Raw genomic sequence first — 72,089 nt, 5'->3', positions numbered from 1 at the left:
TCCACTCAAATGCCTTTTGATAAGTACCCACCCTCATTTAGCAGGGTACAGAAATACCTGCAGTAATCCTTTATAGACCATGGGCGTTCGTGGGCGTTTGTGGGCTTACTTTAAAGACTGAAAACTAAGACTGGGATGTATAAAGTCCTAGACCTAAAGTCCTGGCACAGCTCAAAATGTCAGACCAGACCACAGTAGAATCACTTTTATCTTGTAGTTTTCCTTCCAAATCTTGGACCCCTTTTATCAATAAAACAGACCAATAATTTCTCAATACTCATTCCCTCAGTCATTCCAGTCCTCCAATCTACAGGTTCATAAAAAACAAACAAGAGGTAGTTCAGCAAGTACTTTTAAAGCCTCTCTGTGGATTTGTGTTCATAGTGCTGCCCTCTAGTAGTGCTACATGGAAACTGCAGAAAAATAATAGGATTGAAAAAGGGGCTGTCCTATGCAAATTATATTCTCAATGCTTACTTTGCCAAGCTTTCGCTGAGATTCTACATGCAATATTTGGTCTTCAGCAGATTTCTAAAGTTGCCAAATTGTATTAGGCTAAGGATTTTTCCACTCAAAGGCCTTCTGATAAGTACCCACCCTAATTTAGCAGGGTACAGAATTACCTGTAGTAATCCTCCATATAGAACCTGGGCATGTGTGTGCTTATTGTAAAGTTTGCCAACTATTACTGGGATGTATAAAGTCCTAATTTTATAGCATAGCATTACAGACTAGACAACACTCACTGTCTCTCAGCTACTGTCTGTGCTTTAACACTTTTATCTTGTAGTTTTCCTTCCAAATCTTAGACCCCTTTTATAAATAAAACAGGCCAATCATTTTTCAATACTCATTTCCTCAGTCATTCCAGTCCTCCAATCTACAGGTACATAAAAAACCAACAAGAGGTAGTTCAGCAAGGACTTTTAAAGCCTATCTGTGGATTTGTGTTCATAGTGCTGCCCTCTAGCAGTGCTACATGGAAACTGCAGAATAAGAATAGGATTGAAAAAGGGGCTGTCCTATGCAAATTAAATTTTCCCAGGCTTACTTCGCCAAACTTTCGCTATGATTGTACATGCACTATATGGTCTTCAGCAGATTTCTAAACTTGCCAAATTGTCATAGGCTAAGGATTTTTCCACTCAAATGCCTTTTGATAAGTACCCACCCTCATTTAGCAGGGTACAGAAATACCTGCAGTAATCCTTTATAGACCATGGGCGTTCGTGGGCGTTTGTGGGCTTACTTTAAAGACTGAAAACTAAGACTGGGATGTATAAAGTCCTAGACCTAAAGTCCTGGCACAGCTCAAAATGTCAGACCAGACCACAGTAGAATCACTTTTATCTTGTAGTTTTCTTCCAAATCTTGGACCCCTTTAATCAATAAAACAGACCAATAATTTCTCAATACTCATTCCCTCAGTCATTCCAGTCCTCCAATCTACAGGTTCATAAAAAACAAACAAGAGGTAGTTCAGCAAGTACTTTTAAAGCCTCTCTGTGGATTTGTGTTCATAGTGCTGCCCTCTAGTAGTGCTACATGGAAACTGCAGAAAAATAATAGGATTGAAAAAGGGGCTGTCCTATGCAAATTATATTCTCAATGCTTACTTTGCCAAGCTTTCGCTGAGATTCTACATGCAATATTTGGTCTTCAGCAGATTTCTAAAGTTGCCAAATTGTATTAGGCTAAGGATTTTTCCACTCAAAGGCCTTCTGATAAGTACCCACCCTAATTTAGCAGGGTACAGAATTACCTGTAGTAATCCTCTATATAGAACTGGGGCATGTGTGGGCTTACTGTAAAGTTTGCCAAATATTACTGGGATGTATAAAGTCCTAATGGTATAGCATAGCATTACAGACTAGACAACACTCACTATCTCTCAGCTATTGTCTGTGCTTTAACACTTTTATCTTGTAGTTTTCCTTCCAAATCTTAGACCCCTTTTATAAATAAAACAGGCCAATCATTTCTCAATACTCATTCCCTCAATCATTCCAGTCCTCCAATCTACAGGTTCATAAAAAACCAACAAGAGGTAGTTCAGCAAGTACTTTTAAAGCCTCTCTGTGGATTTGTGTTCATAGTGCTGCCCTCTAGTAGTGCTACATGGAAACTGCAGAAAAATAATAGGATTGAAAAAGGGGCTGTCCTATGCAAATTATATTCTCAATGCTTACTTTGCCAAGCTTTCGCTGAGATTCTACATGCAATATTTGGTCTTCAGCAGATTTCTAAAGTTGCCAAATTGTATTAGGCTAAGGATTTTTCCACTCAAAGGCCTTCTGATAAGTACCCACCCTAATTTAGCAGGGTACAGAATTACCTGTAGTAATCCTCTATATAGAACTGGGGCATGTGTGGGCTTACTGTAAAGTTTGCCAAATATTACTGGGATGTATAAAGTCCTAATGGTATAGCATAGCATTACAGACTAGACAACACTCACTATCTCTCAGCTATTGTCTGTGCTTTAACACTTTTATCTTGTAGTTTTCCTTCCAAATTTTAGACCCCTTTTATAAATAAAACAGGCCAATCATTTCTCAATACTCATTCCCTCAGTCATTCCATTCCTCCAATCTACAGGTTCATAAAAAACCAACAAGAGGTAGTTCAGCAAGGACTTTTAAAGCCTCTCTGTGGATTTGTGTTCATAGTGCTGCCCTCTAGCAGTGCTACATGGAAACTGCAGAATAAGAATAGGATTGAAAAAGGGGCTGTCCTATGCAAATTAAATTTTCCCAGGCTTACTTCGCCAAACTTTCGCTATGATTGTACATGCACTATATGGTCTTCAGCAGATTTCCAAACTTGCCAAATTGTCATAGGCTAAGGATTTTTCCACTCAAATGCCTTTTGATAAGTACCCACCCTCATTTAGCAGGGTACAGAAATACCTGCAGTAATCCTTTATAGACCATGGGCGTTCGTGGGCGTTTGTGGGCTTACTTTAAAGACTGAAAACTAAGACTGGGATGTATAAAGTCCTAGACCTAAAGTCCTGGCACAGCTCAAAATGTCAGACCAGACCACAGTAGAATCACTTTTATCTTGTAGTTTTCCTTCCAAATCTTGGACCCCTTTTATCAATAAAACAGACCAATAATTTCTCAATACTCATTCCCTCAGTCATTCCAGTCCTCCAATCTACAGGTTCATACAAAACAAACAAGAGGTAGTTCAGCAAGTACTTTTAAAGCCTCTCTGTGGATTTGTGTTCATAGTGCTGCCCTCTAGTAGTGCTACATGGAAACTGCAGAAAAATAATAGGATTGAAAAAGGGGCTGTCCTATGCAAATTATATTCTCAATGCTTACTTTGCCAAGCTTTCGCTGAGATTCTACATGCAATATTTGGTCTTCAGCAGATTTCTAAAGTTGCCAAATTGTATTAGGCTAAGGATTTTTCCACTCAAAGGCCTTCTGATAAGTACCCACCCTAATTTAGCAGGGTACAGAATTACCTGTAGTAATCCTCTATATAGAACTGGGGCATGTGTGGGCTTACTGTAAAGTTTGCCAAATATTACTGGGATGTATAAAGTCCTAATGGTATAGCATAGCATTACAGACTAGACAACACTCACTATCTCTCAGCTATTGTCTGTGCTTTAACACTTTTATCTTGTAGTTTTCCTTCCAAATTTTAGACCCCTTTTATAAATAAAACAGGCCAATCATTTCTCAATACTCATTCCCTCAGTCATTCCATTCCTCCAATCTACTGGTTCATAAAAAACCAACAAGAGGTAGTTCAGCAAGGACTTTTAAAGCCTCTCTGTGGATTTGTGTTCATAGTGCTGCCCTCTAGCAGTGCTACATGGAAACTGCAGAATAAGAATAGGATTGAAAAAGGGGCTGTCCTATGCAAATTAAATTTTCCCAGGCTTACTTCGCCAAACTTTCACTATGATTGTACATGCACTATATGGTCTTCAGCAGATTTCTAAACTTGCCAAATTGTCATAGGCTAAGGATTTTTCCACTCAAATGCCTTTTGATAAGTACCCACCCTCATTTAGCAGGGTACAGAAATACCTGCAGTAATCCTTTATAGACCATGGGCGTTCGTGGGCGTTTGTGGGCTTACTTTAAAGACTGAAAACTAAGACTGGGATGTATAAAGTCCTAGACCTAAAGTCCTGGCACAGCTCAAAATGTCAGACCAGACCACAGTAGAATCACTTTTATCTTGTAGTTTTCCTTCCAAATCTTGGACCCCTTTTATCAATAAAACAGACCAATAATTTCTCAATACTCATTCCCTCAGTCATTCCAGTCCTCCAATCTACAGGTTCATAAAAAACAAACAAGAGGTAGTTCAGCAAGTACTTTTAAAGCCTCTCTGTGGATTTGTGTTCATAGTGCTGCCCTCTAGTAGTGCTACATGGAAACTGCAGAAAAATAATAGGATTGAAAAAGGGGCTGTCCTATGCAAATTATATTCTCAATGCTTACTTTGCCAAGCTTTCGCTGAGATTCTACATGCAATATTTGGTCTTCAGCAGATTTCTAAAGTTGCCAAATTGTATTAGGCTAAGGATTTTTCCACTCAAAGGCCTTCTGATAAGTACCCACCCTAATTTAGCAGGGTACAGAATTACCTGTAGTAATCCTCCATATAGAACCTGGGCATGTGTGTGCTTATTGTAAAGTTTGCCAACTATTACTGGGATGTATAAAGTCCTAATTTTATAGCATAGCATTACAGACTAGACAACACTCACTGTCTCTCAGCTACTGTCTGTGCTTTAACACTTTTATCTTGTAGTTTTCCTTCCAAATCTTAGACCCCTTTTATAAATAAAACAGGCCAATCATTTTTCAATACTCATTTCCTCAGTCATTCCAGTCCTCCAATCTACAGGTACATAAAAAACCAACAAGAGGTAGTTCAGCAAGGACTTTTAAAGCCTATCTGTGGATTTGTGTTCATAGTGCTGCCCTCTAGCAGTGCTACATGGAAACTGCAGAATAAGAATAGGATTGAAAAAGGGGCTGTCCTATGCAAATTAAATTTTCCCAGGCTTACTTCGCCAAACTTTCGCTATGATTGTACATGCACTATATGGTCTTCAGCAGATTTCTAAACTTGCCAAATTGTCATAGGCTAAGGATTTTTCCACTCAAATGCCTTTTGATAAGTACCCACCCTCATTTAGCAGGGTACAGAAATACCTGCAGTAATCCTTTATAGACCATGGGCGTTCGTGGGCGTTTGTGGGCTTACTTTAAAGACTGAAAACTAAGACTGGGATGTATAAAGTCCTAGACCTAAAGTCCTGGCACAGCTCAAAATGTCAGACCAGACCACAGTAGAATCACTTTTATCTTGTAGTTTTCTTCCAAATCTTGGACCCCTTTAATCAATAAAACAGACCAATAATTTCTCAATACTCATTCCCTCAGTCATTCCAGTCCTCCAATCTACAGGTTCATAAAAAACAAACAAGAGGTAGTTCAGCAAGTACTTTTAAAGCCTCTCTGTGGATTTGTGTTCATAGTGCTGCCCTCTAGTAGTGCTACATGGAAACTGCAGAAAAATAATAGGATTGAAAAAGGGGCTGTCCTATGCAAATTATATTCTCAATGCTTACTTTGCCAAGCTTTCGCTGAGATTCTACATGCAATATTTGGTCTTCAGCAGATTTCTAAAGTTGCCAAATTGTATTAGGCTAAGGATTTTTCCACTCAAAGGCCTTCTGATAAGTACCCACCCTAATTTAGCAGGGTACAGAATTACCTGTAGTAATCCTCTATATAGAACTGGGGCATGTGTGGGCTTACTGTAAAGTTTGCCAAATATTACTGGGATGTATAAAGTCCTAATGGTATAGCATAGCATTACAGACTAGACAACACTCACTATCTCTCAGCTATTGTCTGTGCTTTAACACTTTTATCTTGTAGTTTTCCTTCCAAATCTTAGACCCCTTTTATAAATAAAACAGGCCAATCATTTCTCAATACTCATTCCCTCAGTCATTCCAGTCCTCCAATCTACAGGTTCATAAAAAACCAACAAGAGGTAGTTCAGCAAGTACTTTTAAAGCCTCTCTGTGGATTTGTGTTCATAGTGCTGCCCTCTAGTAGTGCTACATGGAAACTGCAGAAAAATAATAGGATTGAAAAAGGGGCTGTCCTATGCAAATTATATTCTCAATGCTTACTTTGCCAAGCTTTCGCTGAGATTCTACATGCAATATTTGGTCTTCAGCAGATTTCTAAAGTTGCCAAATTGTATTAGGCTAAGGATTTTTCCACTCAAAGGCCTTCTGATAAGTACCCACCCTAATTTAGCAGGGTACAGAATTACCTGTAGTAATCCTCTATATAGAACTGGGGCATGTGTGGGCTTACTGTAAAGTTTGCCAAATATTACTGGGATGTATAAAGTCCTAATGGTATAGCATAGCATTACAGACTAGACAACACTCACTATCTCTCAGCTATTGTCTGTGCTTTAACACTTTTATCTTGTAGTTTTCCTTCCAAATTTTAGACCCCTTTTATAAATAAAACAGGCCAATCATTTCTCAATACTCATTCCCTCAGTCATTCCATTCCTCAAATCTACAGGTTCATAAAAAACCAACAAGAGGTAGTTCAGCAAGGACTTTTAAAGACTCTCTGTGGATTTGTGTTCATAGTGCTGCCCTCTAGCAGTGCTACATGGAAACTGCAGAATAAGAATAGGATTGAAAAAGGGGCTGTCCTATGCAAATTAAATTTTCCCAGGCTTACTTCGCCAAACTTTCGCTATGATTGTACATGCACTATATGGTCTTCAGCAGATTTCTAAACTTGCCAAATTGTCATAGGCTAAGGATTTTTCCACTCAAATGCCTTTTGATAAGTACCCACCCTCATTTAGCAGGGTACAGAAATACCTGCAGTAATCCTTTATAGACCACGGGCGTTCGTGGGCGTTTGTGGGCTTACTTTAAAGACTGAAAACTAAGACTGGGATGTATAAAGTCCTAGACCTAAAGTCCTGGCACAGCTCAAAATGTCAGACCAGACCACAGTAGAATCACTTTTATCTTGTAGTTTTCCTTCCAAATCTTGGACCCCTTTTATCAATAAAACAGACCAATAATTTCTCAATACTCATTCCCTCAGTCATTCCAGTCCTCCAATCTACAGGTTCATAAAAAACAAACAAGAGGTAGTTCAGCAAGTACTTTTAAAGCCTCTCTGTGGATTTGTGTTCATAGTGCTGCCCTCTAGTAGTGCTACATGGAAACTGCAGAAAAATAATAGGATTGAAAAAGGGGCTGTCCTATGCAAATTATATTCTCAATGCTTACTTTGCCAAGCTTTCGCTGAGATTCTACATGCAATATTTGGTCTTCAGCAGATTTCTAAAGTTGCCAAATTGTATTAGGCTAAGGATTTTTCCACTCAAAGGCCTTCTGATAAGTACCCACCCTAATTTAGCAGGGTACAGAATTACCTGTAGTAATCCTCTATATAGAACTGGGGCATGTGTGGGCTTACTGTAAAGTTTGCCAAATATTACTGGGATGTATAAAGTCCTAATGGTATAGCATAGCATTACAGACTAGACAACACTCACTATCTCTCAGCTATTGTCTGTGCTTTAACACTTTTATCTTGTAGTTTTCCTTCCAAATCTTAGACCCCTTTTATAAATAAAACAGGCCAATCATTTCTCAATACTCATTCCCTCAGTCATTCCATTCCTCCAATCTAAAGGTTCATAAAAAACCAACAAGAGGTAGTTCAGCAAGGACTTTTAAAGCCTCTCTGTGGATTTGTGTTCATAGTGCTGCCCTCTAGCAGTGCTACATGGAAACTGCAGAATAAGAATAGGATTGAAAAAGGGGCTGTCCTATGCAAATTATATTCTCAATGCTTACTTTGCCAAACTTTCGCTGAGATTCTACATGCAATATTTGGTCTTCAGCAGATTTCTAAAGTTGCCAAATTGTATTAGGCTAAGGATTTTTCCACTCAAAGGCCTTCTGATAAGTACCCACCCTAATTTAGCAGGGTACAGAATTACCTGTAGTAATCCTCTATATAGAACTTGGGCATAGGGGCTTACTGTAAAGTTTGCCAACTATTACTGGGATGTATAAAGTCCTAATGGTATAGCATAGCATTACAGACTAGACAACACTCACTATCTCTCAGCTATTGTCTGTGCTTTAACACTTTTATCTTGTAGTTTTCCTTCTAAATCTTAGACCCCTTTTATAAATAAAACAGGCCAATCATTTCTCAATACTCATTCCCTCAGTCATTCCAGTCCTCCAATCTACAGGTTCATAAAAAACCAACAAGAGGTAGTTCAGCAAGTACTTTTAAAGCCTCTCTGTGGATTTGTGTTCATAGTGCTGCCCTCTAGTAGTGCTACATGGAAACTGCAGAAAAATAATAGGATTGAAAAAGGGGCTGTCCTATGCAAATTATATTCTCAATGCTTACTTTGCCAAGCTTTCGCTGAGATTCTACATGCAATATTTGGTCTTCAGCAGATTTCTAAAGTTGCCAAATTGTATTAGGCTAAGGATTTTTCCACTCAAAGGCCTTCTGATAAGTACCCACCCTAATTTAGCAGGGTACAGAATTACCTGTAGTAATCCTCTATATAGAACTGGGACATGTGTGGGCTTACTGTAAAGTTTGCCAAATATTACTGGGATGTATAAAGTCCTAATGGTATAGCATAGCATTACAGACTAGACAACACTCACTATCTCTCAGCTATTGTCTGTGCTTTAACACTTTTATGTTGTAGTTTTCCTTCCAAATCTTAGACCCCTTTTATAAATAAAACAGGCCAATCATTTCTCAATACTCATTCCCTCAGTCATTCCATTCCTCCAATCTACAGGTTCATAAAAAACCAACAAGAGGTAGTTCAGCAAGGACTTTTAAAGCCTCTCTGTGGATTTGTGTTCATAGTGCTGCCCTCTAGCAGTGCTACATGGAAACTGCAGAATAAGAATAGGATTGAAAAAGGGGCTGTCCTATGCAAATTAAATTTTCCCAGGCTTACTTCGCCAAACTTTCGCTATGATTGTACATGCACTATATGGTCTTCAGCAGATTTCTAAACTTGCCAAATTGTCATAGGCTAAGGATTTTTCCACTCAAATGCCTTTTGATAAGTACCCACCCTCATTTAGCAGGGTACAGAAATACCTGCAGTAATCCTTTATAGACCATGGGCGTTCGTGGGCGTTTGTGGGCTTACTTTAAAGACTGAAAACTAAGACTGGGATGTATAAAGTCCTAGACCTAAAGTCCTGGCACAGCTCAAAATGTCAGACCAGACCACAGTAGAATCACTTTTATCTTGTAGTTTTCCTTCCAAATCTTGGACCCCTTTTATCAATAAAACAGACCAATAATTTCTCAATACTCATTCCCTCAGTCATTCCAGTCCTCCAATCTACAGGTTCATACAAAACAAACAAGAGGTAGTTCAGCAAGTACTTTTAAAGCCTCTCTGTGGATTTGTGTTCATAGTGCTGCCCTCTAGTAGTGCTACATGGAAACTGCAGAAAAATAATAGGATTGAAAAAGGGGCTGTCCTATGCAAATTATATTCTCAATGCTTACTTTGCCAAGCTTTCGCTGAGATTCTACATGCAATATTTGGTCTTCAGCAGATTTCTAAAGTTGCCAAATTGTATTAGGCTAAGGATTTTTCCACTCAAAGGCCTTCTGATAAGTACCCACCCTAATTTAGCAGGGTACAGAATTACCTGTAGTAATCCTCTATATAGAACTGGGGCATGTGTGGGCTTACTGTAAAGTTTGCCAAATATTACTGGGATGTATAAAGTCCTAATGGTATAGCATAGCATTACAGACTAGACAACACTCACTATCTCTCAGCTATTGTCTGTGCTTTAACACTTTTATCTTGTAGTTTTCCTTCCAAATTTTAGACCCCTTTTATAAATAAAACAGGCCAATCATTTCTCAATACTCATTCCCTCAGTCATTCCATTCCTCCAATCTACTGGTTCATAAAAAACCAACAAGAGGTAGTTCAGCAAGGACTTTTAAAGCCTCTCTGTGGATTTGTGTTCATAGTGCTGCCCTCTAGCAGTGCTACATGGAAACTGCAGAATAAGAATAGGATTGAAAAAGGGGCTGTCCTATGCAAATTAAATTTTCCCAGGCTTACTTCGCCAAACTTTCACTATGATTGTACATGCACTATATGGTCTTCAGCAGATTTCTAAACTTGCCAAATTGTCATAGGCTAAGGATTTTTCCACTCAAATGCCTTTTGATAAGTACCCACCCTCATTTAGCAGGGTACAGAAATACCTGCAGTAATCCTTTATAGACCATGGGCGTTCGTGGGCGTTTGTGGGCTTACTTTAAAGACTGAAAACTAAGACTGGGATGTATAAAGTCCTAGACCTAAAGTCCTGGCACAGCTCAAAATGTCAGACCAGACCACAGTAGAATCACTTTTATCTTGTAGTTTTCCTTCCAAATCTTGGACCCCTTTTATCAATAAAACAGACCAATAATTTCTCAATACTCATTCCCTCAGTCATTCCAGTCCTCCAATCTACAGGTTCATAAAAAACAAACAAGAGGTAGTTCAGCAAGTACTTTTAAAGCCTCTCTGTGGATTTGTGTTCATAGTGCTGCCCTCTAGTAGTGCTACATGGAAACTGCAGAAAAATAATAGGATTGAAAAAGGGGCTGTCCTATGCAAATTATATTCTCAATGCTTACTTTGCCAAGCTTTCGCTGAGATTCTACATGCAATATTTGGTCTTCAGCAGATTTCTAAAGTTGCCAAATTGTATTAGGCTAAGGATTTTTCCACTCAAAGGCCTTCTGATAAGTACCCACCCTAATTTAGCAGGGTACAGAATTACCTGTAGTAATCCTCCATATAGAACCTGGGCATGTGTGTGCTTATTGTAAAGTTTGCCAACTATTACTGGGATGTATAAAGTCCTAATTTTATAGCATAGCATTACAGACTAGACAACACTCACTGTCTCTCAGCTACTGTCTGTGCTTTAACACTTTTATCTTGTAGTTTTCCTTCCAAATCTTAGACCCCTTTTATAAATAAAACAGGCCAATCATTTTTCAATACTCATTTCCTCAGTCATTCCAGTCCTCCAATCTACAGGTACATAAAAAACCAACAAGAGGTAGTTCAGCAAGGACTTTTAAAGCCTATCTGTGGATTTGTGTTCATAGTGCTGCCCTCTAGCAGTGCTACATGGAAACTGCAGAATAAGAATAGGATTGAAAAAGGGGCTGTCCTATGCAAATTAAATTTTCCCAGGCTTACTTCGCCAAACTTTCGCTATGATTGTACATGCACTATATGGTCTTCAGCAGATTTCTAAACTTGCCAAATTGTCATAGGCTAAGGATTTTTCCACTCAAATGCCTTTTGATAAGTACCCACCCTCATTTAGCAGGGTACAGAAATACCTGCAGTAATCCTTTATAGACCATGGGCGTTCGTGGGCGTTTGTGGGCTTACTTTAAAGACTGAAAACTAAGACTGGGATGTATAAAGTCCTAGACCTAAAGTCCTGGCACAGCTCAAAATGTCAGACCAGACCACAGTAGAATCACTTTTATCTTGTAGTTTTCTTCCAAATCTTGGACCCCTTTAATCAATAAAACAGACCAATAATTTCTCAATACTCATTCCCTCAGTCATTCCAGTCCTCCAATCTACAGGTTCATAAAAAACAAACAAGAGGTAGTTCAGCAAGTACTTTTAAAGCCTCTCTGTGGATTTGTGTTCATAGTGCTGCCCTCTAGTAGTGCTACATGGAAACTGCAGAAAAATAATAGGATTGAAAAAGGGGCTGTCCTATGCAAATTATATTCTCAATGCTTACTTTGCCAAGCTTTCGCTGAGATTCTACATGCAATATTTGGTCTTCAGCAGATTTCTAAAGTTGCCAAATTGTATTAGGCTAAGGATTTTTCCACTCAAAGGCCTTCTGATAAGTACCCACCCTAATTTAGCAGGGTACAGAATTACCTGTAGTAATCCTCTATATAGAACTGGGGCATGTGTGGGCTTACTGTAAAGTTTGCCAAATATTACTGGGATGTATAAAGTCCTAATGGTATAGCATAGCATTACAGACTAGACAACACTCACTATCTCTCAGCTATTGTCTGTGCTTTAACACTTTTATCTTGTAGTTTTCCTTCCAAATCTTAGACCCCTTTTATAAATAAAACAGGCCAATCATTTCTCAATACTCATTCCCTCAATCATTCCAGTCCTCCAATCTACAGGTTCATAAAAAACCAACAAGAGGTAGTTCAGCAAGTACTTTTAAAGCCTCTCTGTGGATTTGTGTTCATAGTGCTGCCCTCTAGTAGTGCTACATGGAAACTGCAGAAAAATAATAGGATTGAAAAAGGGGCTGTCCTATGCAAATTATATTCTCAATGCTTACTTTGCCAAGCTTTCGCTGAGATTCTACATGCAATATTTGGTCTTCAGCAGATTTCTAAAGTTGCCAAATTGTATTAGGCTAAGGATTTTTCCACTCAAAGGCCTTCTGATAAGTACCCACCCTAATTTAGCAGGGTACAGAATTACCTGTAGTAATCCTCTATATAGAACTGGGGCATGTGTGGGCTTACTGTAAAGTTTGCCAAATATTACTGGGATGTATAAAGTCCTAATGGTATAGCATAGCATTACAGACTAGACAACACTCACTATCTCTCAGCTATTGTCTGTGCTTTAACACTTTTATCTTGTAGTTTTCCTTCCAAATTTTAGACCCCTTTTATAAATAAAACAGGCCAATCATTTCTCAATACTCATTCCCTCAGTCATTCCATTCCTCCAATCTACAGGTTCATAAAAAACCAACAAGAGGTAGTTCAGCAAGGACTTTTAAAGCCTCTCTGTGGATTTGTGTTCATAGTGCTGCCCTCTAGCAGTGCTACATGGAAACTGCAGAATAAGAATAGGATTGAAAAAGGGGCTGTCCTATGCAAATTAAATTTTCCCAGGCTTACTTCGCCAAACTTTCGCTATGATTGTACATGCACTATATGGTCTTCAGCAGATTTCCAAACTTGCCAAATTGTCATAGGCTAAGGATTTTTCCACTCAAATGCCTTTTGATAAGTACCCACCCTCATTTAGCAGGGTACAGAAATACCTGCAGTAATCCTTTATAGACCATGGGCGTTCGTGGGCGTTTGTGGGCTTACTTTAAAGACTGAAAACTAAGACTGGGATGTATAAAGTCCTAGACCTAAAGTCCTGGCACAGCTCAAAATGTCAGACCAGACCACAGTAGAATCACTTTTATCTTGTAGTTTTCCTTCCAAATCTTGGACCCCTTTTATCAATAAAACAGACCAATAATTTCTCAATACTCATTCCCTCAGTCATTCCAGTCCTCCAATCTACAGGTTCATACAAAACAAACAAGAGGTAGTTCAGCAAGTACTTTTAAAGCCTCTCTGTGGATTTGTGTTCATAGTGCTGCCCTCTAGTAGTGCTACATGGAAACTGCAGAAAAATAATAGGATTGAAAAAGGGGCTGTCCTATGCAAATTATATTCTCAATGCTTACTTTGCCAAGCTTTCGCTGAGATTCTACATGCAATATTTGGTCTTCAGCAGATTTCTAAAGTTGCCAAATTGTATTAGGCTAAGGATTTTTCCACTCAAAGGCCTTCTGATAAGTACCCACCCTAATTTAGCAGGGTACAGAATTACCTGTAGTAATCCTCTATATAGAACTGGGGCATGTGTGGGCTTACTGTAAAGTTTGCCAAATATTACTGGGATGTATAAAGTCCTAATGGTATAGCATAGCATTACAGACTAGACAACACTCACTATCTCTCAGCTATTGTCTGTGCTTTAACACTTTTATCTTGTAGTTTTCCTTCCAAATTTTAGACCCCTTTTATAAATAAAACAGGCCAATCATTTCTCAATACTCATTCCCTCAGTCATTCCATTCCTCCAATCTACTGGTTCATAAAAAACCAACAAGAGGTAGTTCAGCAAGGACTTTTAAAGCCTCTCTGTGGATTTGTGTTCATAGTGCTGCCCTCTAGCAGTGCTACATGGAAACTGCAGAATAAGAATAGGATTGAAAAAGGGGCTGTCCTATGCAAATTAAATTTTCCCAGGCTTACTTCGCCAAACTTTCACTATGATTGTACATGCACTATATGGTCTTCAGCAGATTTCTAAACTTGCCAAATTGTCATAGGCTAAGGATTTTTCCACTCAAATGCCTTTTGATAAGTACCCACCCTCATTTAGCAGGGTACAGAAATACCTGCAGTAATCCTTTATAGACCATGGGCGTTCGTGGGCGTTTGTGGGCTTACTTTAAAGACTGAAAACTAAGACTGGGATGTATAAAGTCCTAGACCTAAAGTCCTGGCACAGCTCAAAATGTCAGACCAGACCACAGTAGAATCACTTTTATCTTGTAGTTTTCCTTCCAAATCTTGGACCCCTTTTATCAATAAAACAGACCAATAATTTCTCAATACTCATTCCCTCAGTCATTCCAGTCCTCCAATCTACAGGTTCATAAAAAACAAACAAGAGGTAGTTCAGCAAGTACTTTTAAAGCCTCTCTGTGGATTTGTGTTCATAGTGCTGCCCTCTAGTAGTGCTACATGGAAACTGCAGAAAAATAATAGGATTGAAAAAGGGGCTGTCCTATGCAAATTATATTCTCAATGCTTACTTTGCCAAGCTTTCGCTGAGATTCTACATGCAATATTTGGTCTTCAGCAGATTTCTAAAGTTGCCAAATTGTATTAGGCTAAGGATTTTTCCACTCAAAGGCCTTCTGATAAGTACCCACCCTAATTTAGCAGGGTACAGAATTACCTGTAGTAATCCTCCATATAGAACCTGGGCATGTGTGTGCTTATTGTAAAGTTTGCCAACTATTACTGGGATGTATAAAGTCCTAATTTTATAGCATAGCATTACAGACTAGACAACACTCACTGTCTCTCAGCTACTGTCTGTGCTTTAACACTTTTATCTTGTAGTTTTCCTTCCAAATCTTAGACCCCTTTTATAAATAAAACAGGCCAATCATTTTTCAATACTCATTTCCTCAGTCATTCCAGTCCTCCAATCTACAGGTACATAAAAAACCAACAAGAGGTAGTTCAGCAAGGACTTTTAAAGCCTATCTGTGGATTTGTGTTCATAGTGCTGCCCTCTAGCAGTGCTACATGGAAACTGCAGAATAAGAATAGGATTGAAAAAGGGGCTGTCCTATGCAAATTAAATTTTCCCAGGCTTACTTCGCCAAACTTTCGCTATGATTGTACATGCACTATATGGTCTTCAGCAGATTTCTAAACTTGCCAAATTGTCATAGGCTAAGGATTTTTCCACTCAAATGCCTTTTGATAAGTACCCACCCTCATTTAGCAGGGTACAGAAATACCTGCAGTAATCCTTTATAGACCATGGGCGTTCGTGGGCGTTTGTGGGCTTACTTTAAAGACTGAAAACTAAGACTGGGATGTATAAAGTCCTAGACCTAAAGTCCTGGCACAGCTCAAAATGTCAGACCAGACCACAGTAGAATCACTTTTATCTTGTAGTTTTCTTCCAAATCTTGGACCCCTTTAATCAATAAAACAGACCAATAATTTCTCAATACTCATTCCCTCAGTCATTCCAGTCCTCCAATCTACAGGTTCATAAAAAACAAACAAGAGGTAGTTCAGCAAGTACTTTTAAAGCCTCTCTGTGGATTTGTGTTCATAGTGCTGCCCTCTAGTAGTGCTACATGGAAACTGCAGAAAAATAATAGGATTGAAAAAGGGGCTGTCCTATGCAAATTATATTCTCAATGCTTACTTTGCCAAGCTTTCGCTGAGATTCTACATGCAATATTTGGTCTTCAGCAGATTTCTAAAGTTGCCAAATTGTATTAGGCTAAGGATTTTTCCACTCAAAGGCCTTCTGATAAGTACCCACCCTAATTTAGCAGGGTACAGAATTACCTGTAGTAATCCTCTATATAGAACTGGGGCATGTGTGGGCTTACTGTAAAGTTTGCCAAATATTACTGGGATGTATAAAGTCCTAATGGTATAGCATAGCATTACAGACTAGACAACACTCACTATCTCTCAGCTATTGTCTGTGCTTTAACACTTTTATCTTGTAGTTTTCCTTCCAAATCTTAGACCCCTTTTATAAATAAAACAGGCCAATCATTTCTCAATACTCATTCCCTCAGTCATTCCAGTCCTCCAATCTACAGGTTCATAAAAAACCAACAAGAGGTAGTTCAGCAAGTACTTTTAAAGCCTCTCTGTGGATTTGTGTTCATAGTGCTGCCCTCTAGTAGTGCTACATGGAAACTGCAGAAAAATAATAGGATTGAAAAAGGGGCTGTCCTATGCAAATTATATTCTCAATGCTTACTTTGCCAAGCTTTCGCTGAGATTCTACATGCAATATTTGGTCTTCAGCAGATTTCTAAAGTTGCCAAATTGTATTAGGCTAAGGATTTTTCCACTCAAAGGCCTTCTGATAAGTACCCACCCTAATTTAGCAGGGTACAGAATTACCTGTAGTAATCCTCTATATAGAACTGGGGCATGTGTGGGCTTACTGTAAAGTTTGCCAAATATTACTGGGATGTATAAAGTCCTAATGGTATAGCATAGCATTACAGACTAGACAACACTCACTATCTCTCAGCTATTGTCTGTGCTTTAACACTTTTATCTTGTAGTTTTCCTTCCAAATTTTAGACCCCTTTTATAAATAAAACAGGCCAATCATTTCTCAATACTCATTCCCTCAGTCATTCCATTCCTCAAATCTACAGGTTCATAAAAAACCAACAAGAGGTAGTTCAGCAAGGACTTTTAAAGACTCTCTGTGGATTTGTGTTCATAGTGCTGCCCTCTAGCAGTGCTACATGGAAACTGCAGAATAAGAATAGGATTGAAAAAGGGGCTGTCCTATGCAAATTAAATTTTCCCAGGCTTACTTCGCCAAACTTTCGCTATGATTGTACATGCACTATATGGTCTTCAGCAGATTTCTAAACTTGCCAAATTGTCATAGGCTAAGGATTTTTCCACTCAAATGCCTTTTGATAAGTACCCACCCTCATTTAGCAGGGTACAGAAATACCTGCAGTAATCCTTTATAGACCACGGGCGTTCGTGGGCGTTTGTGGGCTTACTTTAAAGACTGAAAACTAAGACTGGGATGTATAAAGTCCTAGACCTAAAGTCCTGGCACAGCTCAAAATGTCAGACCAGACCACAGTAGAATCACTTTTATCTTGTAGTTTTCCTTCCAAATCTTGGACCCCTTTTATCAATAAAACAGACCAATAATTTCTCAATACTCATTCCCTCAGTCATTCCAGTCCTCCAATCTACAGGTTCATAAAAAACAAACAAGAGGTAGTTCAGCAAGTACTTTTAAAGCCTCTCTGTGGATTTGTGTTCATAGTGCTGCCCTCTAGTAGTGCTACATGGAAACTGCAGAAAAATAATAGGATTGAAAAAGGGGCTGTCCTATGCAAATTATATTCTCAATGCTTACTTTGCCAAGCTTTCGCTGAGATTCTACATGCAATATTTGGTCTTCAGCAGATTTCTAAAGTTGCCAAATTGTATTAGGCTAAGGATTTTTCCACTCAAAGGCCTTCTGATAAGTACCCACCCTAATTTAGCAGGGTACAGAATTACCTGTAGTAATCCTCTATATAGAACTGGGGCATGTGTGGGCTTACTGTAAAGTTTGCCAAATATTACTGGATGTATAAAGTCCTAATGGTATAGCATAGCATTACAGACTAGACAACACTCACTATCTCTCAGCTATTGTCTGTGCTTTAACACTTTTATCTTGTAGTTTTCCTTCCAAATCTTAGACCACTTTTATAAATAAAACAGGCCAATCATTTTTCAATACTCATTCCCTCAGTCATTCCATTCCTCCAATCTACAGGTTCATAAAAAACCAACAAGAGGTAGTTCAGCAAGGACTTTTAAAGCCTCTCTGTGGATTTGTGTTCATAGTGCTGCCCTCTAGCAGTGCTACATGGAAACTGCAGAATAAGAATAGGATTGAAAAAGGGGCTGTCCTATGCAAATTAAATTTTCCCAGGCTTACTTCGCCAAACTTTCGCTATGATTGTACATGCACTATATGGTCTTCAGCAGATTTCTAAACTTGCCAAATTGTCATAGGCTAAGGCTTTTTCCACTCAAATGCCTTTTGATAAGTACCCACCCTCATTTAGCAGGGTACAGAAATACCTGCAGTAATCCTTTATAGACCACGGGCGTTCGTGGGCGTTTGTGGGCTTACTTTAAAGACTGAAAACTAAGACTGGGATGTATAAAGTCCTAGACCTAAAGTCCTGGCACAGCTCAAAATGTCAGACCAGACCACAGTAGAATCACTTTTATCTTGTAGTTTTCCTTCCAAATCTTGGACCCCTTTTATCAATAAAACAGACCAATAATTTCTCAATACTCATTCCCTCAGTCATTCCAGTCCTCCAATCTACAGGTTCATAAAAAACAAACAAGAGGTAGTTCAGCAAGTACTTTTAAAGCCTCTCTGTGGATTTGTGTTCATAGTGCTGCCCTCTAGTAGTGCTACATGGAAACTGCAGAAAAATAATAGGATTGAAAAAGGGGCTGTCCTATGCAAATTATATTCTCAATGCTTACTTTGCCAAGCTTTCGCTGAGATTCTACATGCACTATTTGGTCTTCAGCAGATTTCTAAAGTTGCCAAATTGTCTTAGGCTAAGGATTTTTCCACTCAAAGGCCTTCTGATAAGTACCCACCCTAATTTAGCAGGGTACAGAATTACCTGTAGTAATCCTCCATATAGAACCTGGGTATGTGTGTGCTTATTGTAAAGTTTGCCAACTATTACTGGGATGTATAAAGTCATAATGGTATAGCATAGCATTACAGACTAGACAACACTCACTATCTCTCAGCTATTGTCTGTGCTTTAACACTTTTATCTTGTAGTTTTCCTTCCAAATCTTAGACCCCTTTTATAAATAAAACAGGCCAATCATTTCTCAATACTCATTCCCTCAGTCATTCCATTCCTCCAATCTACAGGTTCATAAAAAACCAACAAGAGGTAGTTCAGCAAGGACTTTTAAAGCCTCTCTGTGGATTTGTGTTCATAGTGCTGCCCTCTAGCAGTGCTACATGGAAACTGCAGAATAAGAATAGGATTGAAAAAGGGGCTGTCCTATGCAAATTATATTCTCAATGCTTACTTTGCCAAACTTTCGCTGAGATTCTACATGCAATATTTGGTCTTCAGCAGATTTCTAAAGTTGCCAAATTGTATTAGGCTAAGGATTTTTCCACTCAAAGGCCTTCTGATAAGTACCCACCCTAATTTAGCAGGGTACAGAATTACCTGTAGTAATCCTCTATATAGAACTTGGGCATAGGGGCTTACTGTAAAGTTTGCCAACTATTACTGGGATGTATAAAGTCCTAATGGTATAGCATAGCATTACAGACTAGACAACACTCACTATCTCTCAGCTATTGTCTGTGCTTTAACACTTTTATCTTGTAGTTTTCCTTCCAAATCTTAGACCCCTTTTATAAATAAAACAGGCCAATCATTTCTCAATACTCATTCCCTCAGTCATTCCAGTCCTCCAATCTACAGGTTCATAAAAAACCAACAAGAGGTAGTTCAGCAAGTACTTTTAAAGCCTCTCTGTGGATTTGTGTTCATAGTGCTGCCCTCTAGTAGTGCTACATGGAAACTGCAGAAAAATAATAGGATTGAAAAAGGGGCTGTCCTATGCAAATTATATTCTCAATGCTTACTTTGCCAAGCTTTCGCTGAGATTCTACATGCAATATTTGGTCTTCAGCAGATTTCTAAAGTTGCCAAATTGTATTAGGCTAAGGATTTTTCCACTCAAAGGCCTTCTGATAAGTACCCACCCTAATTTAGCAGGGTACAGAATTACCTGTAGTAATCCTCTATATAGAACTGGGGCATGTGTGGGCTTACTGTAAAGTTTGCCAAATATTACTGGGATGTATAAAGTCCTAATGGTATAGCATAGCATTACAGACTAGACAACACTCACTATCTCTCAGCTATTGTCTGTGCTTTAACACTTTTATCTTGTAGTTTTCCTTCCAAATCTTAGACCCCTTTTATAAATAAAACAGGCCAATCATTTCTCAATACTCATTCCCTCAGTCATTCCATTCCTCCAATCTACAGGTTCATAAAAAACCAACAAGAGGTAGTTCAGCAAGGACTTTTAAAGCCTCTCTGTGGATTTGTGTTCATAGTGCTGCCCTCTAGCAGTGCTACATGGAAACTGCAGAATAAGAATAGGATTGAAAAAGGGGCTGTCCTATGCAAATTAAATTTTCCCAGGCTTACTTCGCCAAACTTTCGCTATGATTGTACATGCACTATATGGTCTTCAGCAGATTTCTAAACTTGCCAAATTGTCATAGGCTAAGGATTTTTCCACTCAAATGCCTTTTGATAAGTACCCACCCTCATTTAGCAGGGTACAGAAATACCTGCAGTAATCCTTTATAGACCACGGGCGTTCGTGGGCGTTTGTGGGCTTACTTTAAAGACTGAAAACTAAGACTGGGATGTATAAAGTCCTAGACCTAAAGTCCTGGCACAGCTCAAAATGTCAGACCAGACCACAGTAGAATCACTTTTATCTTGTAGTTTTCCTTCCAAATCTTGGACCCCTTTTATCAATAAAACAGACCAATAATTTCTCAATACTCATTCCCTCAGTCATTCCAGTCCTCCAATCTACAGGTTCATAAAAAACAAACAAGAGGTAGTTCAGCAAGTACTTTTAAAGCCTCTCTGTGGATTTGTGTTCATAGTGCTGCCCTCTAGTAGTGCTACATGGAAACTGCAGAAAAATAATAGGATTGAAAAAGGGGCTGTCCTATGCAAATTATATTCTCAATGCTTACTTTGCCAAGCTTTCGCTGAGATTCTACATGCACTATTTGGTCTTCAGCAGATTTCTAAAGTTGCCAACTTGTCTTAGGCTAAGGATTTTTCCACTCAAAGGCCTTCTGATAAGTACCCACCCTAATTTAGCAGGGTACAGAATTACCTGTAGTAATCCTCCATATAGAACCTGGGCATGTGTGTGCTTATTGTAAAGTTTGCCAACTATTACTGGGATGTATAAAGTCCTAATGGTATAGCATAGCATTACAGACTAGACAACACTCACTATCTCTCAGCTATTGTCTGTGCTTTAACACTTTTATCTTGTAGTTTTCCTTCCAAATCTTAGACCCCTTTTATAAATAAAACAGGCCAATCATTTTTCAATACTCATTCCCTCAGTCATTCCATTCCTCCAATCTACAGGTTCATAAAAAACCAACAAGAGGTAGTTCAGCAAGGACTTTTAAAGCCTCTCTGTGGATTTGTGTTCATAGTGCTGCCCTCTAGCAGTGCTACATGGAAACTGCAGAATAAGAATAGGATTGAAAAAGGGGCTGTCCTATGCAAATTAAATTTTCCCAGGCTTACTTCGCCAAACTTTCGCTATGATTGTACATGCACTATATGGTCTTCAGCAGATTTCTAAACTTGCCAAATTGTCATAGGCTAAGGCTTTTTCCACTCAAATGCCTTTTGATAAGTACCCACCCTCATTTAGCAGGGTACAGAAATACCTGCAGTAATCCTTTATAGACCACGGGCGTTCGTGGGCGTTTGTGGGCTTACTTTAAAGACTGAAAACTAAGACTGGGATGTATAAAGTCCTAGACCTAAAGTCCTGGCACAGCTCAAAATGTCAGACCAGACCACAGTAGAATCACTTTTATCTTGTAGTTTTCCTTCCAAATCTTGGACCCCTTTTATCAATAAAACAGACCAATAATTTCTCAATACTCATTCCCTCAGTCATTCCAGTCCTCCAATCTACAGGTTCATAAAAAACAAACAAGAGGTAGTTCAGCAAGTACTTTTAAAGCCTCTCTGTGGATTTGTGTTCATAGTGCTGCCCTCTAGTAGTGCTACATGGAAACTGCAGAAAAATAATAGGATTGAAAAAGGGGCTGTCCTATGCAAATTATATTCTCAATGCTTACTTTGCCAAGCTTTCGCTGAGATTCTACATGCACTATTTGGTCTTCAGCGGATTTCTAAAGTTGCCAAATTGTCTTAGGCTAAGGATTTTTCCACTCAAAGGCCTTCTGATAAGTACCCACCCTAATTTAGCAGGGTACAGAATTACCTGTAGTAATCCTCCATATAGAACCTGGGCATGTGTGTGCTTATTGTAAAGTTTGCCAACTATTACTGGGATGTATAAAGTCCTAATTTTATAGCATAGCATTATAGACTAGACAACACTCACTATCTCTCAGCTACTGTCTGTGCTTTAACACTTTTATCTTGTAGTTTTCCTTCCAAATCTTAGACCCCTTTTATAAATAAAACAGGCCAATCATTTCTCAATACTCATTTCCTCAGTCATTCCAGTCCTCCAATCTACAGGTACATAAAAAACCAACAAGAGGTAGTTCAGCAAGGACTTTTAAAGCCTCTCTGTGGATTTGTGTTCATAGTGCTGCCCTCTAGCAGTGCTACATGGAAACTGCAGAATAAGAATAGGATTGAAAAAGGGGCTGTCCTATGCAAATTAAATTTTCCCAGGCTTACTTCGCCAAACTTTCGCTATGATTGTACATGCACTATATGGTCTTCAGCAGATTTCTAAACTTGCCAAATTGTCATAGGCTAAGGATTTTTCCACTCAAATGCCTTTTGATAAGTACCCACCCTCATTTAGCAGGGTACAGAAATACCTGCAGTAATCCTTTATAGACCATGGGCGTTTGTGGGCTTACTTTAAAGACTGAAAACTAAGACTGGGATGTATAAAGTCATAGACCTAATGTCCTGGCACAGCTCAAAATGTCAGACCAGACCACAGTAGAATCACTTTTATCTTGTAGTTTTCCTTCCAAATCTTGGACCCCTTTTATCAATAAAACAGACCAATAATTTCTCAATACTCATTCCCTCAGTCATTCCAGTCCTCCAATCTACAGGTTCATAAAAAACAAACAAGAGGTAGTTCAGCAAGTACTTTTAAAGCCTCTCTGTGGATTTGTGTTCATAGTGCTGCCCTCTAGTAGTGCTACATGGAAACTGCAGAAAAATAATAGGATTGAAAAAGGGGCTGTCCTATGCAAATTATATTCTCAATGCTTACTTTGCCAAGCTTTCGCTGATATTCTACATGCACTATTTGGTCTTCAGCAGATTTCTAAAGTTGCCAAATTGTCTTAGGCTAAGGATTTTTCCACTCAAAGGCCTTCTGATAAGTACCCACCCTAATTTAGCAGGGTACAGAATTACCTGTAGTAATCCTCCATATAGAACCTGGGCATGTGTGTGCTTATTGTAAAGTTTGCCAACTATTACTGGGATGTATAAAGTCCTAATTTTATAGCATAGCATTACAGACTAGACAACACTCACTGTCTCTCAGCTACTGTCTGTGCTTTAACACTTTTATCTTGTAGTTTTCCTTCCAAATCTTAGACCCCTTTTATAAATAAAACAGGCCAATCATTTTTCAATACTCATTTCCTCAGTCATTCCAGTCCTCCAATCTACAGGTACATAAAAAACCAACAAGAGGTAGTTCAGCAAGGACTTTTAAAGCCTCTCTGTGGATTTGTGTTCATAGTGCTGCCCTCTAGCAGTGCTACATGGAAACTGCAGAATAAGAATAGGATTGAAAAAGGGGCTGTCCTATGCAAATTAAATTTTCCCAGGCTTACTTCGCCAAACTTTCGCTATGATTGTACATGCACTATATGGTCTTCAGCAGATTTCTAAACTTGCCAAATTGTCATAGGCTAAGGATTTTTCCACTCAAATGCCTTTTGATAAGTACCCACCCTCATTTAGCAGGGTACAGAAATACCTGCAGTAATCCTTTATAGACCATGGGCGTTTGTGGGCTTACTTTAAAGACTGAAAACTAAGACTGGGATGTATAAAGTCATAGACCTAATGTCCTGGCACAGCTCAAAATGTCAGACCAGACCACAGTAGAATCACTTTTATCTTGTAGTTTTCCTTCCAAATCTTGGACCCCTTTTATCAATAAAACAGACAAATAATTTCTCAATACTCATTCCCTCAGTCATTCCAGTCCTCCAATCTACAGGTTCATAAAAAACAAACAAGAGGTAGTTCAGCAAGTACTTTTAAAGCCTCTCTGTGGATTTGTGTTCATAGTGCTGCCCTCTAGTAGTGCTACATGGAAACTGCTGAAAAATAATAGGAATGAAAAAGGGGCTGTCCTATGCAAATTATATTCTCAATGCTTACTTTGCCAAGCTTTCGCTGAGATTCTACATGCACTATTTGGTCTTCAGCAGATTTCTAAAGTTGCCAAATTGTCTTAGGCTAAGGATTTTTCCACTCAAAGGCCTTCTGATAAGTACCCACCCTAATTTAGCAGGGTACAGAATTACCTGTAGTAATCCTCCATATAGAACCTGGGCATGTGTGTGCTTATTGTAAAGTTTGCCAACTATTACTGGGATGTATAAAGTCCTAATTTTATAGCATAGCATTACAGACTAGACAACACTCACTGTCTCTCAGCTACTGTCTGTGCTTTAACACTTTTATCTTGTAGTTTTCCTTCCAAATCTTAGACCCCTTTTATAAATAAAACAGGCCAATCATTTTTCAATACTCATTTCCTCAGTCATTCCAGTCCTCCAATCTACAGGTACATAAAAAACCAACAAGAGGTAGTTCAGCAAGGACTTTTAAAGCCTCTCTGTGGATTTGTGTTCATAGTGCTGCCCTCTAGCAGTGCTACATGGAAACTGCAGAATAAGAATAGGATTGAAAAAGGGGCTGTCCTATGCAAATTAAATTTTCCCAGGCTTACTTCGCCAAACTTTCGCTATGATTGTACATGCACTATATGGTCTTCAGCAGATTTCTAAACTTGCCAAATTGTCATAGGCTAAGGATTTTTCCACTCAAATGCCTTTTGATAAGTACCCACCCTCATTTAGCAGGGTACAGAAATACCTGCAGTAATCCTTTATAGACCATGGGCGTTTGTGGGCTTACTTTAAAGACTGAAAACTAAGACTGGGATGTATAAAGTCATAGACCTAATGTCCTGGCACAGCTCAAAATGTCAGACCAGACCACAGTAGAATCACTTTTATCTTGTAGTTTTCCTTCCAAATCTTGGACCCCTTTTATCAATAAAACAGACCAATAATTTCTCAATACTCATTCCCTCAGTCATTCCAGTCCTCCAATCTACAGGTTCATAAAAAACAAACAAGAGGTAGTTCAGCAAGTACTTTTAAAGCCTCTCTGTGGATTTGTGTTCATAGTGCTGCCCTCTAGTAGTGCTACATGGAAACTGCAGAAAAATAATAGGATTGAAAAAGGGGCTGTCCTATGCAAATTATATTCTCAATGCTTACTTTGCCAAGCTTTCGCTGAGATTCTACATGCACTATTTGGTCTTCAGCAGATTTCTAAAGTTGCCAAATTGTCTTAGGCTAAGGATTTTTCCACTCAAAGGCCTTCTGATAAGTACCCACCCTAATTTAGCAGGGTACAGAATTACCTGTAGTAATCCTCCATATAGAACCTGGGCATGTGTGTGCTTATTGTAAAGTTTGCCAACTATTACTGGGATGTATAAAGTCCTAATTTTATAGCATAGCATTACAGACTAGACAACACTCACTGTCTCTCAGCTACTGTCTGTGCTTTAACACTTTTATCTTGTAGTTTTCCTTCCAAATCTTAGACCCCTTTTATAAATAAAACAGGCCAATCATTTTTCAATACTCATTTCCTCCGTCATTCCAGTCCTCCAATCTACAGGTACATAAAAAACCAACAAGAGGTAGTTCAGCAAGGACTTTTAAAGCCTCTCTGTGGATTTGTGTTCATAGTGCTGCCCTCTAGCAGTGCTACATGGAAACTGCAGAATAAGAATAGGATTGAAAAAGGGGCTGTCCTATGCAAATTAAATTTTCCCAGGCTTACTTCGCCAAACTTTCGCTATGATTGTACATGCACTATATGGTCTTCAGCAGATTTCTAAACTTGCCAAATTGTCATAGGCTAAGGTTTTTTGCACTCAAATGCCTTTTGATAAGTACCCACCCTCATTTAGCAGGGTACAGAAATACCTGCAGTAATCCTTTATAGACCACGGGCGTTCGTGGGCGTTTGTGGGCTTACTTTAAAGACTGAAAACTAAGACTGGGATGTATAAAGTCCTAGACCTAAAGTCCTGGCACAGCTCAAAATGTCAGACCAGACCACAGTAGAATCACTTTTATCTTGTAGTTTTCCTTCCAAATCTTGGACCCCTTTTATCAATAAAACAGACCAATAATTTCTCAATACTCATTCCCTCAGTCATTCCAGTCCTCCAATCTACAGGTTCATAAAAAACAAACAAGAGGTAGTTCAGCAAGTACTTTTAAAGCCTCTCTGTGGATTTGTGTTCATAGTGCTGCCCTCTAGTAGTGCTACATGGAAACTGCAGAAAAATAATAGGATTGAAAAAGGGGCTGTCCTATGCAAATTATATTCTCAATGCTTACTTTGCCAAGCTTTCGCTGAGATTCTACATGCAATATTTGGTCTTCAGCAGATTTCTAAAGTTGCCAAATTGTATTAGGCTAAGGATTTTTCCACTCAAAGGCCTTCTGATAAGTACCCACCCTAATTTAGCAGGGTACAGAATTACCTGTAGTAATCCTCTATATAGAACTGGGGCATGTGTGGGCTTACTGTAAAGTTTGCCAAATATTACTGGATGTATAAAGTCCTAATGGTATAGCATAGCATTACAGACTAGACAACACTCACTATCTCTCAGCTATTGTCTGTGCTTTAACACTTTTATCTTGTAGTTTTCCTTCCAAATCTTAGACCCCTTTTATAAATAAAACAGGCCAATCATTTTTCAATACTCATTCCCTCAGTCATTCCATTCCTCCAATCTACAGGTTCATAAAAAACCAACAAGAGGTAGTTCAGCAAGGACTTTTAAAGCCTCTCTGTGGATTTGTGTTCATAGTGCTGCCCTCTAGCAGTGCTACATGGAAACTGCAGAATAAGAATAGGATTGAAAAAGGGGCTGTCCTATGCAAATTAAATTTTCCCAGGCTTACTTCGCCAAACTTTCGCTATGATTGTACATGCACTATATGGTCTTCAGCAGATTTCTAAACTTGCCAAATTGTCATAGGCTAAGGCTTTTTCCACTCAAATGCCTTTTGATAAGTACCCACCCTCATTTAGCAGGGTACAGAAATACCTGCAGTAATCCTTTATAGACCACGGGCGTTCGTGGGCGTTTGTGTGCTTACTTTAAAGACTGAAAACTAAGACTGGGATGTATAAAGTCCTAGACCTAAAGTCCTGGCACAGCTCAAAATGTCAGACCAGACCACAGTAGAATCACTTTTATCTTGTAGTTTTCCTTCCAAATCTTGGACCCCTTTAATCAATAAAACAGACCAATAATTTCTCAATACTCATTCCCTCAGTCATTCCAGTCCTCCAATCTACAGGTTCATAAAAAACAAACAAGAGGTAGTTCAGCAAGTACTTTTAAAGCCTCTCTGTGGATTTGTGTTCATAGTGCTGCCCTCTAGTAGTGCTACATGGAAACTGCAGAAAAATAATAGGATTGAAAAAGGGGCTGTCCTATGCAAATTATATTCTCAATGCTTACTTTGCCAAGCTTTCGCTGAGATTCTACATGCAATATTTGGTCTTCAGCAGATTTCTAAAGTTGCCAAATTGTATTAGGCTAAGGATTTTTCCACTCAAAGGCCTTCTGATAAGTACCCACCCTAATTTAGCAGGGTACAGAATTACCTGTAGTAATCCTCTATATAGAACTGGGGCATGTGTGGGCTTACTGTAAAGTTTGCCAAATATTACTGGGATGTATAAAGTCCTAATGGTATAGCATAGCATTACAGACTAGACAACACTCACTATCTCTCAGCTATTGTCTGTGCTTTAACACTTTTATCTTGTAGTTTTCCTTCCAAATCTTAGACCCCTTTTATAAATAAAACAGGCCAATCATTTCTCAATACTCATTCCCTCAGTCATTCCATTCCTCCAATCTAAAGGTTCATAAAAAACCAACAAGAGGTAGTTCAGCAAGGACTTTTAAAGCCTCTCTGTGGATTTGTGTTCATAGTGCTGCCCTCTAGCAGTGCTACATGGAAACTGCAGAATAAGAATAGGATTGAAAAAGGGGCTGTCCTATGCAAATTATATTCTCAATGCTTACTTTGCCAAACTTTCGCTGAGATTCTACATGCAATATTTGGTCTTCAGCAGATTTCTAAAGTTGCCAAATTGTATTAGGCTAAGGATTTTTCCACTCAAAGGCCTTCTGATAAGTACCCACCCTAATTTAGCAGGGTACAGAATTACCTGTAGTAATCCTCTATATAGAACTTGGGCATAGGGGCTTACTGTAAAGTTTGCCAACTATTACTGGGATGTATAAAGTCCTAATGGTATAGCATAGCATTACAGACTAGACAACACTCACTATCTCTCAGCTATTGTCTGTGCTTTAACACTTTTATCTTGTAGTTTTCCTTCCAAATCTTAGACCCCTTTTATAAATAAAACAGGCCAATCATTTCTCAATACTCATTCCCTCAGTCATTCCAGTCCTCCAATCTACAGGTTCATAAAAAACCAACAAGAGGTAGTTCAGCAAGTACTTTTAAAGCCTCTCTGTGGATTTGTGTTCATAGTGCTGCCCTCTAGTAGTGCTACATGGAAACTGCAGAAAAATAATAGGATTGAAAAAGGGGCTGTCCTATGCAAATTATATTCTCAATGCTTACTTTGCCAAGCTTTCGCTGAGATTCTACATGCAATATTTGGTCTTCAGCAGATTTCTAAAGTTGCCAAATTGTATTAGGCTAAGGATTTTTCCACTCAAAGGCCTTCTGATAAGTACCCACCCTAATTTAGCAGGGTACAGAATTACCTGTAGTAATCCTCTATATAGAACTGGGACATGTGTGGGCTTACTGTAAAGTTTGCCAAATATTACTGGGATGTATAAAGTCCTAATGGTATAGCATAGCATTACAGACTAGACAACACTCACTATCTCTCAGCTATTGTCTGTGCTTTAACACTTTTATCTTGTAGTTTTCCTTCCAAATCTTAGACCCCTTTTATAAATAAAACAGGCCAATCATTTCTCAATACTCATTCCCTCAGTCATTCCATTCCTCCAATCTACAGGTTCATAAAAAACCAACAAGAGGTAGTTCAGCAAGGACTTTTAAAGCCTCTCTGTGGATTTGTGTTCATAGTGCTGCCCTCTAGCAGTGCTACATGGAAACTGCAGAATAAGAATAGGATTGAAAAAGGGGCTGTCCTATGCAAATTAAATTTTCCCAGGCTTACTTCGCCAAACTTTCGCTATGATTGTACATGCACTATATGGTCTTCAGCAGATTTCTAAACTTGCCAAATTGTCATAGGCTAAGGATTTTTCCACTCAAATGCCTTTTGATAAGTACCCACCCTCATTTAGCAGGGTACAGAAATACCTGCAGTAATCCTTTATAGACCATGGGCGTTCGTGGGCGTTTGTGGGCTTACTTTAAAGACTGAAAACTAAGACTGGGATGTATAAAGTCCTAGACCTAAAGTCCTGGCACAGCTCAAAATGTCAGACCAGACCACAGTAGAATCACTTTTATCTTGTAGTTTTCCTTCCAAATCTTGGACCCCTTTTATCAATAAAACAGACCAATAATTTCTCAATACTCATTCCCTCAGTCATTCCAGTCCTCCAATCTACAGGTTCATAAAAAACAAACAAGAGGTAGTTCAGCAAGTACTTTTAAAGCCTCTCTGTGGATTTGTGTTCATAGTGCTGCCCTCTAGTAGTGCTACATGGAAACTGCAGAAAAATAATAGGATTGAAAAAGGGGCTGTCCTATGCAAATTATATTCTCAATGCTTACTTTGCCAAGCTTTCGCTGAGATTCTACATGCACTATTTGGTCTTCAGCAGATTTCTAAAGTTGCCAACTTGTCTTAGGCTAAGGATTTTTCCACTCAAAGGCCTTCTGATAAGTACCCACCCTAATTTAGCAGGGTACAGAATTACCTGTAGTAATCCTCCATATAGAACCTGGGCATGTGTGTGCTTATTGTAAAGTTTGCCAACTATTACTGGGATGTATAAAGTCCTAATGGTATAGCATAGCATTACAGACTAGACAACACTCACTATCTCTCAGCTATTGTCTGTGCTTTAACACTTTTATCTTGTAGTTTTCCTTCCAAATCTTAGACCCCTTTTATAAATAAAACAGGCCAATCATTTTTCAATACTCATTCCCTCAGTCATTCCATTCCTCCAATCTACAGGTTCATAAAAAACCAACAAGAGGTAGTTCAGCAAGGACTTTTAAAGCCTCTCTGTGGATTTGTGTTCATAGTGCTGCCCTCTAGCAGTGCTACATGGAAACTGCAGAATAAGAATAGGATTGAAAAAGGGGCTGTCCTATGCAAATTAAATTTTCCCAGGCTTACTTCGCCAAACTTTCGCTATGATTGTACATGCACTATATGGTCTTCAGCAGATTTCTAAACTTGCCAAATTGTCATAGGCTAAGGCTTTTTCCACTCAAATGCCTTTTGATAAGTACCCACCCTCATTTAGCAGGGTACAGAAATACCTGCAGTAATCCTTTATAGACCACGGGCGTTCGTGGGCGTTTGTGGGCTTACTTTAAAGACTGAAAACTAAGACTGGGATGTATAAAGTCCTAGACCTAAAGTCCTGGCACAGCTCAAAATGTCAGACCAGACCACAGTAGAATCACTTTTATCTTGTAGTTTTCCTTCCAAATCCTGGACCCCTTTTATCAATAAAACAGACCAATAATTTCTCAATACTCATTCCCTCAGTCATTCCAGTCCTCCAATCTACAGGTTCATAAAAAACAAACAAGAGGTAGTTCAGCAAGTACTTTTAAAGCCTCTCTGTGGATTTGTGTTCATAGTGCTGCCCTCTAGTAGTGCTACATGGAAACTGCAGAAAAATAATAGGATTGAAAAAGGGGCTGTCCTATGCAAATTATATTCTCAATGCTTACTTTGCCAAGCTTTCGCTGAGATTCTACATGCACTATTTGGTCTTCAGCGGATTTCTAAAGTTGCCAAATTGTCTTAGGCTAAGGATTTTTCCCCTCAAAGGCCTTCTGATAAGTACCCACCCTAATTTAGCAGGGTACAGAATTACCTGTAGTAATCCTCCATATAGAACCTGGGCATGTGTGTGCTTATTGTAAAGTTTGCCAACTATTACTGGGATGTATAAAGTCCTAATTTTATAGCATAGCATTATAGACTAGACAACACTCACTATCTCTCAGCTACTGTCTGTGCTTTAACACTTTTATCTTGTAGTTTTCCTTCCAAATCTTAGACCCCTTTTATAAATAAAACAGGCCAATAATTTCTCAATACTCATTTCCTCAGTCATTCCAGTCCTCCAATCTACAGGTACATAAAAAACCAACAAGAGGTAGTTCAGCAAGGACTTTTAAAGCCTCTCTGTGGATTTGTGTTCATAGTGCTGCCCTCTAGCAGTGCTACATGGAAACTGCAGAATAAGAATAGGATTGAAAAAGGGGCTGTCCTATGCAAATTAAATTTTCCCAGGCTTACTTCGCCAAACTTTCGCTATGATTGTACATGCACTATATGGTCTTCAGCAGATTTCTAAACTTGCCAAATTGTCATAGGCTAAGGATTTTTCCACTCAAATGCCTTTTGATAAGTACCCACCCTCATTTAGCAGGGTACAGAAATACCTGCAGTAATCCTTTATAGACCATGGGCGTTTGTGGGCTTACTTTAAAGACTGAAAACTAAGACTGGGATGTATAAAGTCATAGACCTAATGTCCTGGCACAGCTCAAAATGTCAGACCAGACCACAGTAGAATCACTTTTATCTTGTAGTTTTCCTTCCAAATCTTGGACCCCTTTTATCAATAAAACAGACCAATAATTTCTCAATACTCATTCCCTCAGTCATTCCAGTCCTCCAATCTACAGGTTCATAAAAAACAAACAAGAGGTAGTTCAGCAAGTACTTTTAAAGCCTCTCTGTGGATTTGTGTTCATAGTGCTGCCCTCTAGTAGTGCTACATGGAAACTGCAGAAAAATAATAGGATTGAAAAAGGGGCTGTCCTATGCAAATTATATTCTCAATGCTTACTTTGCCAAGCTTTCGCTGAGATTCTACATGCACTATTTGGTCTTCAGCAGATTTCTAAAGTTGCCAAATTGTCTTAGGCTAAGGATTTTTCCACTCAAAGGCCTTCTGATAAGTACCCACCCTAATTTAGCAGGGTACAGAATTACCTGTAGTAATCCTCCATATAGAACCTGGGCATGTGTGTGCTTATTGTAAAGTTTGCCAACTATTACTGGGATGTATAAAGTCCTAATTTTATAGCATAGCATTACAGACTAGACAACACTCACTGTCTCTCAGCTACTGTCTGTGCTTTAACACTTTTATCTTGTAGTTTTCCTTCCAAATCTTAGACCCCTTTTATAAATAAAACAGGCCAATCATTTTTCAATACTCATTTCCTCAGTCATTCCAGTCCTCCAATCTACAGGTACATAAAAAACCAACAAGAGGTAGTTCAGCAAGGACTTTTAAAGCCTCTCTGTGGATTTGTGTTCATAGTGCTGCCCTCTAGCAGTGCTACATGGAAACTGCAGAATAAGAATAGGATTGAAAAAGGGGCTGTCCTATGCAAATTAAATTTTCCCAGGCTTACTTCGCCAAACTTTCGCTATGATTGTACATGCACTATATGGTCTTCAGCAGATTTCTAAACTTGCCAAATTGTCAAAGGCTAAGGATTTTTCCACTCAAATGCCTTTTGATAAGTACCCACCCTCATTTAGCAGGGTACAGAAATACCTGCAGTAATCCTTTATAGACCATGGGCGTTTGTGGGCTTACTTTAAAGACTGAAAACTAAGACTGGGATGTATAAAGTCATAGACCTAATGTCCTGGCACAGCTCAAAATGTCAGACCAGACCACAGTAGAATCACTTTTATCTTGTAGTTTTCCTTCCAAATCTTGGACCCCTTTTATCAATAAAACAGACCAATAATTTCTCAATACTCATTCCCTCAGTCATTCCAGTCCTCCAATCTACAGGTTCATAAAAAAACAAACAAGAGGTAGTTCAGCAAGTACTTTTAAAGCCTCTCTGTGGATTTGTGTTCATAGTGCTGCCCTCTAGTAGTGCTACATGGAAACTGCTGAAAAATAATAGGAATGAAAAAGAGGCTGTCCTATGCAAATTATATTCTCAATGCTTACTTTGCCAAGCTTTCGCTGAGATTCTACATGCACTATTTGGTCTTCAGCAGATTTCTAAAGTTGCCAAATTGTCTTAGGCTAAGGATTTTTCCACTCAAAGGCCTTCTGATAAGTACCCACCCTAATTTAGCAGGGTACAGAATTACCTGTAGTAATCCTCCATATAGAACCTGGGCATGTGTGTGCTTATTGTAAAGTTTGCCAACTATTACTGGGATGTATAAAGTCCTAATTTTATAGCATAGCATTACAGACTAGACAACACTCACTGTCTCTCAGCTACTGTCTGTGCTTTAACACTTTTATCTTGTAGTTTTCCTTCCAAATCTTAGACCCCTTTTATAAATAAAACAGGCCAATCATTTTTCAATACTCATTTCCTCAGTCATTCCAGTCCTCCAATCTACAGGTACATAAAAAACCAACAAGAGGTAGTTCAGCAAGGACTTTTAAAGCCTCTCTGTGGATTTGTGTTCATAGTGCTGCCCTCTAGCAGTGCTACATGGAAACTGCAGAATAAGAATAGGATTGAAAAAGGGGCTGTCCTATGCAAATTAAATTTTCCCAGGCTTACTTCGCCAAACTTTCGCTATGATTGTACATGCACTATATGGTCTTCAGCAGATTTCTAAACTTGCCAAATTGTCATAGGCTAAGGATTTTTCCACTCAAATGCCTTTTGATAAGTACCCACCCTCATTTAGCAGGGTACAGAAATACCTGCAGTAATCCTTTATAGACCATGGGCGTTTGTGGGCTTACTTTAAAGACTGAAAACTAAGACTGGGATGTATAAAGTCATAGACCTAATGTCCTGGCACAGCTCAAAATGTCAGACCAGACCACAGTAGAATCACTTTTATCTTGTAGTTTTCCTTCCAAATCTTGGACCCCTTTTATCAATAAAACAGACCAATAATTTCTCAATACTCATTCCCTCAGTCATTCCAGTCCTCCAATCTACAGGTTCATAAAAAACAAACAAGAGGTAGTTCAGCAAGTACTTTTAAAGCCTCTCTGTGGATTTGTGTTCATAGTGCTGCCCTCTAGTAGTGCTACATGGAAACTGCAGAAAAATAATAGGATTGAAAAAGGGGCTGTCCTATGCAAATTATATTCTCAATGCTTACTTTGCCAAGCTTTCGCTGAGATTCTACATGCACTATTTGGTCTTCAGCAGATTTCTAAAGTTGCCAAATTGTCTTAGGCTAAGGATTTTTCCACTCAAAGGCCTTCTGATAAGTACCCACCCTAATTTAGCAGGGTACAGAATTACCTGTAGTAATCCTCCATATAGAACCTGGGCATGTGTGTGCTTATTGTAAAGTTTGCCAACTATTACTGGGATGTATAAAGTCCTAATTTTATAGCATAGCATTACAGACTAGACAACACTCACTGTCTCTCAGCTACTGTCTGTGCTTTAACACTTTTATCTTGTAGTTTTCCTTCCAAATCTTAGACCCCTTTTATAAATAAAACAGGCCAATCATTTTTCAATACTCATTTCCTCAGTCATTCCAGTCCTCCAATCTACAGGTACATAAAAAACCAACAAGAGGTAGTTCAGCAAGGACTTTTAAAGCCTCTCTGTGGATTTGTGTTCATAGTGCTGCCCTCTAGCAGTGCTACATGGAAACTGCAGAATAAGAATAGGATTGAAAAAGGGGCTGTCCTATGCAAATTAAATTTTCCCAGGCTTACTTCGCCAAACTTTCGCTATGATTGTACATGCACTATATGGTCTTCAGCAGATTTCTAAACTTGCCAAATTGTCATAGGCTAAGGATTTTTCCACTCAAATGCCTTTTGATAAGTACCCACCCTCATTTAGCAGGGTACAGAAATACCTGCAGTAATCCTTTATAGACCACGGGCGTTCGTGGGCGTTTGTGGGCTTACTTTAAAGACTGAAAACTAAGACTGGGATGTATAAAGTCCTAGACCTAAAGTCCTGGCACAGCTCAAAATGTCAGACCAGACCACAGTAGAATCACTTTTATCTTGTAGTTTTCCTTCCAAATCTTGGACCCCTTTTATCAATAAAACAGACCAATAATTTCTCAATACTCATTCCCTCAGTCATTCCAGTCCTCCAATCTACAGGTTCATAAAAAACAAACAAGAGGTAGTTCAGCAAGTACTTTTAAAGCCTCTCTGTGGATTTGTGTTCATAGTGCTGCCCTCTAGTAGTGCTACATGGAAACTGCAGAAAAATAATAGGATTGAAAAAGGGGCTGTCCTATGCAAATTATATTCTCAATGCTTACTTTGCCAAGCTTTCGCTGAGATTCTACATGCAATATTTGGTCTTCAGCAGATTTCTAAAGTTGCCAAATTGTATTAGGCTAAGGATTTTTCCACTCAAAGGCCTTCTGATAAGTACCCACCCTAATTTAGCAGGGTACAGAATTACCTGTAGTAATCCTCTATATAGAACTGGGGCATGTGTGGGCTTACTGTAAAGTTTGCCAAATATTACTGGATGTATAAAGTCCTAATGGTATAGCATAGCATTACAGACTAGACAACACTCACTATCTCTCAGCTATTGTCTGTGCTTTAACACTTTTATCTTGTAGTTTTCCTTCCAAATCTTAGACCCCTTTTATAAATAAAACAGGCCAATCATTTTTCAATACTCATTCCCTCAGTCATTCCATTCCTCCAATCTACAGGTTCATAAAAAACCAACAAGAGGTAGTTCAGCAAGGACTTTTAAAGCCTCTCTGTGGATTTGTGTTCATAGTGCTGCCCTCTAGCAGTGCTACATGGAAACTGCAGAATAAGAATAGGATTGAAAAAGGGGCTGTCCTATGCAAATAAAATTTTCCCAGGCTTACTTCGCCAAACTTTCGCTATGATTGTACATGCACTATATGGTCTTCAGCAGATTTCTAAACTTGCCAAATTGTCATAGGCTAAGGCTTTTTCCACTCAAATGCCTTTTGATAAGTACCCACCCTCATTTAGCAGGGTACAGAAATACCTGCAGTAATCCTTTATAGACCACGGGCGTTCGTGGGCGTTTGTGGGCTTACTTTAAAGACTGAAAACTAAGACTGGGATGTATAAAGTCCTAGACCTAAAGTCCTGGCACAGCTCAAAATGTCAGACCAGACCACAGTAGAATCACTTTTATCTTGTAGTTTTCCTTCCAAATCTTGGACCCCTTTAATCAATAAAACAGACCAATAATTTCTCAATACTCATTCCCTCAGTCATTCCAGTCCTCCAATCTACAGGTTCATAAAAAACAAACAAGAGGTAGTTCAGCAAGAACTTTTAAAGCCTCTCTGTGGATTTGTGTTCATAGTGCTGCCCTCTAGTAGTGCTACATGGAAACTGCAGAAAAATAATAGGATTGAAAAAGGGGCTGTCCTATGCAAATTATATTCTCAATGCTTACTTTGCCAAGCTTTCGCTGAGATTCTACATGCAATATTTGGTCTTCAGCAGATTTCTAAAGTTGCCAAATTGTATTAGGCTAAGGATTTTTCCACTCAAAGGCCTTCTGATAAGTACCCACCCTAATTTAGCAGGGTACAGAATTACCTGTAGTAATCCTCTATATAGAACTGGGGCATGTGTGGGCTTACTGTAAAGTTTGCCAAATATTACTGGGATGTATAAAGTCCTAATGGTATAGCATAGCATTACAGACTAGACAACACTCACTATCTCTCAGCTATTGTCTGTGCTTTAACACTTTTATCTTGTAGTTTTCCTTCCAAATCTTAGACCCCTTTTATAAATAAAACAGGCCAATCATTTCTCAATACTCATTCCCTCAGTCATTCCATTCCTCCAATCTAAAGGTTCATAAAAAACCAACAAGAGGTAGTTCAGCAAGGACTTTTAAAGCCTCTCTGTGGATTTGTGTTCATAGTGCTGCCCTCTAGCAGTGCTACATGGAAACTGCAGAATAAGAATAGGATTGAAAAAGGGGCTGTCCTATGCAAATTATATTCTCAATGCTTACTTTGCCAAACTTTCGCTGAGATTCTACATGCAATATTTGGTCTTCAGCAGATTTCTAAAGTTGCCAAATTGTATTAGGCTAAGGATTTTTCCACTCAAAGGCCTTCTGATAAGTACCCACCCTAATTTAGCAGGGTACAGAATTACCTGTAGTAATCCTCTATATAGAACTTGGGCATAGGGGCTTACTGTAAAGTTTGCCAACTATTACTGGGATGTATAAAGTCCTAATGGTATAGCATAGCATTACAGACTAGACAACACTCACTATCTCTCAGCTATTGTCTGTGCTTTAACACTTTTATCTTGTAGTTTTCCTTCCAAATCTTAGACCCCTTTTATAAATAAAACAGGCCAATCATTTCTCAATACTCATTCCCTCAGTCATTCCAGTCCTTCAATCTACAGGTTCATAAAAAACCAACAAGAGGTAGTTCAGCAAGTACTTTTAAAGCCTCTCTGTGGATTTGTGTTCATAGTGCTGCCCTCTAGTAGTGCTACATGGAAACTGCAGAAAAATAATAGGATTGAAAAAGGGGCTGTCCTATGCAAATTATATTCTCAATGCTTACTTTGCCAAGCTTTCGCTGAGATTCTACATGCAATATTTGGTCTTCAGCAGATTTCTAAAGTTGCCAAATTGTATTAGGCTAAGGATTTTTCCACTCAAAGGCCTTCTGATAAGTACCCACCCTAATTTAGCAGGGTACAGAATTACCTGTAGTAATCCTCTATATAGAACTGGGGCATGTGTGGGCTTACTGTAAAGTTTGCCAAATATTACTGGGATGTATAAAGTCCTAATGGTATAGCATAGCATTACAGACTAGACAACACTCACTATCTCTCAGCTATTGTCTGTGCTTTAACACTTTTATCTTGTAGTTTTCCTTCCAAATTTTAGACCCCTTTTATAAATAAAACAGGCCAATCATTTCTCAATACTCATTCCCTCAGTCATTCCATTCCTCCAATCTACAGGTTCATAAAAAACCAACAAGGGGTAGTTCAGCAAGGACTTTTAAAGCCTCTCTGTGGATTTGTGGTCATAGTGCTGCCCTCTAGCAGTGCTACATGGAAACTGCAGAATAAGAATAGGATTGAAAAAGGGTCTGTCCTATGCAAATTAAATTTTCCCAGGCTTACTTCGCCAAACTTTCGCTATGATTGTACATGCACTATATGGTCTTCAGCAGATTTCTAAACTTGCCAAATTGTCATAGGCTAAGGATTTTTCCACTCAAATGCCTTTTGATAAGTACCCACCCTCATTTAGCAGGGTACAGAAATACCTGCAGTAATCCTTTATAGACCATGGGCGTTCGTGGGAGTTTGTGGGCTTACTTTAAAGACTGAAAACTAAGACTGGGATGTATAAAGTCCTAGACCTAAAGTCCTGGCACAGCTCAAAATGTCAGACCAGACCACAGTAGAATCACTTTTATCTTGTAGTTTTCCTTCCAAATCTTGGACCCCTTTTATCAATAAAACAGACCAATAATTTCTCAATACTCATTCCCTCAGTCATTCCAGTCCTCCAATCTACAGGTTCATAAAAAACAAACAAGAGGTAGTTCAGCAAGTACTTTTAAAGCCTCTCTGTGGATTTGTGTTCATAGTGCTGCCCTCTAGTAGTGCTACATGGAAACTGCAGAAAAATAATAGGATTGAAAAAGGGGCTGTCCTATGCAAATTATATTCTCAATGCTTACTTTGCCAAGCTTTCGCTGAGATTCTACATGCAATATTTGGTCTTCAGCAGATTTCTAAAGTTGCCAAATTGTATTAGGCTAAGGATTTTTCCACTCAAAGGCCTTCTGATAAGTACCCACCCTAATTTAGCAGGGTACAGAATTACCTGTAGTAATCCTCTATATAGAACTGGGGCATGTGTGGGCTTACTGTAAAGTTTGCCAAATATTACTGGGATGTATAAAGTCCTAATGGTATAGCATAGCATTACAGACTAGATAACACTCACTATCTCTCAGCTATAGTCTGTGCTTTAACACTTTTATCTTGTAGTTTTCCTTCCAAATCTTAGATCCCTTTTATAAATAAAACAGGCCAATCATTTCTCAATACTCATTCCCTCAGTCATTCCATTCCTCCAATCTACAGGTTCATAAAAAACCAACAAGAGGTAGTTCAGCAAGGACTTTTAAAGCCTCTCTGTGGATTTGTGTTCATAGTGCTGCCCTCTAGCAGTGCTACATGGAAACTGCAGAATAAGAATAGGATTGAAAAAGGGGCTGTCCTATGCAAATTATATTCTCAATGCTTACTTTGCCAAACTTTCGCTGAGATTCTACATGCAATATTTGGTCTTCAGCAGATTTCTAAACTTGCCAAATTGTCATAGGCTAAGGCTTTTTCCTCTCAAATGCCTTTTGATAAGTACCCACCCTCATTTAGCAGGGTACAGAAATACCTGCAGTAATCCTTTATAGACCACGGGCGTTCGTGGGCGTTTGTGGGCTTACTTTAAAGACTGAAAACTAAGACTGGGATGTATAAAGTCCTAGACCTAAAGTCCTGGCACAGCTCAAAATGTCAGACCAGACCACAGTAGAATCACTTTTATCTTGTAGTTTTCCTTCCAAATCTTGGACCCCTTTTATCAATAAAACAGACCAATAATTTCTCAATACTCATTCCCTCAGTCATTCCAGTCCTCCAATCTACAGGTTCATAAAAAACAAACAAGAGGTAGTTCAGCAAGTACTTTTAAAGCCTCTCTGTGGATTTGTGTTCATAGTGCTGCCCTCTAGTAGTGCTACATGGAAACTGCAGAAAAATAATAGGATTGAAAAAGGGGCTGTCCTATGCAAATTATATTCTCAATGCTTACTTTGCCAAGCTTTCGCTGAGATTCTACATGCACTATTTGGTCTTCAGCAGATTTCTAAAGTTGCCAACTTGTCTTAGGCTAAGGATTTTTCCACTCAAAGGCCTTCTGATAAGTACCCACCCTAATTTAGCAGGGTACAGAATTACCTGTAGTAATCCTCCATATAGAACCTGGGCATGTGTGTGCTTATTGTAAAGTTTGCCAACTATTACTGGGATGTATAAAGTCCTAATGGTATAGCATAGCATTACAGACTAGACAACACTCACTATCTCTCAGCTATTGTCTGTGCTTTAACACTTTTATCTTGTAGTTTTCCTTCCAAATCTTAGACCCCTTTTATAAATAAAACAGGCCAATCATTTTTCAATACTCATTCCCTCAGTCATTCCATTCCTCCAATCTACAGGTTCATAAAAAACCAACAAGAGGTAGTTCAGCAAGGACTTTTAAAGCCTCTCTGTGGATTTGTGTTCATAGTGCTGCCCTCTAGCAGTGCTACATGGAAACTGCAGAATAAGAATAGGATTGAAAAAGGGGCTGTCCTATGCAAATTAAATTTTCCCAGGCTTACTTCGCCAAACTTTCGCTATGATTGTACATGCACTATATGGTCTTCAGCAGATTTCTAAACTTGCCAAATTGTCATAGGCTAAGGCTTTTTCCACTCAAATGCCTTTTGATAAGTACCCACCCTCATTTAGCAGGGTACAGAAATACCTGCAGTAATCCTTTATAGACCACGGGCGTTCGTGGGCGTTTGTGGGCTTACTTTAAAGACTGAAAACTAAGACTGGGATGTATAAAGTCCTAGACCTAAAGTCCTGGCACAGCTCAAAATGTCAGACCAGACCACAGTAGAATCACTTTTATCTTGTAGTTTTCCTTCCAAATCTTGGACCCCTTTTATCAATAAAACAGACCAATAATTTCTCAATACTCATTCCCTCAGTCATTCCAGTCCTCCAATCTACAGGTTCATAAAAAACAAACAAGAGGTAGTTCAGCAAGTACTTTTAAAGCCTCTCTGTGGATTTGTGTTCATAGTGCTGCCCTCTAGTAGTGCTACATGGAAACTGCAGAAAAATAATAGGATTGAAAAAGGGGCTGTCCTATGCAAATTATATTCTCAATGCTTACTTTGCCAAGCTTTCGCTGAGATTCTACATGCACTATTTGGTCTTCAGCAGATTTCTAAAGTTGCCAAATTGTCTTAGGCTAAGGATTTTTCCACTCAAAGGCCTTCTGATAAGTACCCACCCTAATTTAGCAGGGTACAGAATTACCTGTAGTAATCCTCCATATAGAACCTGGGTATGTGTGTGCTTATTGTAAAGTTTGCCAACTATTACTGGGATGTATAAAGTCCTAATGGTATAGCATAGCATTACAGACTAGACAACACTCACTATCTCTCAGCTATTGTCTGTGCTTTAACACTTTTATCTTGTAGTTTTCCTTCCAAATCTTAGACTCCTTTTATAAATAAAACAGGCCAATCATTTCTCAATACTCATTCCCTCAGTCATTCCATTCCTCCAATCTACAGGTTCATAAAAAACCAACAAGAGGTAGTTCAGCAAGGACTTTTAAAGCCTCTCTGTGGATTTGTGTTTATAGTGCTGCCCTCTAGCAGTGCTACATGGAAACTGCAGAATAAGAATAGGATTGAAAAAGGGGCTGTCCTATGCAAATTATATTCTCAATGCTTACTTTGCCAAACTTTCGCTGAGATTCTACATGCAATATTTGGTCTTCAGCAGATTTCTAAAGTTGCCAAATTGTATTAGGCTAAGGATTTTTCCACTCAAAGGCCTTCTGATAAGTACCCACCCTAATTTAGCAGGGTACAGAATTACCTGTAGTAATCCTCTATATAGAACTTGGGCATAGGGGCTTACTGTAAAGTTTGCCAACTATTACTGGGTTGTATAAAGTCCTAATGGTATAGCATAGCATTACAGACTAGACAACACTCACTATCTCTCAGCTATTGTCTGTGCTTTAACACTTTTATCTTGTAGTTTTCCTTCCAAATCTTAGACCCCTTTTATAAATAAAACAGGCCAATCATTTCTCAATACTCATTCCCTCAGTCATTCCAGTCCTCCAATCTACAGGTTCATAAAAAACCAACAAGAGGTAGTTCAGCAAGTACTTTTAAAGCCTCTCTGTGGATTTGTGTTCATAGTGCTGCCCTCTAGTAGTGCTACATGGAAACTGCAGAAAAATAATAGGATTGAAAAAGGGGCTGTCCTATGCAAATTATATTCTCAATGCTTACTTTGCCAAGCTTTCGCTGAGATTCTACATGCAATATTTGGTCTTCAGCAGATTTCTAAAGTTGCCAAATTGTATTAGGCTAAGGATTTTTCCACTCAAAGGCCTTCTGATAAGTACCCACCCTAATTTAGCAGGGTACAGAATTACCTGTAGTAATCCTCTATATAGAACTGGGGCATGTGTGGGCTTACTGTAAAGTTTGCCAAATATTACTGGGATGTATAAAGTCCTAATGGTATAGCATAGCATTACAGACTAGACAACACTCACTATCTCTCAGCTATTGTCTGTGCTTTAACACTTTTATCTTGTAGTTTTCCTTCCAAATCTTAGACCCCTTTTATAAATAAAACAGGCCAATCATTTCTCAATACTCATTCCCTCAGTCATTCCATTCCTCCAATCTACAGGTTCATAAAAAACCAACAAGAGGTAGTTCAGCAAGGACTTTTAAAGCCTCTCTGTGGATTTGTGTTCATAGTGCTGCCCTCTAGCAGTGCTACATGGAAACTGCAGAATAAGAATAGGATTGAAAAAGGGGCTGTCCTATGCAAATTATATTCTCAATGCTTACTTTGCCAAACTTTCGCTGAGATTCTACATGCAATATTTGGTCTTCAGCAGATTTCTAAAGTTGCCAAATTGTATTAGGCTAAGGATTTTTCCACTCAAAGGCCTTCTGATAAGTACCCACCCTAATTTAGCAGGGTACAGAATTACCTGTAGTAATCCTCTATATAGAACTTGGGCATAGGGGCTTACTGTAAAGTTTGCCAACTATTACTGGGATGTATAAAGTCCTAATGGTATAGCATAGCATTACAGACTAGACAACACTCACTATCTCTCAGCTATTGTCTGTGCTTTAACACTTTTATCTTGTAGTTTTCCTTCCAAATCTTAGACCCCTTTTATAAATAAAACAGGCCAATCATTTCTCAATACTCATTCCCTCAGTCATTCCAGTCCTCCAATCTACAGGTTCATAAAAAACCAACAAGAGGTAGTTCAGCAAGTACTTTTAAAGCCTCTCTGTGGATTTGTGTTCATAGTGCTGCCCTCTAGTAGTGCTACATGGAAACTGCAGAAAAATAATAGGATTGAAAAAGGGGCTGTCCTATGCAAATTATATTCTCAATGCTTACTTTGCCAAGCTTTCGCTGAGATTCTACATGCAATATTTGGTCTTCAGCAGATTTCTAAAGTTGCCAAATTGTATTAGGCTAAGGATTTTTGCACTCAAAGGCCTTCTGATAAGTACCCACCCTAATTTAGCAGGGTACAGAATTACCTGTAGTAATCCTCTATATAGAACTGGGGCATGTGTGGGCTTACTGTAAAGTTTGCCAAATATTACTGGGATGTATAAAGTCCTAATGGTATAGCATAGCATTACAGACTAGACAACACTCACTATCTCTCAGCTATTGTCTGTGCTTTAACACTTTTATCTTGTAGTTTTCCTTCCAAATTTTAGACCCCTTTTATAAATAAAACAGGCCAATCATTTCTCAATACTCATTCCCTCAGTCATTCCATTCCTCAAATCTACAGGTTCATAAAAAACCAACAAGAGGTAGTTCAGCAAGGACTTTTAAAGCCTCTCTGTGGATTTGTGTTCATAGTGCTGCCCTCTAGCAGTGCTACATGGAAACTGCAGAATAAGAATAGGATTGAAAAAGGGGCTGTCCTATGCAAATTAAATTTTCCCAGGCTTACTTCGCCAAACTTTCGCTATGATTGTACATGCACTATATGGTCTTCAGCAGATTTCTAAACTTGCCAAATTGTCATAGGCTAAGGATTTTTCCACTCAAATGCCTTTTGATAAGTACCCACCCTCATTTAGCAGGGTACAGAAATACCTGCAGTAATCCTTTATAGACCACGGGCGTTCGTGGGCGTTTGTGGGCTTACTTTAAAGACTGAAAACTAAGACTGGGATGTATAAAGTCTTAGACCTAAAGTCCTGGCACAGCTCAAAATGTCAGACCAGACCACAGTAGAATCACTTTTATCTTGTAGTTTTCCTTCCAAATCTTGGACCCCTTTTATCAATAAAACAGACCAATAATTTCTCAATACTCATTCCCTCAGTCATTCCAGTCCTCCAATCTACAGGTTCATAAAAAACAAACAAGAGGTAGTTCAGCAAGTACTTTTAAAGCCTCTCTGTGGATTTGTGTTCATAGTGCTGCCCTCTAGTAGTGCTACATGGAAACTGCAGAAAAATAATAGGATTGAAAAAGGGGCTGTCCTATGCAAATTATATTCTCAATGCTTACTTTGCCAAGCTTTCGCTGAGATTCTACATGCAATATTTGGTCTTCAGCAGATTTCTAAAGTTGCCAAATTGTATTAGGCTAAGGATTTTTCCACTCAAAGGCCTTCTGATAAGTACCCACCCTAATTTAGCAGGGTACAGAATTACCTGTAGTAATCCTCTATATAGAACTGGGGCATGTGTGGGCTTACTGTAAAGTTTGCCAAATATTACTGGGTGTATAAAGTCCTAATGGTATAGCATAGCATTACAGACTAGACAACACTCACTATCTCTCAGCTATTGTCTGTGCTTTAACACTTTTATCTTGTAGTTTTCCTTCCAAATCTTAGACCCCTTTTATAAATAAAACAGGCCAATCATTTTTCAATACTCATTCCCTCAGTCATTCCATTCCTCCAATCTACAGGTTCATAAAAAACCAACAAGAGGTAGTTCAGCAAGGACTTTTAAAGCCTCTCTGTGGATTTGTGTTCATAGTGCTGCCCTCTAGCAGTGCTACATGGAAACTGCAGAATAAGAATAGGATTGAAAAAGGGGCTGTCCTATGCAAATTAAATTTTCCCAGGCTTACTTCGCCAAACTTTCGCTATGATTGTACATGCACTATATGGTCTTCAGCAGATTTCTAAACTTGCCAAATTGTCATAGGCTAAGGCTTTTTCCACTCAAATGCCTTTTGATAAGTACCCACCCTCATTTAGCAGGGTACAGAAATACCTGCAGTAATCCTTTATAGACCACGGGCGTTCGTGGGCGTTTGTGGGCTTACTTTAAAGACTGAAAACTAAGACTGGGATGTATAAAGTCCTAGACCTAAAGTCCTGGCACAGCTCAAAATGTCAGACCAGACCACAGTAGAATCACTTTTATCTTGTAGTTTTCCTTCCAAATCTTGGACCCCTTTTATCAATAAAACAGACCAATAATTTCTCAATACTCATTCCCTCAGTCATTCCAGTCCTCCAATCTACAGGTTCATAAAAAACAAACAAGAGGTAGTTCAGCAAGTACTTTTAAAGCCTCTCTGTGGATTGGTGTTCATAGTGCTGCCCTCTAGTAGTGCTACATGGAAACTGCAGAAAAATAATAGGATTGAAAAAGGGGCTGTCCTATGCAAATTATATTCTCAATGCTTACTTTGCCAAGCTTTCGCTGAGATTCTACATGCACTATTTGGTCTTCAGCAGATTTCTAAAGTTGCCAACTTGTCTTAGGCTAAGGATTTTTCCACTCAAAGGCCTTCTGATAAGTACCCACCCTAATTTAGCAGGGTACAGAATTACCTGTAGTAATCCTCCATATAGAACCTGGGCATGTGTGTGCTTATTGTAAAGTTTGCCAACTATTACTGGGATGTATAAAGTCCTAATGGTATAGCATAGCATTACAGACTAGACAACACTCACTATCTCTCAGCTATTGTCTGTGCTTTAACACTTTTATCTTGTAGTTTTCCTTCCAAATCTTAGACCCCTTTTATAAATAAAACAGGCCAATCATTTTTCAATACTCATTCCCTCAGTCATTCCATTCCTCCAATCTACAGGTTCATAAAAAACCAACAAGAGGTAGTTCAGCAAGGACTTTTAAAGCCTCTCTGTGGATTTGTGTTCATAGTGCTGCCCTCTAGCAGTGCTACATGGAAACTGCAGAATAAGAATAGGATTGAAAAAGGGGCTGTCCTATGCAAATTAAATTTTCCCAGGCTTACTTCGCCAAACTTTCGCTATGATTGTACATGCACTATATGGTCTTCAGCAGATTTCTAAACTTGCCAAATTGTCATAGGCTAAGGCTTTTTCCACTCAAATGCCTTTTGATAAGTACCCACCCTCATTTAGCAGGGTACAGAAATACCTGCAGTAATCCTTTATAGACCACGGGCGTTCGTGGGCGTTTGTGGGCTTACTTTAAAGACTGAAAACTAAGACTGGGATGTATAAAGTCCTAGACCTAAAGTCCTGGCACAGCTCAAAATGTCAGACCAGACCACAGTAGAATCACTTTTATCTTGTAGTTTTCCTTCCAAATCTTGGACCCCTTTTATCAATAAAACAGACCAATAATTTCTCAATACTCATTCCCTCAGTCATTCCAGTCCTCCAATCTACAGGTTCATAAAAAACAAACAAGAGGTAGTTCAGCAAGTACTTTTAAAGCCTCTCTGTGGATTTGTGTTCATAGTGCTGCCCTCTAGTAGTGCTACATGGAAACTGCAGAAAAATAATAGGATTGAAAAAGGGGCTGTCCTATGCAAATTATATTCTCAATGCTTACTTTGCCAAGCTTTCGCTGAGATTCTACATGCACTATTTGGTCTTCAGCGGATTTCTAAAGTTGCCAAATTGTCTTAGGCTAAGGATTTTTCCACTCAAAGGCCTTCTGATAAGTACCCACCCTAATTTAGCAGGGTACAGAATTACCTGTAGTAATCCTCCATATAGAACCTGGGCATGTGTGTGCTTATTGTAAAGTTTGCCAACTATTACTGGGATGTATAAAGTCCTAATTTTATAGCATAGCATTATAGACTAGACAACACTCACTATCTCTCAGCTACTGTCTGTGCTTTAACACTTTTATCTTGTAGTTTTCCTTCCAAATTTTAGACCCCTTTTATAAATAAAACAGGCCAATCATTTCTCAATACTCATTCCCTCAGTCATTCCATTCCTCAAATCTACAGGTTCATAAAAAACCAACAAGAGGTAGTTCAGCAAGGACTTTTAAAGCCTCTCTGTGGATTTGTGTTCATAGTGCTGCCCTCTAGCAGTGCTACATGGAAACTGCAGAATAAGAATAGGATTGAAAAAGGGGCTGTCCTATGCAAATTAAATTTTCCCAGGCTTACTTCGCCAAACTTTCGCTATGATTGTACATGCACTATATGGTCTTCAGCAGATTTCTAAACTTGCCAAATTGTCATAGGCTAAGGATTTTTCCACTCAAATGCCTTTTGATAAGTACCCACCCTCATTTAGCAGGGTACAGAAATACCTGCAGTAATCCTTTATAGACCACGGGCGTTCGTGGGCGTTTGTGGGCTTACTTTAAAGACTGAAAACTAAGACTGGGATGTATAAAGTCCTAGACCTAAAGTCCTGGCACAGCTCAAAATGTCAGACCAGACCACAGTAGAATCACTTTTATCTTGTAGTTTTCCTTCCAAATCTTGGACCCCTTTTATCAATAAAACAGACCAATAATTTCTCAATACTCATTCCCTCAGTCATTCCAGTCCTCCAATCTACAGGTTCATAAAAAACAAACAAGAGGTAGTTCAGCAAGTACTTTTAAAGCCTCTCTGTGGATTTGTGTTCATAGTGCTGCCCTCTAGTAGTGCTACATGGAAACTGCAGAAAAATAATAGGATTGAAAAAGGGGCTGTCCTATGCAAATTATATTCTCAATGCTTACTTTGCCAAGCTTTCGCTGAGATTCTACATGCAATATTTGGTCTTCAGCAGATTTCTAAAGTTGCCAAATTGTATTAGGCTAAGGATTTTTCCACTCAAAGGCCTTCTGATAAGTACCCACCCTAATTTAGCAGGGTACAGAATTACCTGTAGTAATCCTCTATATAGAACTGGGGCATGTGTGGGCTTACTGTAAAGTTTGCCAAATATTACTGGATGTATAAAGTCCTAATGGTATAGCATAGCATTACAGACTAGACAACACTCACTATCTCTCAGCTATTGTCTGTGCTTTAACACTTTTATCTTGTAGTTTTCCTTCCAAATCTTAGACCCCTTTTATAAATAAAACAGGCCAATCATTTTTCAATACTCATTCCCTCAGTCATTCCATTCCTCCAATCTACAGGTTCATAAAAAACCAACAAGAGGTAGTTCAGCAAGTACTTTTAAAGCCTCTCTGTGGATTTGTGTTCATAGTGCTGCCCTCTAGCAGTGCTACATGGAAACTGCAGAATAAGAATAGGATTGAAAAAGGGGCTGTCCTATGCAAATTAAATTTTCCCAGGCTTACTTCGCCAAACTTTCGCTATGATTGTACATGCACTATATGGTCTTCAGCAGATTTCTAAACTTGCCAAATTGTCATAGGCTAAGGCTTTTTCCACTCAAATGCCTTTTGATAAGTACCCACCCTCATTTAGCAGGGTACAGAAATACCTGCAGTAATCCTTTATAGACCACGGGCGTTCGTGGGCGTTTGTGGGCTTACTTTAAAGACTGAAAACTAAGACTGGGATGTATAAAGTCCTAGACCTAAAGTCCTGGCACAGCTCAAAATGTCAGACCAGACCACAGTAGAATCACTTTTATCTTGTAGTTTTCCTTCCAAATCTTGGACCCCTTTTATCAATAAAACAGACCAATAATTTCTCAATACTCATTCCCTCAGTCATTCCAGTCCTCCAATCTACAGGTTCATAAAAAACAAACAAGAGGTAGTTCAGCAAGTACTTTTAAAGCCTCTCTGTGGATTTGTGTTCATAGTGCTGCCCTCTAGTAGTGCTACATGGAAACTGCAGAAAAATAATAGGATTGAAAAAGGGGCTGTCCTATGCAAATTATATTCTCAATGCTTACTTTGCCAAGCTTTCGCTGAGATTCTACATGCACTATTTGGTCTTCAGCAGATTTCTAAAGTTGCCAACTTGTCTTAGGCTAAGGATTTTTCCACTCAAAGGCCTTCTGATAAGTACCCACCCTAATTTAGCAGGGTACAGAATTACCTGTAGTAATCCTCCATATAGAACCTGGGCATGTGTGTGCTTATTGTAAAGTTTGCCAACTATTACTGGGATGTATAAAGTCCTAATGGTATAGCATAGCATTACAGACTAGACAACACTCACTATCTCTCAGCTATTGTCTGTGCTTTAACACTTTTATCTTGTAGTTTTCCTTCCAAATCTTAGACCCCTTTTATAAATAAAACAGGCCAATCATTTTTCAATACTCATTCCCTCAGTCATTCCATTCCTCCAATCTACAGGTTCATAAAAAACCAACAAGAGGTAGTTCAGCAAGGACTTTTAAAGCCTCTCTGTGGATTTGTGTTCATAGTGCTGCCCTCTAGCAGTGCTACATGGAAACTGCAGAATAAGAATAGGATTGAAAAAGGGGCTGTCCTATGCAAATTAAATTTTCACAGGCTTACTTCGCCAAACTTTCGCTATGATTGTACATGCACTATATGGTCTTCAGCAGATTTCTAAACTTGCCAAATTGTCATAGGCTAAGGCTTTTTCCACTCAAATGCCTTTTGATAAGTACCCACCCTCATTTAGCAGGGTACAGAAATACCTGCAGTAATCCTTTATAGACCACGGGCGTTCGTGGGCGTTTGTGGGCTTACTTTAAAGACTGAAAACTAAGACTGGGATGTATAAAGTCCTAGACCTAAAGTCCTGGCACAGCTCAAAATGTCAGACCAGACCACAGTAGAATCACTTTTATCTTGTAGTTTTCCTTCCAAATCTTGGACCCCTTTTATCAATAAAACAGACCAATAATTTCTCAATACTCATTCCCTCAGTCATTCCAGTCCTCCAATCTACAGGTTCATAAAAAACAAACAAGAGGTAGTTCAGCAAGTACTTTTAAAGCCTCTCTGTGGATTTGTGTTCATAGTGCTGCCCTCTAGTAGTGCTACATGGAAACTGCAGAAAAATAATAGGATTGAAAAAGGGGCTGTCCTATGCAAATTATATTCTCAATGCTTACTTTGCCAAGCTTTCGCTGAGATTCTACATGCACTATTTGGTCTTCAGCGGATTTCTAAAGTTGCCAAATTGTCTTAGGCTAAGGATTTTTCCACTCAAAGGCCTTCTGATAAGTACCCACCCTAATTTAGCAGGGTACAGAATTACCTGTAGTAATCCTCCATATAGAACCTGGGCATGTGTGTGCTTATTGTAAAGTTTGCCAACTATTACTGGGATGTATAAAGTCCTAATTTTATAGCATAGCATTATAGACTAGACAACACTCACTATCTCTCAGCTACTGTCTGTGCTTTAACACTTTTATCTTGTAGTTTTCCTTCCAAATCTTAGACCCCTTTTATAAATAAAACAGGCCAATCATTTCTCAATACTCATTTCCTCAGTCATTCCAGTCCTCCAATCTACAGGTACATAAAAAACCAACAAGAGGTAGTTCAGCAAGGACTTTTAAAGCCTCTCTGTGGATTTGTGTTCATAGTGCTGCCCTCTAGCAGTGCTACATGGAAACTGCAGAATAAGAATAGGATTGAAAAAGGGGCTGTCCTATGCAAATTAAATTTTCCCAGGCTTACTTCGCCAAACTTTCGCTATGATTGTACATGCACTATATGGTCTTCAGCAGATTTCTAAACTTGCCAAATTGTCATAGGCTAAGGATTTTTCCACTCAAATGCCTTTTGATAAGTACCCACCCTCATTTAGCAGGGTACAGAAATACCTGCAGTAATCCTTTATAGACCATGGGCGTTTGTGGGCTTACTTTAAAGACTGAAAACTAAGACTGGGATGTATAAAGTCATAGACCTAATGTCCTGGCACAGCTCAAAATGTCAGACCAGACCACAGTAGAATCACTTTTATCTTGTAGTTTTCCTTCCAAATCTTGGACCCCTTTTATCAATAAAACAGACCAATAATTTCTCAATACTCATTCCCTCAGTCATTCCAGTCCTCCAATCTACAGGTTCATAAAAAACAAACAAGAGGTAGTTCAGCAAGTACTTTTAAAGCCTCTCTGTGGATTTGTGTTCATAGTGCTGCCCTCTAGTAGTGCTACATGGAAACTGCAGAAAAATAATAGGATTGAAAAAGGGGCTGTCCTATGCAAATTATATTCTCAATGCTTACTTTGCCAAGCTTTCGCTGAGATTCTACATGCACTATTTGGTCTTCAGCAGATTTCTAAAGTTGCCAAATTGTCTTAGGCTAAGGATTTTTCCACTCAAAGGCCTTCTGATAAGTACCCACCCTAATTTAGCAGGGTACAGAATTACCTGTAGTAATCCTCCATATAGAACCTGGGCATGTGTGTGCTTATTGTAAAGTTTGCCAACTATTACTGGGATGTATAAAGTCCTAATTTTATAGCATAGCATTACAGACTAGACAACACTCACTGTCTCTCAGCTACTGTCTGTGCTTTAACACTTTTATCTTGTAGTTTTCCTTCCAAATCTTAGACCCCTTTTATAAATAAAACAGGCCAATCATTTTTCAATACTCATTTCCTCAGTCATTCCAGTCCTCCAATCTACAGGTACATAAAAAACCAACAAGAGGTAGTTCAGCAAGGACTTTTAAAGCCTCTCTGTGGATTTGTGTTCATAGTGCTGCCCTCTAGCAGTGCTACATGGAAACTGCAGAATAAGAATAGGATTGAAAAAGGGGCTGTCCTATGCAAATTAAATTTTCCCAGGCTTACTTCGCCAAACTTTCGCTATGATTGTACATGCACTATATGGTCTTCAGCAGATTTCTAAACTTGCCAAATTGTCATAGGCTAAGGATTTTTCCACTCAAATGCCTTTTGATAAGTACCCACCCTCATTTAGCAGGGTACAGAAATACCTGCAGTAATCCTTTATAGACCATGGGCGTTTGTGGGCTTACTTTAAAGACTGAAAACTAAGACTGGGATGTATAAAGTCATAGACCTAATGTCCTGGCACAGCTCAAAATGTCAGACCAGACCACAGTAGAATCACTTTTATCTTGTAGTTTTCCTTCCAAATCTTGGACCCCTTTTATCAATAAAACAGACCAATAATTTCTCAATACTCATTCCCTCAGTCATTCCAGTCCTCCAATCTACAGGTTCATAAAAAACAAACAAGAGGTAGTTCAGCAAGTACTTTTAAAGCCTCTCTGTGGATTTGTGTTCATAGTGCTGCCCTCTAGTAGTGCTACATGGAAACTGCAGAAAAATAATAGGATTGAAAAAGGGGCTGTCCTATGCAAATTATATTCTCAATGCTTACTTTGCCAAGCTTTCGCTGAGATTCTACATGCACTATTTGGTCTTCAGCAGATTTCTAAAGTTGCCAAATTGTCTTAGGCTAAGGATTTTTCCACTCAAAGGCCTTCTGATAAGTACCCACCCTAATTTAGCAGGGTACAGAATTACCTGTAGTAATCCTCCATATAGAACCTGGGCATGTGTGTGCTTATTGTAAAGTTTGCCAACTATTACTGGGATGTATAAAGTCCTAATTTTATAGCATAGCATTACAGACTAGACAACACTCACTGTCTCTCAGCTACTGTCTGTGCTTTAACACTTTTATCTTGTAGTTTTCCTTCCAAATCTTAGACCCCTTTTATAAATAAAACAGGCCAATCATTTTTCAATACTCATTTCCTCAGTCATTCCAGTCCTCCAATCTACAGGTACATAAAAAACCAACAAGAGGTAGTTCAGCAAGGACTTTTAAAGCCTCTCTGTGGATTTGTGTTCATAGTGCTGCCCTCTAGCAGTGCTACATGGAAACTGCAGAATAAGAATAGGATTGAAAAAGGGGCTGTCCTATGCAAATTAAATTTTCCCAGGCTTACTTCGCCAAACTTTCGCTATGATTGTACATGCACTATATGGTCTTCAGCAGATTTCTAAACTTGCCAAATTGTCATAGGCTAAGGATTTTTCCACTCAAATGCCTTTTGATAAGTACCCACCCTCATTTAGCAGGGTACAGAAATACCTGCAGTAATCCTTTATAGACCATGGGCGTTTGTGGGCTTACTTTAAAGACTGAAAACTAAGACTGGGATGTATAAAGTCATAGACCTAATGTCCTGGCACAGCTCAAAATGTCAGACCAGACCACAGTAGAATCACTTTTATCTTGTAGTTTTCCTTCCAAATCTTGGACCCCTTTTATCAATAAAACAGACCAATAATTTCTCAATACTCATTCCCTCAGTCATTCCAGTCCTCCAATCTACAGGTTCATAAAAAACAAACAAGAGGTAGTTCAGCAAGTACTTTTAAAGCCTCTCTGTGGATTTGTGTTCATAGTGCTGCCCTCTAGTAGTGCTACATGGAAACTGCAGAAAAATAATAGGATTGAAAAAGGGGCTGTCCTATGCAAATTATATTCTCAATGCTTACTTTGCCAAGCTTTCGCTGAGATTCTACATGCACTATTTGGTCTTCAGCAGATTTCTAAAGTTGCCAAATTGTCTTAGGCTAAGGATTTTTCCACTCAAAGGCCTTCTGATAAGTACCCACCCTAATTTAGCAGGGTACAGAATTACCTGTAGTAATCCTCCATATAGAACCTGGGCATGTGTGTGCTTATTGTAAAGTTTGCCAACTATTACTGGGATGTATAAAGTCCTAATTTTATAGCATAGCATTACAGATTAGACAACACTCACTGTCTCTCAGCTACTGTCTGTGCTTTAACACTTTTATCTTGTAGTTTTCCTTCCAAATCTTAGACCCCTTTTATAAATAAAACAGGCCAATCATTTTTCAATACTCATTTCCTCAGTCATTCCAGTCCTCCAATCTACAGGTACATAAAAAACCAACAAGAGGTAGTTCAGCAAGGACTTTTAAAGCCTCTCTGTGGATTTGTGTTCATAGTGCTGCCCTCTAGCAGTGCTACATGGAAACTGCAGAATAAGAATAGGATTGAAAAAGGGGCTGTCCTATGCAAATTAAATTTTCCCAGGCTTACTTCGCCAAACTTTCGCTATGATTGTACATGCACTATATGGTCTTCAGCAGATTTCTAAACTTGCCAAATTGTCATAGGCTAAGGATTTTTCCACTCAAATGCCTTTTGATAAGTACCCACCCTCATTTAGCAGGGTACAGAAATACCTGCAGTAATCCTCTATATAGAACTTGGGCATAGGGGCTTACTGTAAAGTTTGCCAACTATTACTGGGATGTATAAAGTCCTAATGGTATAGCATAGCATTACAGACTAGACAACACTCACTATCTCTCAGCTATTGTCTGTGCTTTAACACTTTTATCTTGTAGTTTTCCTTCCAAATCTTAGACCCCTTTTATAAATAAAACAGGCCAATCATTTCTCAATACTCATTCCCTCAGTCATTCCAGTCCTCCAATCTACAGGTTCATAAAAAACCAACAAGAGGTAGTTCAGCAAGTACTTTTAAAGCCTCTCTGTGGATTTGTGTTCATAGTGCTGCCCTCTAGTAGTGCTACATGGAAACTGCAGAAAAATAATAGGATTGAAAAAGGGGCTGTCCTATGCAAATTATATTCTCAATGCTTACTTTGCCAAGCTTTCGCTGAGATTCTACATGCAATATTTGGTCTTCAGCAGATTTCTAAAGTTGCCAAATTGTATTAGGCTAAGGATTTTTCCACTCAAAGGCCTTCTGATAAGTACCCACCCTAATTTAGCAGGGTACAGAATTACCTGTAGTAATCCTCTATATAGAACTGGGGCATGTGTGGGCTTACTGTAAAGTTTGCCAAATATTACTGGGATGTATAAAGTCCTAATGGTATAGCATAGCATTACAGACTAGACAACACTCACTATCTCTCAGCTATTGTCTGTGCTTTAACACTTTTATCTTGTAGTTTTCCTTCCAAATCTTAGACCCCTTTTATAAATAAAACAGGCCAATCATTTCTCAATACTCATTCCCTCAGTCATTCCATTCCTCCAATCTACAGGTTCATAAAAAACCAACAAGAGGTAGTTCAGCAAGGACTTTTAAAGCCTCTCTGTGGATTTGTGTTCATAGTGCTGCCCTCTAGCAGTGCTACATGGAAACTGCAGAATAAGAATAGGATTGAAAAAGGGGCTGTCCTATGCAAATTAAATTTTCCCAGGCTTACTTCGCCAAACTTTCGCTATGATTGTACATGCACTATATGGTCTTCAGCAGATTTCTAAACTTGCCAAATTGTCATAGGCTAAGGATTTTTCCACTCAAATGCCTTTTGATAAGTACCCACCCTCATTTAGCAGGGTACAGAAATACCTGCAGTAATCCGTTATAGACCACGGGCGTTCGTGGGCGTTTGTGGGCTTACTTTAAAGACTGAAAACTAAGACTGGGATGTATAAAGTCCTAGACCTAAAGTCCTGGCACAGCTCAAAATGTCAGACCAGACCACAGTAGAATCACTTTTATCTTGTAGTTTTCCTTCCAAATCTTGGACCCCTTTTATCAATAAAACAGACCAATAATTTCTCAATACTCATTCCCTCAGTCATTCCAGTCCTCCAATCTACAGGTTCATAAAAAACAAACAAGAGGTAGTTCAGCAAGTACTTTTAAAGCCTCTCTGTGGATTTGTGTTCATAGTGCTGCCCTCTAGTAGTGCTACATGGAAACTGCAGAAAAATAATAGGATTGAAAAAGGGGCTGTCCTATGCAAATTATATTCTCAATGCTTACTTTGCCAAGCTTTCGCTGAGATTCTACATGCACTATTTGGTCTTCAGCAGATTTCTAAAGTTGCCAACTTGTCTTAGGCTAAGGATTTTTCCACTCAAAGGCCTTCTGATAAGTACCCACCCTAATTTAGCAGGGTACAGAATTACCTGTAGTAATCCTCCATATAGAACCTGGGCATGTGTGTGCTTATTGTAAAGTTTGCCAACTATTACTGGGATGTATAAAGTCCTAATGGTATAGCATAGCATTACAGACTAGACAACACTCACTATCTCTCAGCTATTGTCTGTGCTTTAACACTTTTATCTTGTAGTTTTCCTTCCAAATCTTAGACCCCTTTTATAAATAAAACAGGCCAATCATTTTTCAATACTCATTCCCTCAGTCATTCCATTCCTCCAATCTACAGGTTCATAAAAAACCAACAAGAGGTAGTTCAGCAAGGACTTTTAAAGCCTCTCTGTGGATTTGTGTTCATAGTGCTGCCCTCTAGCAGTGCTACATGGAAACTGCAGAATAAGAATAGGATTGAAAAAGGGGCTGTCCTATGCAAATTAAATTTTCCCAGGCTTACTTCGCCAAACTTTCGCTATGATTGTACATGCACTATATGGTCTTCAGCAGATTTCTAAACTTGCCAAATTGTCATAGGCTAAGGCTTTTTCCACTCAAATGCCTTTTGATAAGTACCCACCCTCATTTAGCAGGGTACAGAAATACCTGCAGTAATCCTTTATAGACCACGGGCGTTCGTGGGCGTTTGTGGGCTTACTTTAAAGACTGAAAACTAAGACTGGGATGTACAAAGTCCTAGACCTAAAGTCCTGGCACAGCTCAAAATGTCAGACCAGACCACAGTAGAATCACTTTTATCTTGTAGTTTTCCTTCCAAATCTTGGACCCCTTTTATCAATAAAACAGACCAATAATTTCTCAATACTCATTCCCTCAGTCATTCCAGTCCTCCAATCTACAGGTTCATAAAAAACAAACAAGAGGTAGTTCAGCAAGTACTTTTAAAGCCTCTCTGTGGATTTGTGTTCATAGTGCTGCCCTCTAGTAGTGCTACATGGAAACTGCAGAAAAATAATAGGATTGAAAAAGGGGCTGTCCTATGCAAATTATATTCTCAATGCTTACTTTGCCAAGCTTTCGCTGAGATTCTACATGCACTATTTGGTCTTCAGCGGATTTCTAAAGTTGCCAAATTGTCTTAGGCTAAGGATTTTTCCACTCAAAGGCCTTCTGATAAGTACCCACCCTAATTTAGCAGGGTACAGAATTACCTGTAGTAATCCTCCATATAGAACCTGGGCATGTGTGTGCTTATTGTAAAGTTTGCCAACTATTACTGGGATGTATAAAGTCCTAATGGTATAGCATAGCATTACAGACTAGACAACACTCACTATCTCTCAGCTATTGTCTGTGCTTTAACACTTTTATCTTGTAGTTTTCCTTCCAAATCTTAGACCCCTTTTATAAATAAAACAGGCCAATCAATTTTCAATACTCATTCCCTCAGTCATTCCATTCCTCCAATCTACAGGTTCATAAAAAACCAACAAGAGGTAGTTCAGCAAGGACTTTTAAAGCCTCTCTGTGGATTTGTGTTCATAGTGCTGCCCTCTAGCAGTGCTACATGGAAACTGCAGAATAAGAATAGGATTGAAAAAGGGGCTGTCCTATGCAAATTATATTCTCAATGCTTACTTTGCCAAACTTTCGCTGAGATTCTACATGCAATATTTGGTCTTCAGCAGATTTCTAAAGTTGCCAAATTGTATTAGGCTAAGGATTTTTCCACTCAAAGGCCTTCTGATAAGTACCCACCCTAATTTAGCAGGGTACAGAATTACCTGTAGTAATCCTCTATATAGAACTTGGGCATAGGGGCTTACTGTAAAGTTTGCCAACTATTACTGGGATGTATAAAGTCCTAATGGTATAGCATAGCATTACAGACTAGACAACACTCACTATCTCTCAGCTATTGTCTGTGCTTTAACACTTTTATCTTGTAGTTTTCCTTCCAAATCTTAGACCCCTTTTATAAATAAAACAGGCCAATCATTTCTCAATACTCATTCCCTCAGTCATTCCAGTCCTCCAATCTACAGGTTCATAAAAAACCAACAAGAGGTAGTTCAGCAAGGACTTTTAAAGCCTCTCTGTGGATTTGTGTTCATAGTGCTGCCCTCTAGCAGTGCTACACGGAAACTGCAGAATAAGAATAGGATTGAAAAAGGGGCTGTCCTATGCAAATTAAATTTTCCCAGGCTTACTTCGCCAAACTTTCGCTATGATTGTACATGCACTATATGGTCTTCAGCAGATTTCTAAACTTGCCAAATTGTCATAGGCTAAGGATTTTTCCACTCAAATGCCTTTTGATAAGTACCCACCCTCATTTAGCAGGGTACAGAAATACCTGCAGTAATCCTTTATAGACCATGGGCGTTTGTGGGCCTACTTTAAAGACTGAAAACTAAGACTGGGATGTATAAAGTCATAGACCTAATGTCCTGGCACAGCTCAAAATGTCAGACCAGACCACAGTAGAATCACTTTTATCTTGTAGTTTTCCTTCCAAATCTTGGACCCCTTTTATCAATAAAACAGACCAATAATTTCTCAATACTCATTCCCTCAGTCATTCCAGTCCTCCAATCTACAGGTTCATAAAAAACAAACAAGAGGTAGTTCAGCAAGTACTTTTAAAGCCTCTCTGTGGATTTGTGTTCATAGTGCTGCCCTCTAGTAGTGCTACATGGAAACTGCAGAAAAATAATAGGATTGAAAAAGGGGCTGTCCTATGCAAATTATATTCTCAATGCTTACTTTGCCAAGCTTTCGCTGAGATTCTACATGCACTATTTGGTCTTCAGCAGATTTCTAAAGTTGCCAAATTGTCTTAGGCTAAGGATTTTTCCACTCAAAGGCCTTCTGATAAGTACCCACCCTAATTTAGCAGGGTACAGAATTACCTGTAGTAATCCTCCATATAGAACCTGGGTATGTGTGTGCTTATTGTAAAGTTTGCCAACTATTACTGGGATGTATAAAGTCCTAATTTTATAGCATAGCATTACAGACTAGACAACACTCACTGTCTCTCAGCTACTGTCTGTGCTTTAACACTTTTATCTTGTAGTTTTCCTTCCAAATCTTAGACCCCTTTTATAAATAAAACAGGCCAATCATTTTTCAATACTCATTTCCTCAGTCATTCCAGTCCTCCAATCTACAGGTACATAAAAAACCAACAAGAGGTAGTTCAGCAAGGACTTTTAAAGCCTCTCTGTGGATTTGTGTTCATAGTGCTGCCCTCTAGCAGTGCTACATGGAAACTGCAGAATAAGAATAGGATTGAAAAAGGGGCTGTCCTATGCAAATTATATTCTCAATGCTTACTTTGCCAAGCTTTCGCTGAGATTCTACATGCAATATTTGGTCTTCAGCAGATTTCTAAAGTTGCCAAATTGTATTAGGCTAAGGATTTTTCCACTCAAAGGCCTTCTGATAAGTACCCACCCTAATTTAGCAGGGTACAGAATTAACTGTAGTAATCCTCTATGTAGAACTTGGGCATGTGTGGGCTTACTGTAAAGTTTGCCAACTATTACTTGGATGTATAAAGTCCTAATGGTATAGCATAGCATTACAGACTAGACAACACTCACTATCTCTCAGCTACTGTCTGTGCTTTAACACTTTTATCTTGTAGTTTTCCTTCCAAATCTTAGACCCCTTTTATAAATAAAACAGGCCAATCATTTCTCAATACTCATTCCCTCAGTCATTCCAGTCCTCCAATCTACAGGTTCATAAAAAACCAACAAGAGGTAGTTCAGCAAGGACTTTTAAAGCCTCTCTGTGGATTTGTGTTCATAGTGTTGCCCTCTAGCAGTGCTACATGGAAACTGCAGAATAAGAATAGGATTGAAAAAGGGGCTGTCCTATGCAAATTAAATTTTCCCAGGCTTACTTCGCCAAACTTTCGCTATGATTGTACATGCACTATATGGTCTTCAGCAGATTTCTAAACTTGCCAAATTGTCATAGGCTAAGGATTTTTCCACTCAAATGCCTTTTGATAAGTACCCACCCTCATTTAGCAGGGTACAGAAATACCTGCAGTAATCCTTTATAGACCATGGGCGTTCGTGGGCGTTTGTGGGCTTACTTTAAAGACTGAAAACTAAGACTGGGATGTATAAAGTCCTAGACCTAAAGTCCTGGCACAGCTCAAAATGTCAGACCAGACCACCGTAGAAATACTTTTATCTTGTAGTTTTCCTTCCAAATCTTGGACCCCTTTTATCAATAAAACAGACCAATAATTTCTCAATACTTATTCCCTCAGTCATTCCAGTCCTACAATCTACAGGTTCATAAAAAACAAACAAGAGGTAGTTCAGCAAGTACTTTTAAAGCCTCTCTGTGGATTTGTGTTCATAGTGCTGCCCTCTAGTAGTGCTACATGGAAACTGCAGAAAAATAATAGGATTGAAAAAGGGGCTGTCCTATGCAAATTATATTCTCAATGCTTACTTTGCCAAGCTTTCGCTGAGATTCTACATGCAATATTTGGTCTTCAGCAGATTTCTAAAGTTGCCAAATTGTATTAGGCTAAGGATTTTTCCACTCAAAGGCCTTCTGATAAGTACCCACCCTATTTTAGCAGGGTACAGAATTACCTGTAGTAATCCTCTATATAGAACTGGGGCATGTGTGGGCTTACTGTAAAGTTTGCCAAATATTACTGGGATGTATAAAGTCCTAATGGTATAGCATAGCATTACAGACTAGACAACACTCACTATCTCTCAGCTATTGTCTGTGCTTTAACACTTTTATCTTGTAGTTTTTCTTCCAAAACTTAGACCCCTTTTATAAATAAAACAGGCCAATCATTTCTCAATACTCATTCCTTCAGTCATTCCAGTCCTCCAATCTACAGGTTCATAAAAAACCAACAAGAGGTAGTTCAGCAAGGACTTTTAAAGCCTCTCTGTGGATTTGTGTTCATAATGCTGCCCTCTAGCAGTGCTACATGGAAACTGCAGAATAAGAATAGGATTGAAAAAGGGGCTGTCCTATGCAAATTATATTCTCAATGCTTACTTTGCCAAGCTTTCGCTGAGATTCTACATGCAATATTTGGTCTTCAGCAGATTTCTAAAGTTGCCAAATTGTATTAGGCTAAGGATTTTTCCACTCAAAGGCCTTCTGATAAGTACCCACCCTATTTTAGCAGGGTACAGAATTACCTGTAGTAATCCTCTATATAGAACTGGGGCATGTGTGGGCTTACTGTAAAGTTTGCCAAATATTACTGGGATGTATAAAGTCCTAATGGTATAGAATAGCATTACAGACTAGACAACACTCACTATCTCTCAGCTATTGTCTGTGCTTTAACACTTTTATCTTGTAGTTTTCCTTCCAAATCTTGGACCCCTTTTATCAATAAAACAGACCAATAATTTCTCAATACTCATTCCCTCAGTCATTCCAGTCCTCCAATCTACAGGTTCATAAAAAACAAACAAGAGGTAGTTCAGCAAGTACTTTTAAAGCCTCTCTGTGGATTTGTGTTCATAGTGCTGCCCTCTAGTAGTGCTACATGGAAACTGCAGAAAAATAATAGGATTGAAAAAGGGGCTGTCCTATGCAAATTATATTCTCAATGCTTACTTTGCCAAGCTTTCGCTGAGATTCTACATGCAATATTTGGTCTTCAGCAGATTTCTAAAGTTGCCAAATTGTCTTAGGCTAACGATTTTTCCACTCAAAGGCCTTCTGATAAGTACCCACCCTAATTTAGCAGGGTACAGAATTACCTGTAGTTATCCTACATATAGAACCTGGGCATGTGTGTGCTTGTTGTAAAGTTTGCCAACTATTACTGGGATGTATAAAGTCTTAATGGTATAGCATAGCATTACAGACTAGACAACACTCACTATCTCTCAACTACTGTCTGTGCTTTAACACTTTTATCTTGTAGTTTTCCTTCCAAATCTTAGACCCCTTTTATAAATAAAACAGGCCAATCATTTCTCAATACTCATTTCCTCAGTCATTCCAGTCCTCCAATCTACAGGTACATAAAAAACCAACAAGAGGTAGTTCAGCAAGGACTTTTAAAGCCTCTCTGTGGATTTGTGTTCATAGTGCTGCCCTCTAGCAGTGCTACATGGAAACTGCAGAATAAGAATAGGATTGAAAAAGGGGCTGTCCTATGCAAATTAAATTTTCCCAGGCTTACTTCGCCAAACTTTCGCTATGATTGTACATGCACTATATGGTCTTCAGCAGATTTCTAAACTTGCCAAATTGTCATAGGCTAAGGATTTTTCCACTCAAATGCCTTTTGATAAGTACCCACCCTCATTTAGCAGGGTACAGAAATACCTGCAGTAATCCTTTATAGACCATGGGCGTTCGTGGGTGTTTGTGGGCTTACTTTAAAAACTGAAAACTAAGACTGGGATGTATAAAGTCCTAGACCTAAAGTCCTGGCACAGCTCAAAATGTCAGACCAGACCACAGTAGAATCACTTTTATCTTGTAGTTTTCCTTCCAAATCTTGGACCCCTTTTATCAATAAAACAGACCAATAATTTCTCAATACTCATTCCCTCAGTCATTCCAGTCCTCCAATCTACAGGTTCATAAAAAACAAACAAGAGGTAGTTCAGCAAGTACTTTTAAAGCCTCTCTGTGGATTTGTGTTCATAGTGCTGCCCTCTAGTAGTGCTACATGGAAACTGCAGAAAAATAATAGGATTGAAAAAGGGGCTGTCCTATGCAAATTATATTCTCAATGCTTACTTTGCCAAGCTTTCGCTGAGATTCTACATGCACTATTTGGTCTTCAGCAGATTTCTAAAGTTGCCAAATTGTCTTAGGCTAAGGATTTTTCCACTCAAAGGCCTTCTGATAAGTACCCACCCTAATTTAGCAGGGTACAGAATTACCTGTAGTAATCCTACATATAGAACCTGGGCATGTGTGTGCTTGTTGTAAAGTTTGCCAACTATTACTGGGATGTATAAAGTCTTAATGGTATAGCATAGCATTACAGACTAGACAACACTCACTATCTCTCAACTACTGTCTGTGCTTTAACACTTTTATCTTGTAGTTTTCCTTCCAAATCTTAGACCCCTTTTATAAATAAAACAGGCCAATCATTTCTCAATACTCATTTCCTCAGTCATTCCAGTCCTCCAATCTACAGGTACATAAAAAACCAACAAGAGGTAGTTCAGCAAGGACTTTTAAAGCCTCTCTGTGGATTTGTGTTCATAGTGCTGCCCTCTAGCAGTGCTACATGGAAACTGCAGAATAAGAATAGGATTGAAAAAGGGGCTGTCCTATGCAAATTAAATTTTCCCAGGCTTACTTCGCCAAACTTTCGCTATGATTGTACATGCACTATATGGTCTTCAGCAGATTTCTAAACTTGCCAAATTGTCATAGGCTAAGGATTTTTCCACTCAAATGCCTTTTGATAAGTACCCACCCTCATTTAGCAGGGTACAGAAATACCTGCAGTAATCCTTTATAGACCATGGGCGTTCGTGGGTGTTTGTGGGCTTACTTTAAAAACTGAAAACTAAGACTGGGATGTATAAAGTCCTAGACCTAAAGTCCTGGCACAGCTCAAAATGTCAGACCAGACCACAGTAGAATCACTTTTATCTTGTAGTTTTCCTTCCAAATCTTGGACCCCTTTTATCAATAAAACAGACCAATAATTTCTCAATACTCATTCCCTCAGTCATTCCAGTCCTCCAATCTACAGGTTCATAAAAAACAAACAAGAGGTAGTTCAGCAAGTACTTTTAAAGCCTCTCTGTGGATTTGTGTTCATAGTGCTGCCCTCTAGTAGTGCTACATGGAAACTGCAGAAAAATAATAGGATTGAAAAAGGGGCTGTCCTATGCAAATTATATTCTCAATGCTTACTTTGCCAAGCTTTCGCTGAGATTCTACATGCAATATTTGGTCTTCAGCAGATTTCTAAAGTTGCCAAATTGTATTAGGCTAAGGATTTTTCCACTCAAAGGCCTTCTGATAAGTACCCACCCTAATTTAGCAGGGTACAGAATTACCTGTAGTAATCCTCTATATAGAACTGGGGCATGTGTGGGCTTACTGTAAAGTTTGCCAAATATTACTGGGATGTATAAAGTCCTAATGGTATAGCATAGCAGTACAGACTAGACAACACTCACTATCTCTCAGCTATTGTCTGTGCTTTAACACTTTTATCTTGTAGTTTTCCTTCCAAAACTTAGACCCCTTTTATAAATAAAACAGGCCAATCATTTCTCAATACTCATTCCCTCAGTCATTCCAGTCCTCCAATCTACAGGTTCATAAAAAACCAACAAGAGGTAGTTCAGCAAGGACTTTTAAAGCCTCTCTGTGGATTTGTGTTCATAATGCTGCCCTCTAGCAGTGCTACATGGAAACTGCAGAATAAGAATAGGATTGAAAAAGGGGCTGTCCTATGCAAATTATATTCTCAATGCTTACTTTGCCAAGCTTTCGCTGAGATTCTACATGCAATATTTGGTCTTCAGCAGATTTCTAAAGTTGCCAAATTGTATTAGGCTAAGGATTTTTCCACTCAAAGGCCTTCTGATAAGTACCCACCCTATTTTAGCAGGGTACATAATTACCTGTAGTAATCCTCTATATAGAACTGGGGCATGTGTGGGCTTACTGTAAAGTTTGCCAAATATTACTGGGATGTATAAAGTCCTAATGGTATAGAATAGCATTACAGACTAGACAACACTCACTATCTCTCAGCTATTGTCTGTGCTTTAACACTTTTATCTTGTAGTTTTCCTTCCAAATCTTGGACCCCTTTTATCAATAAAACAGACCAATAATTTCTCAATACTCATTCCCTCAGTCATTCCAGTCCTCCAATCTACAGGTTCATAAAAAACAAACAAGAGGTAGTTCAGCAAGTACTTTTAAAGCCTCTCTGTGGATTTGTGTTCATAGTGCTGCCCTCTAGTAGTGCTACATGGAAACTGCAGAAAAATAATAGGATTGAAAAAGGGGCTGTCCTATGCAAATTATATTCTCAATGCTTACTTTGCCAAGCTTTCGCTGAGATTCTACATGCAATATTTGGTCTTCAGCAGATTTCTAAAGTTGCCAAATTGTATTAGGCTAAGGATTTTTCCACTCAAAGGCCTTCTGATAAGTACCCACCCTAATTTAGCAGGGTACAGAATTACCTGTAGTAATCCTCTATATAGAACTGGGGCATGTGTGGGCTTACTGTAAAGTTTGCCAAATATTACTGGGATGTATAAAGTCCTAATGGTATAGCATAGCATTACAGACTAGACAACACTCACTATCTCTCAGCTATTGTCTGTGCTTTAACACTTTTATCTTGTAGTTTTCCTTCCAAATTTTAGACCCCTTTTATAAATAAAACAGGCCAATCATTTCTCAATACTCATTCCCTCAGTCATTCCATTCCTCCAATCTAAAGGTTCATAAAAAACCAACAAGAGGTAGTTCAGCAAGGACTTTTAAAGCCTCTCTGTGGATTTGTGTTCATAGTGCTGCCCTCTAGCAGTGCTACATGGAAACTGCAGAATAAGAATAGGATTGAAAAAGGGGCTGTCCTATGCAAATTATATTCTCAATGCTTACTTTGCCAAACTTTCGCTGAGATTCTACATGCAATATTTGGTCTTCAGCAGATTTCTAAAGTTGCCAAATTGTATTAGGCTAAGGATTTTTCCACTCAAAGGCCTTCTGATAAGTACCCACCCTAATTTAGCAGGGTACAGAATTACCTGTAGTAATCCTCTATATAGAACTTGGGCATAGGGGCTTACTGTAAAGTTTGCCAACTATTACTGGGATGTATAAAGTCCTAATGGTATAGCATAGCATTACAGACTAGACAACACTCACTATCTCTCAGCTATTGTCTGTGCTTTAACACTTTTATCTTGTAGTTTTCCTTCCAAATCTTAGACCCCTTTTATAAATAAAACAGGCCAATCATTTCTCAATACTCATTCCCTCAGTCATTCCAGTCCTCCAATCTACAGGTTCATAAAAAACCAACAAGAGGTAGTTCAGCAAGTACTTTTAAAGCCTCTCTGTGGATTTGTGTTCATAGTGCTGCCCTCTAGTAGTGCTACATGGAAACTGCAGAAAAATAATAGGATTGAAAAAGGGGCTGTCCTATGCAAATTATATTCTCAATGCTTACTTTGCCAAGCTTTCGCTGAGATTCTACATGCAATATTTGGTCTTCAGCAGATTTCTAAAGTTGCCAAATTGTATTAGGCTAAGGATTTTTCCACTCAAAGGCCTTCTGATAAGTACCCACCCTAATTTAGCAGGGTACAGAATTACCTGTAGTAATCCTCTATATAGAACTGGGGCATGTGTGGGCTTACTGTAAAGTTTGCCAAATATTACTGGGATGTATAAAGTCCTAATGGTATAGCATAGCATTACAGACTAGACAACACTCACTATCTCTCAGCTATTGTCTGTGCTTTAACACTTTTATCTTGCAGTTTTCCTTCCAAATTTTAGACCCCTTTTATAAATAAAACAGGCCAATCATTTCTCAATACTCATTCCCTCAGTCATTCCATTCCTCCAATCTACAGGTTCATAAAAAACCAACAAGGGGTAGTTCAGCAAGGACTTTTAAAGCCTCTCTGTGGATTTGTGGTCATAGTGCTGCCCTCTAGCAGTGCTACATGGAAACTGCAGAATAAGAATAGGATTGAAAAAGGGTCTGTCCTATGCAAATTAAATTTTCCCAGGCTTACTTCGCCAAACTTTCGCTATGATTGTACATGCACTATATGGTCTTCAGCAGATTTCTAAACTTGCCAAATTGTCATAGGCTAAGGATTTTTCCACTCAAATGCCTTTTGATAAGTACCCACCCTCATTTAGCAGGGTACAGAAATACCTGCAGTAATCCTTTATAGACCATGGGCGTTCGTGGGCGTTTGTGGGCTTACTTTAAAGACTGAAAACTAAGACTGGGATGTATAAAGTCCTAGACCTAAAGTCCTGGCACAGCTCAAAATGTCAGACCAGACCACAGTAGAATCACTTTTATCTTGTAGTTTTCCTTCCAAATCTTGGACCCCTTTTATCAATAAAACAGACCAATAATTTCTCAATACTCATTCCCTCAGTCATTCCAGTCCTCCAATCTACAGGTTCATAAAAAACAAACAAGAGGTAGTTCAGCAAGTACTTTTAAAGCCTCTCTGTGGATTTGTGTTCATAGTGCTGCCCTCTAGTAGTGCTACATGGAAACTGCAGAAAAATAATAGGATTGAAAAAGGGGCTGTCCTATGCAAATTATATTCTCAATGCTTACTTTGCCAAGCTTTCGCTGAGATTCTACATGCAATATTTGGTCTTCAGCAGATTTCTAAAGTTGCCAAATTGTATTAGGCTAAGGATTTTTCCACTCAAAGGCCTTCTGATAAGTACCCACCCTAATTTAGCAGGGTACAGAATTACCTGTAGTAATCCTCTATATAGAACTGGGGCATGTGTGGGCTTACTGTAAAGTTTGCCAAATATTACTGGGATGTATAAAGTCCTAATGGTATAGCATAGCATTACAGACTAGACAACACTCACTATCTCTCAGCTATAGTCTGTGCTTTAACACTTTTATCTTGTAGTTTTCCTTCCAAATCTTAGACCCCTTTTATAAATAAAACAGGCCAATCATTTCTCAATACTCATTCCCTCAGTCATTCCATTCCTCCAATCTACAGGTTCATAAAAAACCAACAAGAGGTAGTTCAGCAAGGACTTGTAAAGCCTCTCTGTGGATTTGTGTTCATAGTGCTGCCCTCTAGCAGTGCTACATGGAAACTGCAGAATAAGAATAGGATTGAAAAAGGGGCTGTCCTATGCAAATTATATTCTCAATGCTTACTTTGCCAAACTTTCGCTGAGATTCTACATGCAATATTTGGTCTTCAGCAGATTTCTAAAGTTGCCAAATTGTATTAGGCTAAGGATTTTTCCACTCAAAGGCCTTCCGATAAGTACCCACCCTAATTTAGCAGGGTACAGAATTACCTGTAGTAATCCTCTATATAGAACTTGGGCATGTGTGGGCTTACTGTAAAGTTTGCCAACTATTACTGGAATGTATAAAGTCCTAATGGTATAGCATAGCATTACAGACTAGACAACACTCACTATCTCTCAGCTATTGTCTGTGCTTTAACACTTTTAACTTGTAGTTTTCCTTCCAAATCTTAGACCCCTTTTATAAATAAAACAGGCCAATCATTTCTCAATACTCATTCCCTCAGTCATTCCAGTCCTCCAATCTACAGGTTCATAAAAAACCAACAAGAGGTAGTTCAGCAAGGACTTTTAAAGCCTCTCTGTGGATTTGTGTTCATAGTGCTGCCCTCTAGCAGTGCTACATGGAAACTGCAGAATAAGAATAGGATTGAAAAAGGGGCTGTCCTATGCAAATTAAATTTTCCCAGGCTTACTTCGCCAAACTTTCGCTATGATTGTACATGCACTATATGGTCTTCAGCAGATTTCTAAACTTGCCAAATTGTCATAGGCTAAGGATTTTTCCACTCAAATGCCTTTTGATAAGTACCCACCCTCATTTAGCAGGGTACAGAAATACCTGCAGTAATCCTTTATAGACCATGAGGGTTCGTGGGTGTTTGTGGGCTTTCTTTAAAAACTGAAAACTAAGACTGGGATGTATAAAGTCCTAGACCTAAAGTCCTGGCACAGCTCAAAATGTCAGACCAGACCACAGTAGACTCACTTTTATCTTGCAGTTTTCCTTCCAAATCTTGGACCCCTTTTATCAATAAAACAGACCAATAATTTCTCAATACTCATTCCCTCAGTCATTCCAGTCCTCCAATCTACAGGTTCATAAAAAACAAACAAGAGGTAGTTCAGCAAGTACTTTTAAAGCCTCTCTGTGGATTTGTGTTCATAGTGCTGCCCTCTAGTAGTGCTACATGGAAACTGCAGAATAATAATAGGATTGAAAAAGGGGCTGTCCTATGCAAATTATATTCTCAATGCTTACTTTGCCAAGCTTTCGCTGAGATTCTACATGCAATATTTGGTCTTCAGCAGATTTCTAAAGTTGCCAAATTGTATTAGGCTAAGGATTTTTCCACTCAAAGGCCTTCTGATAAGTACCCACCCTAATTTAGCAGGGTACAGAATTACCTGTAGTAATCCTCTATATAGAACTTGGGCATGTGTGGACTTACTGTAAAGTTTGCCAACTATTACTGGGATGTATAAAGCCCTAATGGTATAGCATAGCATTACAGACTAGACAACACTCACTATCTCTCAGCTATTGTCTGTGCTTTAACACTTTTATCTTCTAGTTTTCCTTCCAAATCTTAGACCCCTTTTATAAATAAAACAGGCCAATCATTTCTCAATACTCATTCCCTCAGTCATTCCAGTCCTCCAATCTACAGGTTCATAAAAAAACAACAAGAGGTAGTTCAGCAAGGACTTTTAAAGCCTCTCTGTGGATTTGTGTTCATAGTGCTGCCCTCTAGCAGTGCTACATGGAAACTGCAGAAGAAGAATAGGATTGTAAAAGGGGCTGTCCTATGCAAATTAAATTTTCCCAGGCTTACTTCGCCAAACTTTCGCTATGATTGTACATGCACTATATGGTCTTCAGCAGATTTCTAAACTTGCCAAATTGTCATAGGCTAAGGCTTTTTCCACTCAAATGCCTTTTGATAAGTACCCACCCTCATTTAGCAGGGTACAGAAATACCTGCAGTAATCCTTTATAGACCACGGGCGTTCGTGGGCGTTTGTGGGCTTACTTTAAAGACTGAAAACTAAGACTGGGATGTATAAAGTCCTAGACCTAAAGTCCTGGCACAGCTCAAAATGTCAGACCAGACCACAGTAGAATCACTTTTATCTTGTAGTTTTCCTTCCAAATCTTGGACCCCTTTTATCAATAAAACAGACCAATAATTTCTCAATACTCATTCCCTCAGTCATTCCAGTCCTCCAATCTACAGGTTCATAAAAAACAAACAAGAGGTAGTTCAGCAAGTACTTTTAAAGCCTCTCTGTGGATTTGTGTTCATAGTGCTGCCCTCTAGTAGTGCTACATGGAAACTGCAGAAAAATAATAGGATTGAAAAAGGGGCTGTCCTATGCAAATTATATTCTCAATGCTTACTTTGCCAAGCTTTCGCTGAGATTCTACATGCACTATTTGGTCTTCAGCAGATTTCTAAAGTTGCCAAATTGTCTTAGGCTAAGGATTTTTCCACTCAAAGGCCTTCTGATAAGTACCCACCCTAATTTAGCAGGGTACAGAATTACCTGTAGTAATCCTCCATATAGAACCTGGGCATGTGTGTGCTTATTGTAAAGTTTGCCAACTATTACTGGGATGTATAAAGTCCTAATGGTATAGCATAGCATTACAGACTAGACAACACTCACTATCTCTCAGCTATTGTCTGTGCTTTAACACTTTTATCTTGTAGTTTTCCTTCCAAATCTTAGACCCCTTTTATAAATAAAACAGGCCAATCAATTTTCAATACTCATTCCCTCAGTCATTCCATTCCTCCAATCTACAGGTTCATAAAAAACCAACAAGAGGTAGTTCAGCAAGGACTTTTAAAGCCTCTCTGTGGATTTGTGTTCATAGTGCTGCCCTCTAGCAGTGCTACATGGAAACTGCAGAATAAGAATAGGATTGAAAAAGGGGCTGTCCTATGCAAATTATATTCTCAATGCTTACTTTGCCAAACTTTCGCTGAGATTCTACATGCAATATTTGGTCTTCAGCAGATTTCTAAAGTTGCCAAATTGTATTAGGCTAAGGATTTTTCCACTCAAAGGCCTTCTGATAAGTACCCACCCTAATTTAGCAGGGTACAGAATTACCTGTAGTAATCCTCTATATAGAACTTGGGCATAGGGGCTTACTGTAAAGTTTGCCAACTATTACTGGGATGTATAAAGTCCTAATGGTATAGCATAGCATTACAGACTAGACAACACTCACTATCTCTCAGCTATTGTCTGTGCTTTAACACTTTTATCTTGTAGTTTTCCTTCCAAATCTTAGACCCCTTTTATAAATAAAACAGGCCAATCATTTCTCAATACTCATTCCCTCAGTCATTCCAGTCCTCCAATCTACAGGTTCATAAAAAACCAACAAGAGGTAGTTCAGCAAGTACTTTTAAAGCCTCTCTGTGGATTTGTGTTCATAGTGCTGCCCTCTAGTAGTGCTACATGGAAACTGCAGAAAAATAATAGGATTGAAAAAGGGGCTGTCCTATGCAAATTATATTCTCAATGCTTACTTTGCCAAGCTTTCGCTGAGATTCTACATGCAATATTTGGTCTTCAGCAGATTTCTAAAGTTGCCAAATTGTATTAGGCTAAGGATTTTTCCACTCAAAGGCCTTCTGATAAGTACCCACCCTAATTTAGCAGGGTACAGAATTACCTGTAGTAATCCTCTATATAGAACTGGGGCATGTGTGGGCTTACTGTAAAGTTTGCCAAATATTACTGGGTGTATAAAGTCCTAATGGTATAGCATAGCATTACAGACTAGACAACACTCACTATCTCTCAGCTATTGTCTGTGTTTTAACACTTTTATCTTGTAGTTTTCCTTCCAAATCTTAGACCCCTTTTATAAATAAAACAGGCCAATCATTTTTCAATACTCATTCCCTCAGTCATTCCATTCCTCCAATC

Source organism: Pleurodeles waltl, chromosome 8 (genome assembly GCF_031143425.1).
Source record: "Pleurodeles waltl isolate 20211129_DDA chromosome 8, aPleWal1.hap1.20221129, whole genome shotgun sequence".
In the NCBI taxonomy this organism is placed as follows: domain Eukaryota; kingdom Metazoa; phylum Chordata; class Amphibia; order Caudata; family Salamandridae; genus Pleurodeles; species Pleurodeles waltl.
Note: the sequence above shows the minus strand (reverse complement) of the source record.